Source organism: Mustela erminea, chromosome 13 (assembly GCF_009829155.1).
Source record: "Mustela erminea isolate mMusErm1 chromosome 13, mMusErm1.Pri, whole genome shotgun sequence".
Lineage (NCBI taxonomy): Eukaryota > Metazoa > Chordata > Mammalia > Carnivora > Mustelidae > Mustela > Mustela erminea.
The window spans coordinates 14861807-14933895 of record NC_045626.1 but is presented as its reverse complement, the minus strand read 5'-3'; positions in this window follow the sequence as shown (position 1 = coordinate 14933895).

Here is a 72089-nt window from a genome sequence, read left to right as displayed (position 1 = left end):
GGAGGAAACATGGTCAGCTGAAAATGAAAGTGGTGTGGAGGAGAGTTTGAGATATGAGAAAGAAGATATTTGAGAAATAAGATATAAAATGGACAGCGATGAGTAAAAGAGATGGTGAGTGGGCTGTTCTTTTAATTTATAGTGAGGGATTTCTTTGCATCAAGCCAGGTGTCTCCCAGATGGAGAGATTCCATGTTTTCACTGATGAGTAAAATTCTCTCCAACATCATTGCTAACATTACACACTAGTAGAATAGTGCAACGGTAAATGTAATAAGGCATCTTAGAATTTAAACTGGGCAATACATGAAATGTTGTTTAGACATTAAGACTACTTTTTAAAGTAAGTAACTCTAGGAACATCATCAGAAAATCTCTGATAGTCATTTGTTTCAAAAGTCCTCTGCCTGTTTCTCTGATATGCCCAACTGAATATACTCTGTAGATGAAGACAGCAGTCCTGGGTTAGAATATTTCACATGCAGGTCCAGGCAGGCCACCTAAAAAGGTGGAGTTTGCCTCCAGTACCCTTCACTGCTGACCCTCAGCCTTTCTTCCTTCTTTAAGAGGAGTGTTCCCATCCTTATAGTGAGTTCCATGTCTGTATGTCTACACATGATTATAGAAATGTCTGATGATTATAGAAATGTCTACACATCATTATAGAAATTCATTTTGCTCCTTTATCCACACTGCAGTATGAATGACTAATAAAACTTATGCCACCATTTACAGGTTTATCAGCTTTATAATCAAATGATGGTAGAATAACTGAGGCTTTTCTGGATCTCTTAATATTACACTATGCAAAGAATCATTCAGTTGGATCACCAGCCTAAGGGAAATGCCTAAGGGAAATGAAATTCATTCATCCTTAAACAGAATCAGTCATCCATTATATTTATATTCAATGTCTATGATCTGTAGATTTTTCCTCCTGAGATATACATCTCCTCATTGCTAAAGTCCCTTTAAGAAATATGTATATTGGTGTCAGAATCCAAATGTGGTCTATGACAGCAACCCAGTTCTTGAGGTATATATGATGAGGAACTCTTGCTTTTGGAAACACAACCATTTTCACAATGTGGTTAACTATGACATTAGTTCAAGTGACTGCAGGTGAGCCATTAAGACTCTGATGGGAAACAGGTGGCTTCGGTTCTTTGCCTTTCATAGACACAATCAGGTTGGCATGGGAAAGAGAAAAGGAGATCATTTTTTCCTATAAATGTTTATGGAATTAAAATCCTTTATGCAGTTTTAAAATAATGTTAGTTATAAGCTTCTGGTTTAATATGGAAAACTGGGCATAAAAGTTTGATTCTCAAATTTTTGAAGACCTTCTGAAATAAAAGAAAAAAAAATAAGTTCATGCATCAATATATAAATACTTAGGGAAATTCACCTGTAACTGCTAAGAAAACAGAAGGGGTATGATCACTAATTAAGGAGAGATTTCTATAAATTTCCACATATTTGGGGGAAATGTGGGCAGATGAAAATGATAAAAAATACTGTAGCCTTTAATATAGCCAAGACCACCACCAAGAATATGGGCATAAACCTTGTTAGCCAGAATCCTGCTGGTGGGAAATTAAGCTCAGGGTCAACAGGTAAGGTTAAGTTCTGAAGCAACAAATGGAGCCTAAAAGAGTGGGAGGGCAGGGGTTCACTGAAAGTCTGTATATGGTACATACGGCACAGCTATATCAATTAGCACCCTCAGTCTCCTTTCCCTTACCAGCCCACAGAACAAAGATGGCCTTTATTTATTCTCTCATATCAGAGGTTCACTCTAATGCAATGAAATTGAAAGTAATATCTGAAGAAACTTAAGGCATACAATTTGAGTGCTGGAGCTTCAGAAAGCCATGACCATCTGACACTTGGAGGTTCAATGGTCTGACAGCCAACACCTATTTGTTCCCCTCAAATGGCGGTTGGCTAGTTGATACCACATCTCTCTTGTCACATGTAGCTCCAAGGCAGAATTTCTGCTCAAAAGAGCAATTTCATTGGAAAGAATATCTGCTGATGTAATAACAGAAAGAACTCTACTCATTTAAAAATATATATGGATATCCAAAGATCAGCAGGCCTTTGAGCAAAGCAAGTAGTGTAAGAAAGACCAAATGAATGGGGGCAGGGGAGAAAGAAGGGGATAAGAGACATAATCTGAGGCTAAACAGATAGATTTCAAAGAACAAAACTCAAAAAAAATGCAATTTCGTTTTCTAAAGAATATTTGAAAAGTTGTAACTGTAAAATAAGAATGTGATGCTATGAAAAAGGAAGAACTAGAGAAGGAGAAAGAAATCTTTGAGATTTTAGAAATTTTACAGAAATTTTAGAGAATTTTTGAGATTTTAGAGATTTCCCAATAGGAGAGAGAAATGAAAAGTATGAGAGAAAAGCCAAGACATATTCTGACTCAATTTTTTAAAAAGATTTATTTCTTTATTTTAGAGAGAGAGAAAGAGAGGGAGGGAGCAAGTGGGGGGGTAGGGGCAGCGGAAGAGAATCTTCAATCAACTCCCTACTAAGTGCAAAGCTTCATGCAGGGCTCGATCTCAGGACCCTGCGATCATGACCTAAGCCAAAACCAAGAGATGGAGGCTTAACTAACTGAGCCACCCAGGCACCCCTAAAGATTCATTTATTTGAGAGACAGAGAATACAAGCAAAGTGAGGAACAGAGGGGAGGGAAAGGGAAAAAATTCTAAACTGACTCTGCTCTGAGCCCAGGGCCTATGTGGGGCTCAGTCTCATGACCCTAAGATCATGGCCTGAGAGAAAGCAAGAGCTAGTCACTTAACTGACAAGCCACCCCTGGTTCAAGTTCTAATTATGGGGTATCCTGTATGTAGAAGAGAGGAATGAGTAAGAGAAAATTCACCAAAAATGCTACAGAAGACTTTCTAGAACTAAGAGATACCAGCCTTCATACTGAAAAGCCCCTTTACATGACACAAACAATAAAACAAATATACATCTAGATACTTTTTTTAAAAAAAGGATTTTATTTATTTATTTGACAGAGAGAGAGAGAGAGACCACAAGTAGGCAGAGCGGCAGGCAGAGGGTGAGAGGGAAGCAGGGTCTTCACTGAGTACAGAGCTGGAAGCGGGGCAGAATCCCAGGACTCTGGGATCAAGACCTGAGCCAAAGGAGTTGCTTAACTGACTGAAGCACGAAGGTGCCCCTACATCTAGATACTTCTTTATGGAAGTGAATAAACCAAGAATAGAAATAAATTCTAAAAAATAAATATATATGTTCCAATTGGGGGGAATATTCAAGAAAATTGAGACAAAGAATGTTAATCAGATGAACATCAGCATTCTCTTCACCAGCACTAGATTCTAGAAAACAATATAAAAATTCCTTTAAAATTATGAGAAGAAACTCATTTTTGACCTGTTATCTATCCAAGCAAACTATTAAGTGTTACGAGGAAAGTGGACATTTTCATTCAGATAAGGACTCAGAAAATTCACCACATTGGTAACTTTTTTAAAAGATGAAATTCAAAAGAAGCAGAAGCGGAAGCAGAAGCAGAAGCAGAAGCAGAAGAAGAAGAAGAAGAAGAAGAAGAAGAAGAAGAAGAAGAAGAAGAAACCAAGAATATGGAAGTGTAGATGGCTCCAATGCAGGAAAACAGAAAATAAGAATGTCAATGTGACATTCTAGAGATAACTTGTCCAAACTGGCACGCACACAACACAAAAAATTAAATTTAAAAAAAAAAAGAGAGAAACAAAAGAAAAGAAAAGAACAACAATAAAAAAGAATTCTAGGAGAAAGGCATCCAGTAAAAAAAGAAATAGATCAGTGATTAGAAGGTATTACTGAGATACCGGTAGAAAAAAATTAAAGAGAAATTCAAGATAAATTGTGACAATTTGCAATTGCAAAAAATATGCAATTAGAAACTAAGAGAGCTATGCAAGAAACTCATGCTGCAAACATAAAATGCAGAGCAAAATAAGATGTAACATTATTTTAAGCATCTGATGAAGTAAAAGAAAGGACAATCCAATGGACTCTTTTACTATGGTCCAGTGGTTCAGATACTAGACATGCAGAGAATGAAAGGAAATAAGGCCATGTGACAGTTTTTAAAAATATTTGTGGAGAAAGGAGTCAAGATGGTGGAGAAATAGCAGGCTGAGACTACATCAGGTTTCAGGAGATCATTTAGATAGCTTAACTAAAGACTGCAAACACCTACAAATCCAATAGGACATCGAAGAGAAGAACAGCAATTCTAGAAACAGAAAATCAACCACTTTCTGAAAGGTAGGACTGGCGGAGAAGTGAATCCAAAGCGATGGGAAGATAGACCCCAGGGGGAGGGGCCGGCCCTGGCAAGTGGTGGAGCACAAAATCAGAACTTTTAAAAGTCTGTTCCGCTGAGAGACATCGCGGCAGAGGCTAAACCAGGGTGAAACCCACGCGGGGTCAGCATGGCCTCAGGTCCCGCAGGGTTACAGAAGGATCGAGGGTGTCTGAGTGTCACAGAGCTTGCAGGTATTAGAACGGGGGAGCCAGCTATAGAGAAAAAGCCAAGGAGTGAGCTCCCAGCTCAGGGTTACCTTGAACCGGTCGCAGGGTCGGTGAGCTTGGAGCGTGGATGGAGGCCAGGGAGACCGGAGTACCTGGGCGCTGTTCTCTGAGGGTACACTGAGGAGTGGGGCCCTGAGCTCTCAGCTCCTCCAGGCCGGAGACTGGGAGGCCGCCATTTTCATTCCCATCCTCCGGAACTCTATGGAAGGCACTCAGGGAACAAAAGCTCCGGAAAGCAAACCGGAGTGGATTACTCAGCCCAGCCCCTGGTAAAGGCAGTGCAATTCCGCCTGGGGCAAAGACACCTGAGAATCACTACAACAGGCCCCTCCTCCAGAAGATCAACAAGAAATCCAGCCAGGACCAAGTTCACCTACCAAAGAGTGCAGTTTCAATACCAAGGAGAGCAGCGGAATTCCAGAGGAGGAGAAAGCAAATCACGGAACTCATGGCTTTCTCCCCATGATTCTTTGGCCTTGCAGTTAATTTTTTTTTCAATTTTTTTTTCTTCTTCTGCTGAATTTTTTTTAACTTTTACCCTTTTCTAACATTTTTAATTAGTTTAGCTAATATATATATATTTTTTTCTTTATTCATTTTCTTTTTTTAATTTTTTTTTTCTGAACCTCTTTTTATCCCCTTTCTCACTCCCCCCCCCCCAATTTGGGATCTCTTCTGATTTGGTTAAAGCATATTTTCCTGGGGTCTTTGCCACCCTTTTAGTATTTTACTTGCTCCTTCATATACTCTTATCTGGACAAAATGACAAGGCGGAAAAACTCATCACCAAAAAAACAACAAGAGGCAGTACCGGAGGCTAGGGACCCAATCAGTACAGACATCAGTAATATGTCAGATCTAGAGTTCAGAATGACGATTCTCGGGCGCCTGGGTGGCTCAGTGGGTTAAGCCGCTGCCTCCGGCTCAGGTCATGATCTCAGGGTCCTGGGATCGAGGCCCGCATTGGGCTCTCTGCTCAGCAGGGAGCCTGCTTCCTCCTCTCTCTCTGCCTGCCTCTCTGCCTGCTTGTGATCTCTCTCTGTCAAATAAATAAATAAAATCTTTAAAAAAAAAAAAAAAAAAAAAAGAATGACGATTCTCAAGGTTCTAGCTGGGCTTGGAAAAGGCATGGAGGATATTAGAGAAACCCTCTCGGGAGATATAAAAGCCCTTTCTGGAGAAATAAAAGAACTAAAATCTAACCAAGTTGAAATCAAAAAAGCTATTAATGAGATGCAATAAAAAATGGAGGCTCTCACTGCTAGGATAAATGAGGCAGAAGAAAGAATTAGCGATATAGAAGACCAAATGACAGAGAATAAAGAAGCTGACCAAAAGAGGGACAAACAGCTACGGGACCACAAGGGGAGAATTCGAGAGATAAGTGACACCATAAGACGAAACAACATTAGAATAATTGGGATTCCAGAAGAAGAAGAAAGAGAGAGGGGAGCAGAAGGTATACTGGAGAGAATTATTGGAAAGAATTTCCCTAATATGGCAAAGGGAACAAGCATCAAAATCCAGGAGGTACAGAGAACCCCCTTCAAAATCAACAATAATAGGTCCATACCCCGTCACCTAATAGTAAAATTTACAAGTCTTAGCAACAAAGAAAAAATCCTGAAAGCAGCCCAAGAAAAGAAGTCTGTAACATACAATGGTAAAAATATTAGATTGGCAGCAGACTTATCCACAGAGACCTGACAGGCCAGAAAGAGCAGGCATGATATATTCAGAGCACTAAACGAGAAAAACATGCAGCCAAGAATACTATATCCAGCTAGGCTATCACTGAAAATAGAAAGAGAGATAAAAAGCTTCCAGGACAAACAAAACTGAAAGAATTTGCAAACACCAAACCAGCTCTACAGGAAATATTGAAAGGGGTCCTCTAAGCAAAGAGAGAGCCTAAAAGTAGTAGATCAGAAAGGAACAGAGACAATATACAGTAACAGTCACCTTACAGGCAATACAATGGCACTAAATTCATATCTCTCAATAGTTACCCTGAATGTTAATGGGCTAAAAGCCCCAATCAAAAGACACAGGGTATCAGAATGGATAAAAAAACAAAACCCATCTATATGTTGCCTACAAGAAACTCATTTTAGACCCAAAGACACATCCAGATTTAAAGTGAGGGGGTGGAAAACAATTTACCATGCTAATGGACATCAGAAGAAAGCAGGAGTGGCAATCCTTCTATAAGGTCAATTAGATTTTAAGCCAAAGACTATAATAAGAGATGAGGAAGGACACTATATCATACTCAAAGGGTCTGTCCAACAAGAAGATCTAACAATTTTAAATATCTATGCCCCTAATGTGGGAGCAGCCAACTATATAAACCAATTAATAACAAAATCAAAGAAACACATCAACAATAATACAATAATAGTAGGGGACTTTAGCACTCCACTCACTGAAATAGACTGATCTTCCAAGCAAAGGATCAACAAGGAAATAAAGGCCTTAAATGACACACTGGACCAGATGGACATCACAGATATATTCAGAACATTTCATCCCAAAGCAATAGAATACACATTCTTCTCTAGTGCACATGGAGCATTCTCCAGAATAGATCACATCCTGGGTCCTAAATCAGGTCTCAACTGGTATCAAAAGATTGGGATCATTCCCTGTATATTTTCAGACCATGACACTCTGAAGCTAGAACTCAATCATAAGAGGAAATCTGGAAAGAACCCAAATAGATGGAGACTAAACAGCAACCTTTTAAAGAATGAATGGGTTAACCAGGAAATTAAAGAAGAATTGAAAAAATTCATGGAAACAAATGATAATGAAAACACAATGGTTTAAAATCTGTGGGACACAGCAAAGGCAGTCCTGAGAGGAAAATATATACTGATACAAGCCTTTCTCAAGAAACAAGAAAGGTCTCAAGTACCCAACCTAACCCTACACCTAAAGGAGCTGGAGAAAGAACAAGAAAGAAACCCTAAACCCAGCAGGAGAAGAGAAATCATAAAGATTAGAGCAGAAATCAATGAAATAGAAACCAAAAAAAAAAACAACAGAGCAAATCAACTAAACTAGGAGCTGATTCTTTGAAAGAATTAATAAGATTGATAAACCCCTGGATAGACTTATCAAAAAGAAAAGAGGAAGGACCCAAATAAATAAAATCATGAATGAAAGAGGAGATATCACAACTAACACCAAAGAAATACAAACAATTATAAGAACATACTATGAACAACTCTATGCCAACAAATTTGACAATCTGGAAAAAATGGATGCATTCCTAGAGACATATAAACTACCACAACTGAACCAGGAATAAATAGAAAACCTGAACAGACCCATAACCAGTAAGGAGATTGAAACAGTCGTCAAAAATCTCCAAACAAACAAAAGCCCAGGGCCAGATGGCTTCCTAGGGGAATTCTACCAAACATTTAAAGAAGAACTAATTCCTATTCTCCTGAAACTGTTCCAAAAAATAGAAATGGAAGGAAAATTTCCAAACTCATTTTATGAGGCCAGCATCACCTTGATCCCCAAACCAGACAAGGATCCCATCAAAAAAGAGAACTACAGACCAATGTCCTTGATGAACACAGATGCGAAAATTCTCACCAAAATACTAGCCAATAGGATTCAACAGTACATTAAAAGGATTATTCACCACGACCAAGTGGGATTTATTCCAGGGCTGCAAGGTTGGTTCAACATCTGCAAATCAATCAATGCGATACAACACTTTAATAAAAGAAAGAACAAGAACCATCTGATACTCTCAATAGATGTTGAAAAGCATTTAACAAAGTACAGAATCCCTTCCTGATCAAAACTCTTTAAAGTGTAGGGAGAGAGGGCACATACCTCAATATTATCAAAGCCATCTATGAAAAACCCACCGCAAATATCCTTCTCAATGGAGAAAAACTGAAAGCTTTTCTGCTAAGGTCAGGAACATGGCAGGGATGTCCATTATCACCACTGCTATTCAACATAGTACTAGAAGTCCTAGCCTCAGCAATCAGACAACAAAAGGAAATTAAAGGCATCCAAATCAGCAAATAAGAAGTCAAACTATCACTCTTTGCAGATGATATGATACTATATGTGGAAAACCCAAAAGACTCCACTCCAAAACTGCTAGAACTTGTACAGGAGTTCAGTAACGTGTCAGGATATAAAATCAATGCACAGAAATCAGTTGCATTTTTCTACACCAATAATAAGACAGAAGAAAGAGAAATTAAGTAGTCAATCCCATTTACAATTGCACGCAAAACTATAGGAAACCTAGGAATAAACCTATTCAAAGAAGCTAAGAATCTATACTCAGAAAACTATAAAGTACTCATGAAAGAAATTGAGGAAGACACAAAGAAATGGAAAAATGTTCCAAGCTCCTGGATTGGAAGAACAAATATTGTGCAAACATCTATGCTACCTAAAGCAATCTACACCTTTAATGCAATTCCTATCAAAATACCATCCATTTTTTTCAAAGAAATGGAACAAATAATCCTAAAATTTATATGGAACAAGAAAAGACCTCAAATAGCCAGAGGAATATTGAAAAAGAAAGCCAAAGTTGGTGGCATCACAATTCTGGACTTCAAGTTCTATTACAAAGCTGTCATCATCAAGACAGCATGGTACTGGCACAAAAACAGACACATAGATCAATGGAACAGAATAGAGAGCCCAGAAATAGACCCTCAACTCTACGGTCAACTAATCTTCGACAAAGCAGGAAAGAATGTCCAATGGAAAAAAGACAGCCTCTTCAACAAATGGTGTTGGGAAAATTGGACAACCACATGCAGAAGAATGAAATTGGACCATTTCCTTACACCACACATAAAAATAGACTCAAAATGGATGAAGGACCTCAATGTGAGAAAGGAATCCATCAAAATCCTTGAGGAGAACACAGGCAGCAACCTCATCGACCTCAGCCACAGAAACATCTTCCTAAGAACATCGCCAAAGGCAAGGGAAGCAATGGCAAAAATGAACTATTGGGATTTCATCAAGATCAAAAGCTTTTGCACAGCAAAGGAAACAGTTAACAAAATCAAAAGACAACTGACAGAGTGGGAGAAGATATTTGCAAACGACATATCAGATAAAGGACTAGTGTCCAAACTCTATAAAGAACTTAGCAAAGTCAACACCCAAAGAACAAATAATCCAATCAAGAAATGGGCAGAAGACATGAACAGACATTTCTGCAAAGAAGACATCCAGATGGCCAACAGACACATGAAAAAGTGCTCCATATCACTCGGCATCAGGGAAATACAAATCAAAACCACAATGAGATATCACCTCACACCAGTCAGAATGGCTAAAATTAACAAGTCAGGAAATGGCAAGGATGCGGAGAAAGGGGAACCCTCCTACACTGTTGGTGGGAATGCAAGCTGGTGCAACCACTCTGGAAAACAGCATGGAGGTTCCTCAAAATGTTGAAAATAGAACTACCCTATGACCCAGCAATTGCACTACTGGGTAATTACCCTAAAGATACAAACATAGTGATCCGAAGGGGCATGTGCACCTGAATGTTTATAGCAGCAATGTCCACAATAGCCAAAATATGGAAAGAACCCAGATGTCCATCAACAGATGAATGGATACAGAAGATGTGGTATATATACACAATGGAATACTATGTAGCCATCAAAAGAAATGACATCTTGCCATTTGCGAGAACATGGATGGCACCAGAGGGTATCATCCTTAGCGAAATAAGTGAAGCAGAGAAAGACAAATATCATATGATCACCCTGATATAAGGAAGTGGAGATGCAACATGGGGCTTAAGGGTGTAGGAGAAGAAGAAATGAAACAAGATGGGATTGGGAGGGAGACAGACCGTAAGTGACTATCTCACAAAACAAACTGAGGGTTGCTGGGGGGAGGGGGGTGGGGAGAGGGTGGTTGGGTTATGGACATTGGGGAGGGTATGTGCTATGGTGAGTGCTGTGAAGTGTGTAAACCTGGTGATTCACAGACCTGTACCCCTGGGGATAAAAATATATGTTTTTAAAAAATAAAAAATAAAAAAAAAAATTTGTAAACTATTTGACATTTCTTATATCAAGAGGCAAGAACTATGTCCTTTCTCCTATCCTTGATTCTGGGTCATGCACAGTGACATCCATAGTGACTCTGTAGTAACTCTGTAGTGACTTAACCAAGAGATCAAGGCAGAAGAGGCACTGAGCAATTGCCAAGACAATGGAGAAGAGGGCACACAGCTTTCTCCTTGTTCTCTTTGGACACTAACATTTGGACCCCTGAGCCATCATGTAACAAGTCCAAGTGTTCTGAAGTTGTCATTGCCCAAGCCACATGGAAAGACTATGTCCAGATGCTCTGGCTCATAGTCCAAGTGGAGGTCCCGGCACCAACTAGCATCAACCCCCAGAGACGTGCATCGTGAAGCCTTTGAAGTGACTCCAGCTTTATCTACTTTATTCCTGCAATCACCAGAGAGGGCTCAAGTAAAATCACCCACCCCACTGAGACTGTCCAGTGGTTGAGTCTTTTCACCCAGACATTGTTGGAGAAGGAACAAGTTGCCCTGTCTGAATTTCTAACAGTAGAGTCTGTGAGATTAACAAAATTATTATTTTGTGCTATTGTATTTTTGGATGGCTTTTATGTAGTAATAGATAAGTGGAACACTGTCTGTGGCCCTTTGGAGAAGAAAGGCCTTATGCTGATTAAGTGCACTTACAAAACCAAACCAAAGAATAATAGCAAAACGTAAAATATCACATATTGGAAAAAGGAGAGAGGAGGATGAACCAGTGCAAGTGAACTGAATCCTTACTTTATATCTGGGAATTACTAGATAAAGTTGATAAATCAATGAGTGAAGATTGAGGAGATGGGAGTTGAGGGAAGTTGGAGGGGGAGGTGAACCATGAGAGACTATGGACTCTGAAAAACAATCTGAGGGTTTTGAAGGGGCGGGGGGTGGGAGGTTGGGGGAGCCAGGTGGTGGGTATTAAGGAGGGCATGGATTGCATGGAGCACTGGGTGTGGTGCAAAAACAATGAATTCTGTTATGTTGAAAAGAAATTTTTTTAAAAATGTGAGCTATGGAAATGACCTAAAGAAAATCTAAAACAGAAGCAATTTTAAAGAGAAGCTTGTTCTGAAGAGTTATAACTAAGTTGGAATGTAAGGTAAGGTTCAAAAAATAGCTCATGTTCATCATAAAATCAATTGTATTATTTGGTCACCAGGCATATGTATTACTTGAATAAAAAGTTACTTGAAAAGTTGGAAATTCTTATTATGGTCTCTAATTTTTATTCATGATCTCCAAATGCAAAGAAAAATTAAAAGTTTAATGTAGCAAGATGATGTATGTTCCTTTATCAAATTATCAAACTAGAAAAAAGTTAGTATTGTGAAAGGAGCAATTAGGCCAATGTTCTCATGTGTTGTTGATGCAAATGTGACTTGGTAAAAAAAAAAAACACTGTGTCTCAGAAATATGGGCTGAGAGAATAGCCACCATCTGTGCCAGAAGGAGAGACAGCTCTGTGGGATCCAGGATCACACAATCAGCAAATGTCCCAGCCCAGAAGTAACACACTTAACTTCCACTCCGAATTCATTCCCCAAACCAGTCACATAACCCCACCTAACCTACGGAAGCCAGGATGTACAACCCCTACCTTGTCTCCAGAAAGCTGAGAACTAATGGCTACCTCAGATTTTTACATTGATATGCAATAGCTTCCAAAATTACTTTGATAAACAGAAAATAAAAAGGGAAATTTTCCATCTAAGTAAACTTTCAAGAACCTTACCATTGGATTCACTTGATACATTCATTTCCCCTCTTCTCCTCCCTTCCTGACTTTTCTTCCCCCCTTTCCTCCCCTCTCCCATTCCTTCCCTTTCTTTTTTCTTTCCCTCCCTCTCTCTCTCTCTCCCTTTCCTCCACTTTCTCTACTCTTATTATTACTGGTAACATAAAACCAGAAGATATTATGATAACGCAAATTCAGAAGCCTTTGCCTTCTTAATTAATTCAATTTCATGTTGACCCTGTTTTGTGATTCTTCTCACTATTAGCTAAAGCTGACTTCTGTCATTTATCAGCAGAGAAAATGGGAAGTGAATGTCACTACTGATGGTGGAATCACATCCTCAAAGTGCAAAGTTCTCATGGTTGCTATGTGACATTTTCTCTAAAAAATGAATCTAAAAGATATATTATCAGAAATGACAAAAGTATCTCTCTCTCATGTCTTTTGTCTTTTTCATTCTACAAAGCACCATAAAATTCATCTTCTTAAGGTACAGTTCTGATCATGTCATCATTGTACTGAAAATGTTTCACACAATCCACATCCCCTGCAGAATAAATCAGATTTCTCAGTCTGACATTCACTGTCCACAATAACCTGCCCTTAACTCAGCTGTCCAGCCCACCTTTCTACCATCTGCCTGTTAACATTCCAAATTCATAATAACTGCCTGCCCCAAATATGGCTGACATTTTCGCCCTCTTTCAGTGGCTCTATTTATGCAATTCTCTCTGCCCAAATTCCCTTATCTCCAAGATCATATTTATTCCTGAAGACTCAACTTGAAGTCTGCCACCCCATCAAACCTCCTGATAACTCCAGGAAAAAAAAAAATCACTTTCACCTCCCAAGACTGCACAAAAGTGTATCTATATTTAAAACTATATAATTCAAGGGGGAAAAAATTAAATCTCAGAATGTCTGTAAAAACTTATTATTTCTATTACTCTCAGGTAGCCCCAGAATTTCTTTATAAGAGAGAATTAGGGAAATGAAGAATGACCATAAATGTTCTAGGAAAACTCCTAAAAATTTTACATGGTAAGAACATGTATATTTGGGTGGGAAAGCATTACAGGGAAAATAACACTTAAGTCACACGAGGTTCACCTCTGTGGCATCGTGGCCTCTATTACAGTGAGAGAAACGGCTTTGCTTTATTTACGTCTTACATCCTCAAAGTAAGTGAATACACACATGCAACCCCATCAATACAAGCAGAAAACATATTTAACAAAAGCCAACACTCATTCATGGTGAACACTGTCATTATGCAATAAATAAATGGAAACTTTAGACATGGTAAAGACTATCTACAAAACCCTATAGCTAACATGCTTAATGGAGAGAAACTCCAAACTTTCCCACTGAGAGCAGATATGATAAAAGGGTGTTTCCTCTCGCTACTTCTTTCAACCTCATACTGGAAGTTCTTGCTAATAGAATAATGCAAGAAAAGGAAATAAAAGGTATACTGACTCAGAAGGAAGACATGAAACTGGTTTTATTCATAGATGTCATAATCTTCTATGAATAAATTTCAAAGAACTGACCCAAAAAAAAAAAAAAAGAAACCAAGCAATTCCTGAAACTAATAAATGATTATAGCAAGGTTTCAGGATACAACTCAAAATACAAACTGCCTTTTTATATACAAACAATGAACAAATGTAATTTGAAATTTAAAACAATACCATTTACATTAACATTCCCTGAACTGAAGTAGTTAGATCCAACAAAAAATGTACAAAATATGTATGCAGAAAATGACAAAACTAATGGATGAAATCAAAGAACAAATAGAAAGATATTCCATATTCATTGATAAGAAGACTCAATATTGTTAAGACATCAGTTCTTCCCAGTTTAATCTGTAGACTCAATGCAATCCTAACCAAAATTTTGGCAAGTTATTTTAGGGAATCCCAAAATTGATCTCAAGTTTACAGAGAGAGATAGAAGTCCTAGAAAATCCAAGAAAATATTGAGGGAGAAGGACCACATTGGAGGGCTGAAGCTACCTAACTTCAGGACTTATAAACCTCTAGAAATCAAGGCAGTATGCTACTGGTGAAAGAATAGACAAATAAATCAACGAAATAGAATAGATAGCCCAGAAATAGACCCCATAAATATAATCAGCTGATCTCTGACGAAGGAGTTAAGGCAATATAGTTGAAAAAGATAGTGTCTTTAACAAATGGTGCTACCAACAACTGGACATCCATCCACTGTGCAAAAAAAGAAAACAATAATCTAAATACAGAACTTGCCTGCCTCGCAAACATTAACTCAAAATTATATACCTAAATGTAAAATGCAAAGCTGTAAATTTCTATAAATTAGCATAGGAGAAAACCTACATAACCTTTGGAATGGTGATGACTTTTTGATATAACATCAAAGATAAGATCCATGAGAGAAATAGGGTGCCTGGGTGGCTCAGTGGGTTAAACCTCTGCTTCCAGCTCAGGTAATGATCTCAGGGTCCTGGGATTGAGGCCCACATCGGGTTCTCGAGAAGCCGGCTTCTCCCTCTCTCTTTGCCTGCCTCTCTGCCTACTTGTGGCCTCTCTTGCTTTGTCAAATAAATAAATAAAATCTTAAAAAAAAAAAAAGAAACAATTGATAAGCTGTACATCTTTAAAATTGAAAACTTCTGTTCTGCATAAAATAATGTCAAGAGAATGAGAAGACAAGCCACAGACTGGAAGAAAATATTTGCAAAAGACATCTGATAAAGGACTATTAAAGGTTATTTGAAATATACAAAGAACACTTAGAACTCAACAGTAAGAAAATAAACTGCCCAATTAAAAAATGAGACAAAGTCCGTAACAGAGACCTCCCCAAAGAAGATACACAGATGCAAAGTAACCATGAAAAGAATTTCCACCTCATGTATCATCATATCAATGGATATTAAAACAACAGTGAGATACCACTACACACCTATTAGAATGAACAAAATCCCGAAAATGACAAAGTCAAGTGCTAATGAGGATGTGAAGCAACAGGATCTCCCACACATTGTTGCTCTGAATACAAAATGGTGTGGCCACTGGAAGTCACTTTAGCAGTTTCTCATCAGGCTAAAGGTATTTCCACCAAACAATCCAGAAAACATGTTGCTTATTATTTAAATACCCAAAGGATTTGAAAACTTTAAAACATAAAAACCTGCACAGGTTTATAGCAGCTTTACTCATAATTGCCCAAACTAAGAAGCATGTAGGTGTTCGTCAGTAGGTGAATGAATAAATAAACTGTGGAATACCCAGACAATGGAATATCCTTCAGCACTTAAAAAAAATCAGCTATCAAGTCCTGAGAAAACATGCAGGAATCTTAAATGCAAATTAATAAGTGAAAGCAGTCTGAAAAGGATACATATTGTATAATTCCAACTATGCCACATTCTAGAAAAGGCAAAAATACAAAGACAATAAAAAGATCAGTGGTTGGCAGGGTTGGTGGTGGACAGACACAAATAGTCAGAACACAGAGAATTTTTAGGGTAGTGAAAATACTCTTAGATGTTATTATGTATTTTCCCAAACCTACATAATATACAATACATAATGTACAATAATGTACAGCCCCATGTAAACTATGAACTTTGGGTGATTTTGATGTGTCAATGCAGGCTTATCCTCCATAACAAATGTACCATTCTGGTTGAGGAATGTTGACAGTGGGGGAAATTATGCATGTACAGGCAGGAGGTATAGAAGGAATTTCTGTATCTTCTTCTCAATTTTGTTGTAAACCTAAATCTTTATTATGCACACACACACACATTTATATATATAATGCTGACAGTATCTAGCATGAGTTTGTAACAAACTAAACAAAACGAAAAACCTTCAACGTAGGGGTACCTGTGTGGCTCAGCTGGTTAAGTGACCAACTCTTGATTTTGGCTCAGGTCATGATCTCAGCTCAGGGTCGTGAGATCGAGGCCCATGTGGAACTCCACGGTTAGCAGGGACTCTGCTTGAGAATCTCTGCCTTTCCCTTTGTCCCTCCCCCCAACCCTCTTACTCTTTCTCTTTCTAATAAATAAAATCTTAAAAAAAAACACAAAACACCCTTCAATCTACTCTGGCAAAAAGCAGAAGGATGATACCGGCTCAGATAGTTAGGAAACACAATGAATGTAGTGCTCAAGAAATCAAATCAAATTGTACCACTGGATTTCTATTTCTTGACATTTTTTCCTGTATGGAGTTCTTCATTCTTATTCTTTTTTTTTTAAAGATTTTATTTATTTATTAGACAGGGGTGACACAGCAAGAGAGGGAACACAAGCAGGGAGAGTGGGAGAGGGAGAAGCAGGACCCCCACAGAACTGGGAGCCCGATGTAGGGCTCCATCCCAGGACCCTGGGATCATGACCTGAGCCGAAGGCAGATGCCTAATGACTGAGCCACCCAGGCACCGCTGGGGTTCTTCATTCTTAAAAGTCGCACCCCTTTACATGTAGCAGAGATCCTTAAATGGCTATCAGCAATCCCAAGTAAGTCTCTTGTTCTTGTGGTAACTCTAGATAAAAAGAGAGATTTTTCCTTAATAGCTCTAGCAGGAAAATCTCAGGGAGGACTTTGGTCTAGATTGGTCAGGTAAACCAGTCATTCTATTCTGGAAGACAGGGCCTCAGGGAAGATTCTGATTAACCAAGGCTGGGTCATGTCACTACCCTGGGCGTGGGAGGTAGATGGGTACAGAATGTGTAACCATGAGGAAGGAGGGATTCTGTTATCAGAAAAAATGGAGAAGTGATTTGGGGCAAGCAAAAATGATAATCACAAAAAAATCTATATTCTAGCATATATGTAAACTTATATGCAATATTTGTTTTATCTTGTGTGTATGCACACACGCAAGTGTGTGTGTGTGTGTGTGTGTGTGTGTGTGTATTTCATTTACCTTATTTTTATAGGTGCTTTAGTTTTATTTACAACCTTAGGTAGTTACCCAGAATTAGCCAAATTACAACATCTAAGGAAATAGTCTCCACAAATCTACTTTCATCTCTTATACCAATTACAAGTTTGAGGGTTTCTGAAAACCATCCTCAAACTTAGTGATTCACTAAAAGAACTCCCAAAAGTGACTGAAGTCTGTTTTGGTCATGATTACAGTTTATTTCAGGGAAAAAATACTAGTTGAAATCAACAAGGGAAAAGACATGTCAGACAGAGTCCTGGATGGATCCAAATGAGGCATTCTGAGCTACCCTCTTCCCAGGGAGTCAAGGACAGCATTCCTTCCTCCCAGCTGTGATGAGTGACAATACACACATGGAATACTACTGGCCAGAAAAGCCAACTCAGCCTTTGGTGTCCAGACACAATACTGATCACACACTGCCTACATGGCAGACCTTGAGTCTCCAGTTCCTCTGGACATCAGAACTGATGTGACACGGCCCAAAGCCCCCATCATAAATCACACTGTTAGCCTGTGCAGTGACCACAGTCCCCACCCAAAAAACAATTCTTCTATCAGGCAGGGCAATTCAAGAACCTGGAGATCACCTTCCAGGAGTTGAGGGAAAAGGCTCTGGGGGTCAGGTTCCTTCTTTACAGTATTTTCAGTATTTCCGTAACAGTATTTTCAGTTCTAAATCCAGGCAATGCCAATTCACTGAAATAACAGTTTCATTTATTCTCGTAAATTATTAATGAAAAATGGTATTTTAAAAACATCTCTACCACCAGTCCCTGGTTATTCTACAATGAATACTTCTTTCTCCACTCCACTTTCACTGGTGTATAAAGAATTAATGAGGCACAGCTCACAGATTGATGTTCATATTTATTAGTTTTTGTTCTTTTGCTAAACAGGCCCTGTGTAATCTTTGATAATCGCTCAAGTTATTGAAAAGGAGTTTGCACAGCCTTAATACTATTTGCTTATTAGTCTGTGACAAACCACAAAATGTGATATTTTCACCATGACTACCTCATGAAATTTGCTCACTTTGTCTCTGATTAAAGTACCAACGCATTTATAATGCCAACACCTTTAAGAAGCATTTTTTAGGAGCCAAATGAATACCCTTTGTTTTCATTTGAGATATCCAAAAGAAACTGAGAATATTCTTCAACACCACAGTCACGTACATGAGCTTTGCCTTGAGGAACTATGTCTAAAACCTCTTCAATCTCATCCTGCTAAGTGAACCACCAACAGATCTGACACCTCCCAGTGAGAAGCTTCTTAAGATAATGTCTATGCTGGAGATCCAAATTATGTGTTCAGCTGATGCTAAAACTTCCATTAAAATTTAGAATTTAGCAGTGGCTTGAGTGTGTAAAGCCCCAATTTAACAAAGTCTGGCTATACTTTGGCAACTATGAATTTGAACTAAAAGAGAGATAAGTAAGCATCCACCTAGAATATCAGACCCATAGGTGGCCTTGGAGATTATCCCCTACAGCCTTTTTTTAAATGATTTTTTTTTTAAAGATTTACCTATTTATTTGAGGGGGGAGGGAGAAAGGAGAGCGTCCTAAGTAGACTCCACGCTGAGTGCAGAGCCCAACGGCAGGTTGGGGGGGCTTGATCTCACCACCCTGATATTATGATCCGAGCCCAAACCAACAATCAGACACTCAACCAATAGAGCCCCCAGCTGTCCCTCCATGCTTCATTTTTATAGGGAATTGCACAAGTTAGCTTTTGGCCAAGCACAGAGCCAAGAAATAAGCCCAATGTTTTTGACTCAAGTTTTGTGCAGATATAAAAGCTATGGAACTCTGTTCTTTCCCTTTCCTGTATAAAAGGAAAGTAACTGATGTCTGGCAATATTTACCAACCAGGGCTTTTTTAAAGCCCTGATGCTAAGGATGAAGTCTCAGTCTGCTTTATTCAGGGACTATACATAATGTACAGTCAGGCCTTAAAACGCCACTTTCAGAGGGTCTTTTTGCAATGCTGGAAGGAGCTGCTACAGAGAAAGATCTATCTTTGCAACACTTTCCAGTCCACTGGTCCCACGTGCTTAAGAAATGAGAGATTAAATTGCTACATCTTTATTGCATAGGAAAAGGCATTTTTCCTTCTCTTGCTTCTTTCACTAAACACAGGATTTCTCTCAGCAACGGCTGTCATAGTCTGGGTGAACACATCTGTGCTTCACAGCTTACGACACCCCAGGGTGTGTTTCTCCCCACTCTGCTTTTACGGCTCACGGCACTCTGGGGGGCCGCAAGTTCTTAATGGCTCTAGAAAGCACTGACAGTAATTTTTTACCACTTAAGACAGTTACTATCCCAGACGATGATTGCAAGTTAGGTGATATTCTGTTCTTCTTCTACCTGCCTTATCCCAAATCATTTAATACACGTGGAGTATTACAGTCCTGATAGATGCACCTTCTGACCAGAGAGATGCCAATTTTCATACAAGCGAATGTACCTAAATGTTCATATATCATATTCAAATGTCATCGTTCGCTCAGTGTAGGTCAGGAGTCAAGCTAGAAGATTATGTAAGATACAGAAGTTAATGAAAAGTAGTAGTACTTCCCCTCAAGATCTCGGTGGACAAGACAATGATGCTTAAGCATAACAACAGAAACACATTCTTAGGAGGGAAAGAAAGCACCTGTTCGAATTACTGTTTGAGACTGACAGACGACAAATTATTTTTTGTATGTTTCCATTCGATTATGTAATTCTGTGGGGGCAACTTCAATGATCACCCCTTCAGAGCCGTTACATAAAATTGTATTTTTATGTGTCCAGATGCATGAATAAATGTTATTTGCGTGAATATGTATGTATACCTGTGCATTTATATGTGGTACACGTTACTTAAATGCCCTGTGCACATCTTTACTCTCACTTATAAGTATACATTGATGACCAATAAATGTAAGTTTTATGTCAATGGGCATATTTTGAAAATATTGAAACCCTCCAATTTAAAAAGCCATTGAGCCTAAATGCCACTTTCTTTTTCCTCATACCACACACTTGAGGAACATGAATAGGTCTGATAGTTGTGAATCTCTACCATGACACACCAAATTTGCAGAGAATCAACCTTGTGGCCAGGTTAGAATCGAATATGGTAACGTGCCCATCAAATCCAGAACAATGTGGGACTTTTCTGAAATTCACTGTAGTGCCTAGTATCAGACATGTATTAATAATAAATAAATAATTTTTAATCTGATTGGTTGAGGAATTAGTTGAATAATGTAAATTGACTGAGGCTAAGGAAAAGTTGGTAAATAAAGGAACATCAACAGATAAGGAGTGAATTTAATGGTTTCAAGCCATTATATTGGGATGGCTGAAAAGAAAAGTGTGTTTGGGATCCAAACTATTTCTAGAGACTTGTAAAAGAAACAAAAGTAGCAAAATAAGAGAACAGTGAATTACCAAAGAGAGACCAGAAATCATAATTAATTCATGTTTGGAAATATTTCATGGATGGATCCCAGAAAAATAATAACCAACCTCATACTCACCAAAGTATGTCCTTTATCTAATTCAGGAATTAAATAAGAATTAACAAAGTAAACACCTTTTCAACAACAACAACAACAACAACAACAACAACAAAAAACAAAATAAAAAAGCGGACCGCTTATCTCCTTGTTGGCAATCAAATAAAACAGAAGTTCTTGAGAGTTTTTAGCCATTTTGGAATTTGAAGCAAATATTGAGATGACCTATTTAAATCCCATATACAGGTGACCCGCTCTCAGTCTGAATTTATATGTAATTCTTAGTCTGTCTCCATGAGCTTTGATCCTTTTTCTCTCTCTTCTATTCCTTTTTATTCTTCTTCCCTGAACTTAGATGCCAGCACTCCCTTACTTGACATGCATTACATTTCAAGAAAAAAAAAAAAAGAAACAAACCCAACGACTGCACAGTGCTTGAACTCACAGACTAGTCCTACAAGGGAAAATATAACAGCTATTGCTAGAAAGAAAAAAAAAAATACAAATTTTGTCAGACAACTGGTAGGACTGCTCTGTTTTCCACTTCGCTGACATATAATCTTACTGGTGGTCCCACGACCTGTGGCTTGTGCCTGGTGGGAACAGAGCCCGGGTGTGAGAGGAGGGGCTTGGCACTAGGGCTTCACGTAGATCACAGTAGCACAGGCAGACTGAGACCCCAAGCAGAGCCTAGTCCCTTCCCCTGGGGACTAATATCCCTGGGCATACAGCCAAGTGGCTATCACCAAGTGATATAAGAATGGGTAAAGTGCTCATTAAGAATTTCTCCATACTGGTTTTTCCCAGAGAGCACACAAGAGAGTTTCTCAATAGTACCGAGCCATATACGTGCTCTCTATCAATACAGCCCTGGTCACTTAGCGGCACTTTTGCAAGAATACTTCCCCTTTATGATCAATAAATTTCATAGAACTGGGTATTTTTACTTAAGGGACTTTCCCCAGTGAGAGAAATTCTATTCTTATCAGCTCCTTTTATGTATGTACATAAAGAGAGATGTTTGTGAGTCTATAAAAAGTACCCTTGATCTTGCTTGATAGACTCTATCCTCCTCAGACTCAATAGGCTTTCAAGTGGGTGACTTTGCATTTGCAAATGAATGACAATATGTGTGCCAAATTGTCTCCCCAGCCACAAAAGTAATAGGATGAGAGTTTTATTTCTGGAAGAGGATTTCAAAACAGGTCAGTTCTCATTTACTCCTCAGCAGGTGCTGCTAAAAAAACCAGAAAAAGTAAGACATGGCCATTAAACACAGAGACAAAACAATATGTACATCAATCAAAGCCTAGAAATAGGCTTTGAAATGTTATTTATTACCCATTGTCATCAAATATGCATTACTCTAATGATCGGCATATTATGAAGACAGGCATTTTAGAGATAAATTATAAGACGGACTAAAAGATTGCTATCATCTTGGCAAAGACGGGTAGTTTAATTTTTTAAAATCATATAATTGTTATGGAAAGAATCTGTATAAATCAAACATTTCAGAGAGATAAGGATTTTTATCAGTTATGGAAACCCTCTCCACCTTTCCACACAAAATCAGATAAAGATGCATGAGAAAGTTAAATTTTAAACTGTTAGTAGTCAAAAGCATGCTTTGTTCCCGAAGTTCTGCTCTATTTACTTGGTTGATATTGGTGTGAATAGATTAAAAGAACCAATATGAAAGAGACTCCCAAACCTGTTTTCAAAAGTATTTATAGGTTGGCACCTGGAGGTTTGTACTAGCTCTTGAAAAGTCAATACAGAAATCTAGTGTATGTTCTTCTCTTCCTTCATTAGAGAAATTGACAGCTGAGAGGAGCCCTCTGGTTGTCTGACACCAGTACAAGCCATGTTAACAAATAGTTCTCATCAGAGGCAGCCACCGGCACCACAGCCTGAAATTCTCAACACTGCTGACAAGTAATGCTACACTGTTGCTACTCCTCTGTCCATTTAAAATGTTAAATTAAACATCACAACTTACCCAGTGCTTTTTCTTCTACACCCACCTCGTGCTCAACATTCTGTGTGGCAAATTACATCCTTCTGCACGAGCCAAGTATATGATCTTATCCAGAGTCCGAAAATTGATGTGCTAGAACTGATAATTAATTAATTAATTGTTGAGAATTAACAGATTCTTTTGCCTTGGACTTCAATCTTTACATCTTGCTCGGTTATGGGGTTTCTGACTTCTGAGTGAAAGGACAGTATCCAGACGTAGGATAGGAAGATGTTTAAGAGGGGATACAATGGAGCAGTTATCAAGAGTCCCAATGGGGGACGCCTGGGTGGCTCAGTTGGTTAAGCGGCTGCCTTCGGCTCAGGTCATGATCCCAGCGTTCTGGGATCGAGTCCCACATCGGGCTCCTTGCTCGGCAGGGAGCCTGCTTCTCCCTCTGCCTCTAGCCTGCCACTCTGTCTGCCTGTGCTTGCGCTCTGTATCACTCTCTCTAACAAATAAATAAAATCTTTAAAAAAAAAAAAAAAAAGAGTCCCAATGGGACACTTTTGGTAAAGGAGGGAAGATGGGGGAAACTTCAAGACTGGGCTAAAATCAAGAAAGCAATTAAGGGCATCAGCACTGAAACGTCCAGTAACCAAAAAAGAACCAGAAAGAGAGAGAGAATAGGAGAAAAAAATAAATAAACAAGGGGCTCACTGAGAAGGCACTAGGCTTTAAAAATGACCATGTTATGCATATGTGCAATAAGGAAAAGCAAGACTTTTGCAAAAATAAAGTCAGTAGTTTTTCTTTTTGTTATCATTATTTCTTATTTCGCATTTCTAGATACTTTGAGTCTAAGTGTCTGGATGATCCAAGTAAGAATCAGATATTGATGAATAATCTGTAGCCGAGTCTAAAACCCATTTGCTCATTCCCCAATGTCCTCTGTGTTATATTTTCATCATAGTTTCCTTGTTACTTAATAAAGTCTTCCATGAAGCCAAATGTAAATTGGAAGGGGCGCTGAAACTGGGTCATTAAGGTAACTTCTACATAGAAGCAGTTTGCCAGAGTTGTAAAGGAAAAGCCAAAATCCAAGATAAAAATAAAAAGGAGAAGGAAATTGATGCTTCCTTTTTGGGACAAGAGAGTCCCTTTCCCCTAATAGGAAAGAGAAAAATTGAGAAAGTAAGGTTAAGTAAGACATCTAGCTACTTAGAAGACTGAGGGAGAATTAATATAAAATCAACAGAACTATTCATAAATTAGCCACAGAGCTCAGAGGGTTCAAGGCAATTATATGAACATACATTGCCAGATTCCAGGCACCCTTATGACACATAGGATAATTGAGTATGCATCTAAGGAATGGCATGGGTAAGTATATATTATAATATAGTTATATTTACAGTGCAATAATTAATGAGTTATATATGAGGCAACTTGAGTAGTCAGGACTCCCATCTTACTCCCCATCCCATAAAGTCAAATGCAGACCGGAAGCAGCCAGTATTATCGCCCCAGGCAAAACTCCAAAGGCTACTCTAAAGGAAGCAAAATCAATGTTGGACAAAGGTCATGTTCATGGCAAACATCATTTCCCCTATTTCTTTTCTTGCTCAACAAAATGCTACTGCTGTTGACTTTAGGTTGTGGAATGGGGTCTGTAGTCTATTTCCTAGATCATGTAGCTCTACCTACTAAAGGAACCCCACAGAGAGCTCCTTAGAGAAAATACCTACAGAATCATCTTACTCTCCTGGTAGCTTAGAAAACCTTATCTTTTTTAAGTGTGAATGGAGAAATAGGAACGAAATGCCAGGTATGTGATGAAAACCAGAAGCATACAAGAGAAAGGACAAAATAAAAATTTTCAGTGGCATTTTGAAAGGTTAAGAAAATAGCAAAAGCCTTTGAGAACACTGAATGTAACCACAGTGATCAGAGGAAGTATTATATTTATAAAACAAAAACATAAAGCTATGAACAAAGAACAATCTGAAATGATGATCTCAAAGATTAAACATATTATGATACAACTGAAGAGTGACTGGAAAGTAAGGATGAGGACATCTCCCAGAATATAGAGCATAAAAGGACAGTCAGGAAACATGAGAGAGATGAGGAATAAAACCATCTAGGTTTTCCATTGTGTAGAAGGAAAGAGCAAGAGAGTCAAGAGGGATATACATCAAAATAATAACAGAAAATAATTTCCTAGAGCTAAAGGAGAACACATCATCAGATTGAAGATAAATAAGAAAAAGAGAGGAGAAGGGAGTTGGGGGAAATTGGAAGGGGAGGTGAACCATGAGAGACTATGGACTCTGAAAAACAATCTGAGGGGTTTGAAGTGACGGGGGGGTGGGAAGTTGGGATACCAGGTGGTGGGTATTAGAGAGGGCACGGATTGCATGGAGCACTGGGTGTGGTGCAAAAATAATGAATACTGTTATGCTGAAAATAAATAAAAAATAAATTAAAAAAAAAAGAGTCACCAAACAAATCCAAAAGGAACCACAAGTGGTACATGAAACTGCAAAACTCTAAGAATAAAAAGGAGATCCTAAAAGCTTCTTTATAGAATAAAATAACTGCCTTCAGAGGACAATGAGGCAATCTGACATCGGATGTTTGATCAGTTCACTGGCTACAAAATACCACTGGTGCAGCAATGCCTGGAAAACAATATGGAGGTTCCTCAAAAAAGTAAAAATAGATCTACCACACAATCCAGCAATTCCACTTTTGGGTATAAACCAAAGGAAATAAAAACAGGATATCAAAGAGAGATCTGCCCTGAGATGTTTGTGGCAGCATTATTCACAATGGCTAATATAAGGAACCAACCTAAGTGTCCATCAATAGAGGAACGGGTAAAGAAGGTGTGATATATGGGGCGCCTGGGTGGCTCAGTGGGTTGGGCCGCTGCCTTCGGCTCGGGTCATGATCTCAGGGTCCTGGGATCGAGTCCCGCATCGGGCTCTCTGCTCAGCAGGGAGCCTGCTTCCCCCCTCTCTCTCTGCTTGCCTCTCCATCTACTTGTGATTTCTATCAAATAAATAAATAAAATCTTTAAAAAAAAAAAGGTGTGATATAGATACACAATAGAATGGTATTCAGCCATGAAAAAGAAGGAAATCCGGCCATTTGCCAAACCATGGATGGACCTTGCAGACATTAGACTAACTGAAATAAGTCAGATGGATATGTATGATATCACTTACATATGGAGTCTAAAAAAGCCAAACTCATAAAAACAGAGTAAAATAGTAATTACAGGGGCTCGTGAGTAGGGGAATAAGAGAGATATTTTTTAACGGTACAAACATGTAAACAGTAGTGACTAACTTCTAGAGATCCAATGCAAAGTACAGTGATTATAGACAATACTGTATAATATTCAAACTTGCTTAAAGACTATATCTTAATTATTCCCACCTCAAAAAAGAAGTGATAATTACATGATGTGACAGAGGTGCTATCTATCTTTACAAAGGCAACCACATCATAATATATTATTATATCAAATCAACATGTGCAACTTAATTAGCATCATGTTGTACGTCAAATATATCTCCGTAAAAAGAGTTCAAAAGACATTAATACACAAGATGCTTGGGTTAGTTAAGTCAGCTAAGTGTTTGCCTTCAGCTCAGATCATGATCCCAGGGTCCTGCGATCAAGTCCCATATCAGGCTCCCTGCTCAGCAGCGGGGAGCTGGCTTCTCCCTCTTCCCCTCCTGCCTGTTAGTGCTCGCTCTCTCTCTCTCTTTCTCTCTCTCTGACAAATAAATAAATAAATGAAATTTTTATAAAAGACATTAATGCAGCTCAGCAAAATAAAGAAATAAAAATGGCCTTTAAAATCTGAAATGATTCTCAATTTCATTCATAGTAATAAAAATGTATCATAACTAAAGTTAGATGTCATTTTTTATATTTCAAATTGGCAGAACTGCAAAATCAGAGCAAAAAATGTTAGCAATGGTAGGAGAAAGTAGAAGTCCACATACAAATGGTATAGGGAAAAAATTTAGCAAAATTTATCAAAATTACACTTCTAGGAATACATTCTGAAGACAGCATTTTTTTGTATTAGATTGATATTTGTGAAAATATGAATATTTCATTATCTTTATCCAAAATTGGTAATTTCATATATTTCAACCTTATAATAACAAAAGACTAGAAAAAATTTAAATGTTTATATATATGGCACTTATGAAATAGCCATTCAATAAAATACTATGCAGTTGTAATTAAGAATCTGGAAGTCCTCCAAGATACAAGTGAAAATTTAAAAATATATATATGAATAAAAATATGAAACAAATGAAATGTGGCATAGTTTTAAACATTCAAGTGTAGGAAAAATAAAACTCATGTCATGTTGACATAACACAAAAATGGTGAAGAAAAGGAGAAGAGATAATATCTTTATGGTGCAAAATAAGATCATATTTTTAAAATTTGATGCATCAAAAAATACAGACTTAAGTCATCTTATGTACACCTATTTGTGGAGCATAACAAATGACATGGAGGACATAGGGAGATGGAGAGGAGAAGGGAGTTGAGGAAAATTGGAAGGGAAGATGAACCATGAGAGACTATGGACTCCAAAAAACAATCTGAAGGTTTTGAAGAGATGGGGGGTGGGAGGTTGGGGGAGCCAGGTGGTGGGTATTAAGGAGGGCATGGAGCACTGGGTGTGGTGTGTAAACAATGGATTCTGTTATGCTGAAAAGAAATTTAAAAAAAGCACTTAAAAAGTTACAAAAAGAACTAATAGAAAACTAAAAGTACTATAGAACTATAGAACTAGAGAACGAGGAAAGAAGGCAATACAAATGACTTGAATCTTCACCTTCCACATCAATGGTTACTAAATATTGTCTAGTGCTTCTAAATGAAGGGAGGAGAAAAACACATGTGTTTCCTTGAACTACAGAACTAAGCACCAGAAGAAGCTGCCTTTTAAGAATGGATCTCGGAACGAGGAGGCAAGTAGAACTAGTATTTCTATTTTACCTGATTTTTACCAAATCCATGGACTACTTTGATTAAAAAAAAAAAAAAAAAAAAAAAACCTTTGACCAAAGTTAATGAATGTAGGCAAAATTTCATCTGACTCTTAATGTTTAAGATTCAAGCAGCAGAAACTGTACATGGTCTTGTCCACCGCAAAGTTTCAATCAGTCAGTGTGTGGCAGGTAGTTGATGTTAATAAGTAAGACATAAAGAGCTCTTACAAATCTGTAAGAAGAGGACAGCACTCAAATAGAAAAAACAAAACAAAACAGTAAACTAGATGAACAGATAGTTCAGAAAGTATTTACATGTAGTTAATAAATGTGTTTAATGTTTAATCTCATTAGTAGTGCAAGTTAAACCTACAGTGAATTATCACTTTTCCCATGTGAAACTAGAGATCGTTTACAATAATGCATGCATGTACAGAAGTTGTAGTAAGGCAGAACTCTCATACATAACCAACTGAAGCATTAATTAGTTAAAACAACTCTCTCAAAAACATCAAATACAAGCAAGAAATCCTTAAATATTTATACTTTTGATGGACTACCCTTATTTCTGGAAATCAATCTTAATAAAATAATCCAAGATACCATAAAACATTGATGCACGTGTTTCACAGACCTATTTAACAGACTGAAAATCGGCATCAATCTAAGTGAGCAACACTAATATTTAAATAAATGAGGTACATCCATATTAGAGGATATTATTTAATAATTAAAATGTCATTATAAAATGTATGTAATCGAACAGAAATGTCCATGATGTGATAAATGAAAAAATCAGGATACAAACTGGTAGATATATACCAATTTTGAGTATGTGAGTATATGGGTATGAGAAAACAGGAGAGATAAAACTATAATAATGTATTTCAAAATGTTAATAATGGTTATTTCTGGGTAAATGTATTACAAATAATTCTTTTTTTCCATATTGTCCAATTTTTCTACAAGGAAAGTTTACTTTTAGAATTAGAAGAAAACAACAAATATTACTTTATTAAAAGTTAATGGAGTTATGCTTCCAGGGATGAAGAGTAGCTTGTAATGGATGAAAACTGCAGATAAAATTATAAACACTGGACATAACTGAGAAAAAAAGTGGTCAAAAGCAGAAAGAAACTGAAATAGGAAAATGGTAGGTTTGCATTATGCAACTTTTCACGGGAGGCAAGTCCTCATGCTACACAGTGTGGGATATCTGGACCCTAGGCAAAAGCTTGAGTCTTACTGACTTAGCTTTGGGGCTGCCATATTACGTAGATTATGTTAAAAAAAACTATGGAAAGGACAGAGGATGGGAAAGTCCAAAATTCTGCATTTTTAAAAATCTGCCCAAACCCTTGGCTGGCCCCTGATATATAAAAAGCTGACTCCTAACTGTCTAAGAGAAAGTGACAGACTATCAGAGATTTTAGCTGCTGCTAACCGTAAGGGACCTAGCACATCAAGTTTGAGTCTAGCCAGGTTAATTCTTGATAGGACAACCATAAACACCCTCCGGAGGATGGCAGCAGAATTTAGGAGTGGTTTTATTCACCAAGTTCTGTTTATAAATAAAAATTCCTAAATAAGAAAAACACCAAAAAATCTGATTCTGAGGGAAGTATTGCGCTATCAGTCATCAGGAATCAACTGTAAAATACAGGTGTCATAATATAAAGAGGTTATTTTATTTTATTTTACTATAAATATGTTCAAAACAAAAAGATGGAGAATTTCAGCAGAGAGAAATCTACCAAACAATGGAGACTCAACAGTACCATATTTGAAATTTTAAAAGAAAAGAGACTGGGACCAAAACTTTTATATATCTAAATATATATAAATATATTTATTTATATATTTTTATATATATATATATATACACACATATATGTATATATTTTTATATTTATTATTATTATTATTACATAGTTTGAGAAAATCATTATTACACAGTTTGAGAAAATCGGTAAAGCACCAGCAAAATAAATACAAAGAAAACCATACTAGGGCTTATCATAGTCAACTGCAGACATCCAGAAAAGAGATGATACATTATACACAGGATAACAATAATAGAAAGAATGGCTGACTTGCCTTCAGAAAGAACAAGGGGTATTTATTTGTACGTTCATTAAAATGTTATTGAATCGTGCACTTGAGATGTGAGCATTTCACTCTAAAACACTATAAATGGATATTGATTCTAGTTTGTAGGTTTGCTTTTTTTCATAGTGGTATGAATTAGCAATTTTCATACTGTGTACCATATACTCTAGCTTGAGCAGAAGTGTAACTATATTGACAATATGGGAAGCTGGGTTTCTCCTAGCTTTGGAGAAGAAAGTTACAAATATGGAAAGAGGAAAGACTAGAATGCACTCTGCATGCTGGACTGAAATTAGAAATATGAGCATGAACATGTAAATACAGATACAGAAATAAAATCTATACATATATGTTTGTGCACATACATATATATATGCGTGTTTATGCAGATATAGTTTTCTATGTTATATGTCCATGTATGTGTGAATTTGTGTGGAGGTGTGCATGTACAAATCCCCACACATATACTTCCTAGGCTACTTGATAAAAGAACCTAGAAAAAATGACCCATCAGTAGTACTGAACATACCTAATACCGAAAGCCTAGTCTCTAAAGACCATTACCCACTAAAAGAGCAGATGTTTTTGCAGAAAAGCCTAGGATATCTTGTTCATCATAAAGAAAGGAAGAAATAAAGTAATGCTAGTGACATACCAAAAGAATACAGGTCAGTTTGAAAGAGACCCCACTGGCCAAATTTTGAACAATTTGAATGTTAAAATAAATTCTGATGGAAATGGCTTATATCCAATTGGATCAAATAAAAATCCATTAGTTTATTTGATATAAATATATCAGAGTACATAAGTAGATGGGGAATGACAGGGAAGTTCTTCCTCACAGTAGAACTCATAAATATAGAAGGATGCTTAAACTAGTGGACAAAAAATTCATGGAAAGCAGTGTATTTGTATCAGTCTCAAAATATGTCCCTCTCAAACTGCTCATTCATTTCAAAGGAAAAAATGGTAAACTTGGCAGAGACCACCTTAACCATGTGATAGACCCCAAGAGCACACAACTGATATATAAGAAGACCCAAGACGCTTTTGGTAGTCCTACTAAACACATATCACATAGGGGTGCCTTTGTGGCTCAGTCCGTTAAGTGTCTCCGATCGGCTCAGGTCATGATCCCGGGGTCCTGGCATTGAGCCACATGTCAGGCTCCCTCCTCAGTGGGGAGCCTGCTTCTCCCTCTCCCTCTGCCTGCTGCTCTGCCTACTTGTGCTTTCTTTCTCTCTCTCTCTCTGCCAAGTAAATAAGTAAGTAAATAAATAAATAAATAGTCTTTTAAAAAATGCATCACATCAATCTCATTATAAAGAAACACCAGACAAATCCAAAACTGAGAAACATTCTACAAAATAATTTGTCAGTGCTACTTAGAAATATCAAGGTCGAAGAGACAAGGGAACAATAAGGAACTGCTCCACATAAAGACTAGAGATACAAGAAGTGAAGGAAATGCATGATCCTGTACTGAATTCTAGACCAGCAGGAAACAGGAAATAACTATACAGGACTTTATTGGGGCAGTTGATGAGATCTAATATGGAATATAGATTACATTACATTGCTATTGTATTTCCCAATTTTTATCATTGTACTGTGGTTATGAAAGAGAATGTCTTTGCTCCTAGGAAAAATCATACTTATTCATGGTTAGGCAGCTACATATCCAGTTTGCTCTCCTATGGTTTGGAAAGTGCTGTGTTTACATATATACATGGGTCAAATATATATGCACCCAATAATCTGTATTTGTGAATTCCCCTACTCATTAAATGTATTTATAACCTTAAAATCAATACAGTGCTTTAGTGATCATTTGCAGACAGAGACAAGGCAGCACAAAATTTGAGTTTCTTGACTTGCATGTTCCCAGCTGAGGCAGAAACAGACACCCTGGGCCTTCTTCAGCTCTCATCTTGTAAACAAGTGTCCTTTCTATGGTCTATTTTATTGGCATGGTTTTTTTGCACTTTTATGTGTTTAGTGATTTTGATATTTAAAATGACCCTCCACTGTACAGCAGAAGTGCTGTCTAGTGTTCCTAAGCTCAAGAAAACTGTAATGTGTCTTCCAGAAAAATACATGCATTAAATAAGCTTCCTTCAGACATGAGTGATAGAACTGTTGGTCACAGGTTCAACACTAATGAATCGACATTGTCAATTACATTATCTTGTTAATAAATGAAATGTCTTGATAATATTATTTATTACTTATATATCAAATAAGGTCTCTTTAAACAAAAGCACACATAAAACAAAGTTATCTATGATCACTTGCTTAAAAAAAAAAAAAAAAAAAAGCTTGTGACCCGAGACTCACAGGAACCTAATCCCATATTTCCTCTAAAAGCAATGGTTCCAGATTCACTCACTCAGTGTTCACAGTGACTTTATAGAACATGACGACTACAAATAACAGCAATTCACTATACATAAATGATAGCTGGATAGATGTAAATATAGGTACATAATTGGCTATATATCTACATATAGATATAGAACAAAAAATAACAGTTGCTGCTGAATCTAGGGTAAAGGTATATGGCAATTCCTCTTAGTATTCTTGCAACTTTTCTGCAAGTGTAAAATGTTATCAAAATAAAAATTTCCCAAAATGCATAACAGATGATAAATTATTATAAGATGCTCTTCCCTACAAGACACGCTAATTGGTTTCTCTCTGCCTAGAAATTTGAAATCATATGGGAATGCAGTCTTCTGTGTGGTATTTTTGGACAACTAGAGAGAGAGAGAGAGAGAGGCTGGTTTAATAAAATACAGGCATTAGTGGATATATGTTGTTCATGCAGTAAAGATCAAGTAACTGAAAGACACACAAGAGAAGCAAGGACTTTTTTAGAAGCTCATGGAATGCTCAGTCTGCACAAGACCTAGTAGGTAGCAGCACAGAAAATGACACTGGCCTTCAAGAGACTATGGTTCTTTGAGGATCTACCAAAAAAAAAAAAAAAAAAAAAAAAAATGGTGTGGGTGGGGGGGTAGAAAGTCACAGGAAAAAGACCCAGGTGTTCAGGATGACAGGCAGTTGGGGTTCTCTTTAACGTACACGTAAAATTAGCTTTTCCCTATTGAAGTAAACTGGCTAAGAATGGAAAAGTTCTGTTTTGCCAAAAGGGCCTCTCTTCACTCATTCCTCCTTTCATTCCTGGTCGGCAACCATTAAAGTACCCATCACAAAGAGTCTGCGGATTTTACTTTTAATTAAAATATGTCCCTTATATTATGGAGCCATTAGCTCCTGACATTAGATTTTAGCACTCGTTTCTAATATTAATGGATCTGGGCTCTTAGCACTTTGAGTAATAATTTTAACATTAAGACTCATCTTTTTCAAAATGAAATACCTATCCTTAAAAAACTCAGTTTTACAGTTGCACACATATATATGTATGTAGTTTCTATAATGCCAAACATGGGACTTTAAAAAACCAAACCCAATACTTTTGTTGTTTTCCATGTTTTTATTCATTGTTTTCAGTTTAACTGATTATTTTAATAGATAAAGCTCAGATAATTTCACACATACTGATTTTCCCAACCAAGCCTTGGAGGAAACAAAATAATAAAGAAAAATAATAAAAAATTAATAAAGTCACTCAACTTATACATTTAAATGAAAAGAGAATGATTTTCTTGAGACCATGGTGTTAATAATGCAATTAAATGAAAGACACAGGACTTAGGACTATTCTGTTCAACAGGTGTTTATTAACACTCACTATGTACTAGAAGGCCCCTGTCTTCAAGGAGCTCCACAACATACACACACATATACACACAATCATATATGCAATCATGATCAATTATATCCTAGCTGGCAGAGGTTGTAGTGCATATTGGGGGGAAAAACTATTTGTTGATCACCTACAATACACTAACCTATGATAGCTCACTTCATCTTTATAAAAACCTCATGATGTCTTATCTACAGATAAGTTTTGAGATTCAGAGACATGAAATCACCTGCTCATGGTAAGCAGCAGAGCTGAGATTCAAACCTCTTCCTACTTCCAATACCTGTTTATATCTTTGTTGTTGTTGTTTTTTTTTTTTAATATTTCATTAAAGTACAGATAAAGGAGTAATCCATTCTACCTTGATGACTTAAGGAAGGTTTTCAAAAAGAAGAGGCATGGAGTCTGTCTTTAAATATTATTGTAACAAGCAGGCTCCCGGCAAGGTAAATGATTATGGGATGTTGGATCTGCATTCCTGAGGAAGACTCGACCTGCCGGTGTAATGTGGTGGACTGTGGATAATTCAAAGTTGATTTGGAGGCTCTAGCTTTAGTAATATCATTCACTAAAGTATAAACCACAAAATGAAAACAAGTCTGTAGCACGATAACTCACTGAAGTGAGTAACTCACAACCAATTACTATATCAAGACATTATCTTTACCTGACATTAAGGGTAAGTGAGATAATAATTGGGCACAAGAGAAAAATAAGAAAATTATGTTTTTATAGGCCAAAATATGTGTAAACCCTTGGGATTATTTGAAAACTCTATAATGAAATGCTTTATCTGTAAAGGTGAAAAAAAGTATTTTTCAACACGATTTTTTTAGGCAAAATTGTTTGTTCATTTATTCCTACTGCATGCTGGGAAAACTGTCAGCAATTAATTAATGTCTTTTGAAGTTGCAGTCTTTCTGAACTACAAGAAAATATAATGGGAAACATTTTGAGCCAAATAGCACATTAATGTGCCCCTAGATTTCAAACCCATGATTGTTTAAGATGCCTGAAGATGTCCCACTGGGGTATTTAAATTCTTCTAGATGCTCCCCAAATAATCCCTTCTGACCCCAAGTTAATTGTCAATCTTAGAGGCTGGCTCTTGCCAAGAAGAGCTGGGGGTGACATGGGAACAGAGACTCCCAACTGAGGACTAATACACCAGTGTCTGTTAAGCTGGGATCCAATATCCCAGGTGTCTTTCTACCTCCTGTTGCTCGGACAACTTCCCATTTGATAGAGTGGAACCAAGGGGGAGAAATTAAAAAAAAAAAGAAAACATGAAACGTACTAAGGCAAAAATAGTATAAAATGACTATTCTAAATCAGTCTCATATTTTATTTAAAGTGTCATTCTTTAACCTAGAGAAGTAACAAGCAGTGTTTGGGAGTACAGGAGATATATTACTGCCTTCCCCGCAAAAAGTAATCTTACATGATTAGGTGAAGAATCCCAGATATCTCTATTCTTTCTTCCTGAAGCCTCTACAGCCTCTTGAAATAATAAATTCTGTGGCTTTTCTGTCTACAGGATAAAGCAGCACTTTCTTGTCATTCTCTAAAATTTACTCTCCTAGGTTTCAAGAGATGCCTCGTAGATTCAATATTCCAAGAACCATGAAAGCCCACATTCACCTGACACTTGGACTTCAGTTACATGATCATGTGAACTTTCAACCTACATCTATTCAGGTTTGAATCTTAATTATTTTGCTTTCAGTAATGACTCTATCATTTACCAGGTATGTGACCTTGGGCTACTACAATGATTTGTCCATTTCTCAGTTCCTTCATCTTTAAATACATCTTAATAGGATCTATCTTGGGATTATTACAAAAATTAAATCATTCAATGCAGAGAAAGACTTTAGATTAATGCCTGATTTCTATGATAAGTTTTCAATAATTCTTAAGTATTATTTTCATTGTGGACATAGGCAATGTTTAGATTTTATTGTCTGAAGTTAATGATGCCTAACTCTAGGATGAAGAAATAGAAGAAGTGGGAGGGAATATGAGAAGAGTGAACTTGAAATTATATCTAGCTAATAATAACAATAATACCACCTTATATTTACATAGTGCTTACCATTTATTTGGGCACTGTTTAAAGAGTTTTACATATATTAAGTCATTTGATTTTATAACTTTATAAGGATATACTGCCAGCATCATCACCATTTTACAAATGAGGAAACAGAGGCAGCAGCAATTTGTCTAATATCACACAGCCAGTAAGTGGCAGAGCTGAGATGATCCCAGGAGGTCTGGGGACAGATTCTACATCCTTACCTATCATGTGATATTGTATCTCATAATGGTTGCTGAATAAATGTTAGTTATTATTTTATTAGTCTTATTACAAATGTTGCTACTTCCATTGTTGTTGACCCTCATCCTTTTTTGGAAAAATCCAGCTCAGGATGACAACAGCTGAGAAGATGAGGCAGAGTATACCCTTTCACAGCATCATGAGCATTGTAAAAGCAGGAAGCCGGGTCTCACCGAACAGAGTCCCTGACGTTGGGAGGGTTAGTTACAGACAGGAATCCAACCTAGTGTAGCTCTGATCTTGATCGGGTGTATGTGTTCACACACTCACTGGCAAAACGGTCAGAGGAATCCTAACTTTTCAGTAAATGGCTCTGAACTCTCAGGTAAAACTATAGATAAATAAATATAACTATAGATAAATAAGATGTGGCTGGGGGAGAACACGCAAAGAATATATAGATCAGGGCAGCAGAGTGGTTGAGTAGGAAACATCAATGGGGAAAAAATGACACTTCTATGAACCCCTAAGAAGGTCTAAACTATTTTAAGGTAGTGCATGAAACATACCATTTAAGTTGGATAAAGAGGTGGTGTAGTACAGAGGTTGGCAAACACAGCCTGATGCCTATTTCTGACAGTTCTAGGAGCTAAGAATGATCTTTACCTTTTTGAACAGTTAAAAAAAAAAAAAAGAAGGAATATAAGAATGTTTTATAACGCATGAAAATTACATGAAATTCAAATTTCAATTTCCATAAATAACATTTTATTGGAACACAGCCAACCCATTTGTTTATGTATTGTCTACATCTGCTTTCTCACTACCCAAGCAGAAATGAGTGGTTCCCACAGAGACCATATGGCCCACGGTCTAAATGTTTCCTATCTGGCCCTTTACAGAAAAAAAGTTTGTCAACCGCTGGCATAGTACAATGGAAAATAACTTAGTTTCTTCCAAAAAATATTAATTACTGTCATATGAATAAAATATTGCTACTTTACTCTTACCTCAGATTTCCTCACCTATAAAATGAGAGAGTTGCCATTGGTCATAGTGGCAGTCAGGCTAATCCCTCAGGAACACTGGAATCGGCTAAGGAGCCATTATCAAAGGGCAGGAGAAAGAAGTGGGTCGACAAGGAAGACTTTTACCCTTCCTATATTTGCCCTTCTTCAATCAGAACCATGACTCTGGGATCTGATTTTCTAAAGAGCAGTTCTGAAAAACAAACTGCAGTGCCAAAAATAAAAACCAGATTTGATCACTTCTGAAAGGGCCTCCAGGTTGTAGATAGGCCCCATTCTGCCCTCCAACTTTCCTGTCTTGTCCCATGCCCACAACAGGGGCAACTCCCTGGGTTTTCACTTGTCAAGGCCTGTCCTGGATTAGAGAAGGCAGGTTCACTTTCTCCACTGTAAAATCTATAGGTTCATCAGTTAACATTTTTAACCTTTTAATTCACAGCTTTGGGTCTATACTACTTTGGGTAGAACCTTGTGCCTTGAAAATACTGAGAATAAGCTGTTGTTTAGGTTACCCTAGGCTTTCAAATTTCTAAATGCAACAGTAAGAAATAGTGGATAGTCCCTTGAATAGAATGAAAGAGAAGAAAAAAGGACTAGACCACTGAAGAAGTCCCTGAAATTCAACCCTCTTATGCAAAAAGAAGTGAAAGATTCCCTCAACAAAGTTGGGGCAGAGAAATGTTGCATGACATTGAATAACCATTTACCAACCCCTCCACCCCATTTTTTTTTTTTTTAACCTTGCATTGATCTTTTGATAGAACCATCAGGTGACTGGTTGTTTGCTTCAATGACATAATAGCCTTTCATAAATTCCATTTGTTTCTGGAGGTTATTCAAGAATAGGGCATCTTCTGGCTCTCTGTAGATGAGTATTATCTTATTGGGTGATAAAAGATACAGAGATACACTTTCTTCCTCCTCTTAGTGATTTTCCATTTAGAAACCCTACTTATGTTATTTTTACAGACTTATTTCCACTTAGAGATGGCAAAAATGCAACTTTATGGTTCAAAGAGAAACACTTAACATGGCTTATAAAAAATGTATAGGACTTCGCCAACATCAAAAAACTCTTCAAATACTACAGCTTGGTAGGCTAAGTGTAAATGAAATGGAAACATGCTCCAAACATACCTGAATTTAAAAATTAAAAGAGAAGAAGACTCCAAGCAAAATGTACCATGATCTTGAAAAGCCCTACTCATTTAGGAAGTTATTAGAAACATTTTGCTAAATATACCACAACTAGGACTTCTTGTCTCTTTGGAATTGTTCAGTGGGGGGAAAAAGTCTGAATGTGAAGATAACACACAGTATTCTTGATGCCATGGTTTTAAATTGAAATAGTCTGCTATGCTTCCTTTCTGATGCTCCCATGTGCTCTTGCTCTGAGCTGTTAAACTCTGGCCATGGCAGAAGCAGCTGCATTGCACTGGGGTGTGAAATTATCCTTAAGCATATTTGGTGGAAGAGTTAAGTTTATTCATTGTCATCACAAAAGTAATTGCAAGGACAGTGAAGCAATTGTGCAGGCCTGGTGGTGTTTGGATAAAAGAAGATTTCTTTGTTTTTCTCTCTGTAAACACATATTCTGCAACAATATTTACAAATTTTTTTTTATTAAAACGTTTTTAGCAAAAATGCAGAGCATTAAGAGAATATAAAATATTCTTTCTTTTCTTAAGATTTTATTTATTTATTTGAGAGACAGAGAGGAGAGCAGGGGGAGGGGCAGAGAGACCAAGAGAGTCTTACGTAGACTCCCTGCTGAGCGCAGAAACAGGGCTCCATCCCACAATCCTGAGATCATAACCTGAGCCAAAATCAAGAGTCAGATGTTTGACCAAATGAGCCACCCAGTAGGCCCTAGAATAGTCTTTCAATTTCACTTCCTCTCTTCCTCCATCTCCCATTCTTTATTTCTAAAAATTGACCAGGGTGCTCCCATCCCACAATCCTGAGATCATGACCTGAGCCAAAATCAAGAGTCAGATGTTTGACCAAATGAGCCACCCAGGAGGCCCTAGAATAGTCTTCCAATTTCACTTCCTCTCTTCCTCCATCTCCCATTCTTTATTTCTAAAAATTGACCAGGGTGCTCCCATCTCACAAGGCTTTTCGGAAACACCTCTTTTAAGCATTCTTCAGAGAGTGGCATTATGGTCATTTGAATTGTGGCATAATTTAAAAGGAAATGGAAGGAAGGCAGCATGTGGACTGTAACAAATGGTTTCGGAACTACCACCATCATTATTCCACCAAGAGGTAGAATTCAGGGGTCCACTGACAGTAGTACAAGTGTGGGGTTGACCAGGAGTTTGATACAGAAATTAAAACAATGGATTAGCCTCTTGAATGAAGATTTTCCTTTTCTACAAAGCAAGAATAATTACACAGAAGTGAACTGATTTCTCTAAGAGAATTGGGAAGCCTTTTCTCTCCCCTTATCTTTCCCCTTAGTGAGAGTTTTCTATTTAATAGCATGCTTTAACAGCACAAGTAGGAGGAAGCCAAGACAGAGGGAAAGGCACCTTCATCCTGACCCAGTCTCAGGTTCCTGGTTTTCTTTTCTCACCTATGGTAACTATAACTGTCCTGGTCCTCTTGATTTTAACCTGCTTTTATTTTGTGTTACAGTTTTCTCTTGACATCTTTATTTAAATGTATGTAAATTGACTATTTCAAATCTCTGGGCAAAGCCTCTATGCACCCAACTAACCCCCACATTCACACACACATCCCACAACAGCCCTGAGTTAGAAATGTTACTGGCTCCATTTTGGAGGAAGGAGACCCCACAAGGTTAACCAACTTGCTTAAGTGGCCCGACCAGTGTTGACCAATCTGACTTGAAAGCCTATAGAGGCTCTTCTAAAACAGTGTGTTTCACAGAACTTGAGGCTATACTGAGGGGCTTCAGAATTCTCTACGATCTTTTCATATTTTTTAATAATAAAAACGTGGACAACGTATGTTCTCGATACACATCCAATAAATTTATGTCCAGCATATCACAGATTACCTGGATGAAAAAGTTAAAATGAAGCATTGCCACAGTTTTAGGATCCACATTACACTCCTTTACAGCTCATGCTCTGTGTGGTAGCCAAATTTTTTAAAAAAGTAATCCTACGCAAAACCCTCCAGGGATTTACCACTGCCATTCAAAGAAAGTCAAAACTCCTTGCCTCACTTCATGAGACTCCACGTGATTTACTTTTCCAGCGTGGCCTTTGGCCTCTTCTCCCCCCCTTACTCTGGCCCCTCTCCGTAACTTCTAGAGGGCAAGTTTCTCTTCTGATTTTTTTTTTCTCCTATACCTATAACAGCACTTCAAAACATAGGACAGGTACTCACAAAACAAATACCTTTGGACAACAGAATGCTTACACTGGTAAATAGAAAATACTATTCTAATTGTTGAGAGCATCGAAAAAGAAAAAAACAAAAAACAGGTAGACCTAATAAGTAAATGATGTCATAAATCATGAAAAGGCCAAATCAGACATATTATACTAACTGAATGAACATTTTTCAGGAGCTTAAATTTAAAAGGATGAAAAATGTGGGTCTTCCCAACATAGTCACTGCAGTATGACATGTTGAAGAAGGATCCTGCCATAGTCACGATGCAAATATCACTTTAATTTCTTTAAAATAGCACCATTAATCACATTAAGTTAAAGTTGTTAATTTCAATTTGTTCTTATATTTGGAGTTCAACTTGAATTCGAATTACAATTTTATGGTATTATGTACATTTATGCTTGTTTTAGAAGTTATATAATTGATGTACGCATTTATACATTAATATCTACATGCTGTTCAAAAGAAACAATAGGCCCAAGGAGTCAACTGTGCTAAGCCCCAGGTCAGCAAACCAAGACTTAATACCTTACCTAAATGCAGTTTCAGCCCCTCTCAGGGGCTAATCCTAACAGGTCACTCTGGAACTTCCTGGTAAGCATTAGTGAGGTAATCTGCCTGCCAGACCTCTTTCATCCCCTAAAGTACAATGGCCTTGCCTGAAACAACCTGCTCTTTCCTATAGAAGTCGTCCCTTTTTGTACAACTCCTCAGAGCTCCTTTCTATCTGCTAGGTGAGATGCTGCCTGATTTGGGAATCATTGACCGAAGCCAACTAGATCCTCACATTTATTCAGTTGACTTTTATTTTCTAACAATATAGATACAAATGTTAATTCATTTGTAAATTATAAATTTATAAGCTACATAAACATAATGAGCTTCCACCCAGTTTCTTAAAATACAAACTAGCATTATTAAACAAAAAAATGTCAATGGGTCCCTATGTTACTCAAGCCTGGGAAAGTGTCTTATTCCATGCTGTCTCCCACTTCACATCTCTAAAATATCCTTTGAAATCTATTGTTTTTTATTAAATATTAAATATGAAGTGTGATTTAAAAACACAGCACATAAGTTCTTGAAAAGAATGACTTCAATGTGTCTTAAAGAGTTTATCAAAGAGTTTATATTATCCTTCAAAAGCAATTTATGATAAACATCCCGGGAGGGAGAAACTTTGCACAATGGATTCAATCAGTGGTTCTCAAAGCATGGGACTGGCAGCAATAGCACCTCCTGGGAACTTGCCAGAAATGCACATCCTCAGCCTCCATCCCAGACCTAATACACCTGAAAACTTATAGGTGGGACCCACCTAAATGCACCCTAGTATGTCTCCACCTCCTTGTGATTCTAATGCCCCCTAACCTTGACGCCACTACAGGAGATACTGACTCTGATAATATTAAGACTTTAGCTAAGCCATAGAGAAATAGCTTCGCCCGAAAAGGGCTTACTTTCAGTGGTTTTCTATTTTCATTTATAAAATGTGTTTCCCTTTAATGTACATCGGATCTTTCTAGTTTTCTTCCTTCCTTCCATTTTCTTCTAATTCTACTTATAGGCTACAAAGGTCAATGCCAGTCAAACAGTCAAAATATTGTTTGGCTAAAAAGGTTTTGTTTACAAGATTCCAAATCAAGCAGTAAACTGATCATCAAATTCAATTAAACACAAAAATGAAAAATGAAGCTACTCATGTCACCTGTTTGCCTCTGCTCCCAGAATAAGGAGAGAGGAAGCCTCGCTTAGGATTCCATATCCAATAATCCTACTCTACACAATGTCTCAGACATGAGGTCTGGAAAGTGCCCTACAAGCCGCTGTGTGGTTTAGGAATCTGTATTTTGAGCCTCAAACTCTGGCCACCACGCTGCCATCATTTTTATTGGTTATGCCCTCTAGAACTCTGAAGTCTGTAATTCTCAGAGAACAGGCATCTTTAAAGCCAGGAAGCTTCCAGAGGGAATGAGTTGCATTAAACTTGCAAATTCATTTATCTTGAATTAGTCTGGAGGAGAAACGGCAATGCAGTTTCCTTGAGAAACATCAGAAAAAGGCCAATTATCCCTCTTCAAGTTACCATTTAAAATAATAAATTGTTTCCCCACCAATTTCCTCATTGGCCCCGGAGCATGTTTTGGTATTGTTGCAAACAACAACAGAGAGTCTCTTCTCTAAAGAAAGACACTGTACGGAGCCACAAGCTCTCCAGGAGAACAAAACAACCGGTCGTTTATCTCAGAGGCTGGGTCCTTCAGCAGCGGGGGGCTTGGCACGGAGCAACGCTTTTCACACCAGGTCTCCAGACAAAATTACCAGCTGGGAGAGGAAAGTGGCCCCTGTTGTGCGCTGGATCACAACACAGCTAGAAAGCTGAAGCAGCCTCTCCAAGGAAACTGCTTTTGTTGGGAAGTCATTGCAGAAGGGGAAGTTGAAAAGAAGGAAGGAAAATTAGATCCAAAAGAAAATGCATCATGTCTTCCCCAGACACACTCATATTGTGTGATGTGTGTCCCTCTTCTGGGCTCTAACCTCTTTAACTATAAAAAAGGCCATGTGTCCTTGAATTCCAAGAATTTGTGAATCTGAGAGCTAGAAAGCAGCCTTCTGACTCATCCTTCCTGAGCTGGCAGCAGTTGGAAGAATCAGGGCTTCCTTGTTCATTGAAACTGTGGTTAACATGTTTGTCTATGTTAGGATCACTCGTCCCTTTCTCCATCCCTAGGACAAGTTATCCAGAAGCCATAAGTTCATTTCAGGATTCATGAATTCAAAACCTATTATGAGCTCAAAAGGTTTTCTTTGAACCAAAATCTATAAGAAGTTCAATAATGGTGGAAAAACCTATATTCTTTTTCTAAGGATAAAAGTTGTAACAAACAAGATAATTGGCGGCGGTATTTGTAAGGGGGTAAGATAGAGTTCAAGGCTACCCTATGAGAAATATAAACAAATTAGCCACCTATGTCTTAAAAGGTTGACATGGTCAACACACATTTTCATAGAGAAGAAAAGTAACTGAAATTTCTGCCCTTTGGTGGTTTATATGTAACCCCAAGAAAGAATGTTTCATAAAGAATCCTTAAAAGCTGAAAACTTTTTTTTTTTTTATTTTTTTGGCAGACAGAGATCACAAGTAGGCAGAGAGGCAGGCAGAGAGAGAGAGAGAGAGAAGCAGGCTTCCTGCGGAGCAGGGTGCCCGATGCGGGGCTCGATCCCAGGACCCCGAGATCATGACCCGAGCTGAAGGCAGCAGCCCAAACCACTGAGCCACCCAGGCGCCCCTGAAAACTTATTTTTGGTAGTTGTTTTAGCGTGACCACATCACAGCCATCCTCCAAAAGTACAAGTGGCATCACTTACAGCATAGAAAAAGCACAGGCCTGGGGCCAGCAAAACTCTAACATCTTTGTGGTGGGTATTTGGGTAAGCAACAATGTCTCTCATATCTCTCTCTAGGATTGATTCAGTTGATATTTACTTAGTTAAGTGCTTACTCTGAGCCACTGCTAGGTTCTTGGCCCACAGAGAGGAACAGCAAGGAGGCCGGGAGGGCTAGAGGCGAATGAATGGGAAAGGGGAGAGAAGGACAGAGATCTAAGGCTGGGCCAGGCCATGTGGTAGGACCCTAATGTCACCATTCGGCTTATTTCCTGCCTTGGAGGGATTCCATGAGGGGAGGGACAGAACTGCTCTGCCCGCTCTGAGGGGCGGGGAAATCAGTTAGGAGGCAGTTGTGATCTCTGGGCGAGTGATAATGTTGTCAAGAATGTGGGCAAGTGCTCACTAGATGTACTTAGAAGACAGAGCCAGTGTAATGTGCTGACGGACTCCATGAGTGAGAGAAAAAGAAGGCAGAGGTAACTCCGAGACTTCTGGCCTGAGCACATGGCAAAAATAAAGCAGTTGTGAACTGAGCCTGTGAAAGGAGGAGGTTAGGTGAGGGAAAAGACGAAATATCAGAAGCCCAGCTTCAAGAGATTCAATTTAAAATTCCTGTGAGACATCTTAAATTGATCTGGTACCTAGAAATACAGGAAAAAGGTGTCCACGGATTAAGTCTAGTGGGATTCCATCATTAGAGATCAGGACAGGAGAAGACAGGAAAAAAAGAGAGAGAGAGAAAGAGAAGGAACAGCTGAAGAATATGAAAAACAAAAAATTCGGAGGGTTTTTTTTGGAAGTCGGGGGAAGGAAGCTTTTCTAGAAGAGAATAATGCAGGGCGCCCGGGTGGCTTAGTCAGTTAAGTGTCTGACCTCAGCTCAGGTCATGATCTCAGAGTCCTTGGATTGAGCCTCCCTATATCAGGCTCTGTATGCAGCAGGGAGTCTGCTTGTCCCTCTCCCTCTGCCCCTGCCCCTCCCCTACCTCATACACACACACACACTCTCTTTCAAATAAATAAATAAAATCTTAAAAAAAGAGAGAGAGAGATGGGATGCCTGGGTGGCTCAGTGGGTTAAGCTTCTGCTTTCAGCTCAGGTCATGAACCCAGGGTCCTGGGACAGAGTCCCACATCAGGCTCCTTGCTCAGCAGGGAGCCTGCTTCTCTCTCTGCCTCTGCCTGCTTGTGTTCTCTCTCTCTCTCTCTCTCTCTCTCTGTGACAAATAAATAAATAAATAAAATATTTTAAAAAGAGAGAGAGAGAGAATAATGCACCATGTCAAATGCTTCTGAGGTCAAGTCAGTGGAGACGGAGAACCAAGTAGCGGATTTAGCAATGTGAACACCATCCCACACTGATCTTCCAGAGTCAATCCTTGATAAGAGTGCTCTCAGCAAGGTGGGAAGATGACAACCTGATTGGAATAGTTTCAAGAGAAATAAAGAAATTAGAGTCAGCCAAGTGTAGAAATCTCATCCAAAGAGTTTTGCCATAAAAGGAAAGAGTGAGGGGTGATTGGCTGGCTCAGTTGGTAGAGTATGTGACTCTTGATTTTGGGGTCATGAGTTCAAGTCCCACACTGGGCTTCAAGCTTACTTAAAAAAAAAAAAAAAAAGGAAACCGTGAAATGGGGTAAGTTGTAAGAGAGGAATGTTGAGTTAAGGGAAGATGTTAAAATTTGCCTTAAGAGTGGGGAAATAACAGCATGTTGTAGGCTGGTGGAAATTATTCAGTTAGAGGGGAGGAATTCCTGATGGAGGAGAGAGAAAGGAGAATTGCTGGACTGATACCTTTGAGTAGCCTGAGCTGGGAACAGGACCAGTTCCTCAGAGGATTGGCAGAGAAAGCAGAGTGTGTATACATTGTTACAGAGTGAAAATGGGAGAAAAGAGGGGAAAATAGGACATCGTCATCAGCAGAGTAAAAGAGTGAACGCGTTGAACAAAACACAGCACTGACACGAGGCAGCATTCAGGCTCACCAAGGCCCATGACGTTCTCCAGTGATGTCCGACCGCTCGTGCGTAGGGGCAGAACAGGGGGTGAGTGGTAGCCAAGGAAGCTGGAGAAACAGGTGCAACAAGGTGAGGGTAGGGCAGGGGAGATGAGAGATTATGCAAGAGAGTGATCAGAATGACTGAGCATTGAGTATGAGCCGGAGAAAGAAGGAAGGGGGGACACCAGGTGGTGAAGAACTGCAGAAAGGGGGTCTGAAGGCGGCCGTAGATGTATTAAGGAAGGATAATACAGACATTGAGATTAACCCAGGATGTTTGCAGGGAGAACACCTGGTCTGGGGGTGTCAATGGGAACCAAGGAGGGCTCCTCCCTCAGCCTCTGACCCAGGGACAATCTTTCTGAGGGAGAAAATAGCTACCCCTTGACAGGATTTCATGACTAAAGCACCATGGAAGGGCCAGGGTCCCACTAAAATAAGAAGGTGAGGGAAGCAGTCACAGCAGAGACTGAGGATATAGGGGATGTTCAGAGGCCAAATGCGAAAGGGGTTCAGAACGCAGAGACAGATGGGAGATGGGGTCCGGAAAGCTGGTGCTTGGAGACATGCGGCTATTCGATAAGATGTGTGACAAATGAGCTCAGGGGCCTGACCTCACTGAATGTGAAGCAGCCACGACGAGATCAGTCCATGGGACACCCCCAACCACCCACTTTCCTGCTGAGGATGTGAGCGGTGAGAAACACGGGCCGGAGAGGAGCACCACCAGCAGCAGCCCAAGTTAGGGGCCTGCCTGAGTCCAGAGAGGTGATTTTACCCTTGATAGGCATTTGATAATGCTAATAACAAACCCAGTTCTAGTTAGTGTCTGCGCTTAAAAGTAATGAAACGCCCTTTATTAAAACTTATTCTAAAAACCAAATTTGCCTGAACTATGAATTATCATTAGTTTAAAACTAACTTTGGCTCCAATTAAGTTAGATCTACCTCTTTTATAAAAAGAATATCCCACTTGCTCCATAATTCTGTAGCCCCATCACCTGCATTTTAAGGATTTATTCTTTTCATAGAGCTGTCGGCATTATCTACTTGATTGGGCATTAGCAATTTATTAACGTGAGGCTCAGGCGATGCTCAGGAAAAGCATTCATGCCACGTTGGTTAAGAAGATGCGATTTCCTTTGATTTTTTTCCCACTTTATTTTCAATGTTCCCTTCTCACTTTCTGGCTCCCTGGAATTCTGCATACACAGGCTGCCAGCCCCTGACTGTCTATTCCTGCAGTTCCCGACTCACCCCCCAAAGCTCTCTGGCACCACAACAAACTTTCCTCAGTTGGGTGTGAGAAGACGTTAAACCACATTAGAGTAATGAGCTCTAAGCAATGACTGACTTGAAGGTCAAACTGGGTACTTTCATGAAAAGAGAGAAAATGTACTCACTCAACCACACTTTAAGTAGCTAAAAATATGTCTGTTTGGGGGAAACCTGGGTGGCTCAGTCAGTTAGGCACCCGACTCTTGATTTCGGCTCAGGTTACGATCTTAGGGTCCTGGGATCGAGCCCGGTGTTGGGCTCTGCACACAGCGGGAGTCTCAGCAGGGAGTCTGCTTGAGGATTCTTTCTCCCTCTCCCCAACACCCCCCCCTTTCTCTCTCTCCCTCTCTTTCCCTAAAATAAATAAATAACTCGTTTTTTAAGATGTGTTTTGTTTGTTTTTTTTTTAATGCGTAGTTTTTAGTTGGGAGGATTGTGAAGAACGGCTACTTAACAATGGCCTTCATCGACTCTAAACTAGCACTATTTCCATTCCTTACTGCCGTCTGTCCTGTCCCGGCACACACACACCACGCACACCCAAAATCAGAAGCTGTGACGAGCCAACACAATTCTTCCTATACTAGAGCAACCATCGGCTGTTAGCTTTTCCTTTTCACAGCTACTTTTTATTAGTAAGAAGAACACTCTTTTTTTTAAAGCAAGTGCCATCAAACATTTGGCCGTATTAATCTCCCATCTGTATAACACACTTTACTTGGATTACCAGCGGGGTATGTGTCCTCTGAATTTGTTTTCTGGGGAATGGGAATTTATTCAAGTAAATTAATTTGCAAACAGATACAGCTATTGCTGGATGAATGGATTTTCTCTTGGCACTTTGAGGTGTCGCTCTGCGGGTATCTGGGCTATTGGCATTCACTGAAGTCCTGAAGACAGAAGACTGTCTGCCAGGCCCATTCCTATAACGCTGGAAGAAAATGTATGTGACAATTTCACAGCTCAGAACCCAACTTGGCCATCTAGCTTCCTGCTTTACTATTTGAGTATTTAAATGGATTCTGTAAATCTGCTTTCTTAGATTCCTAGATGGGATCATTCATTCAATTTTCTTTTTTTTTTTTAATTTTATTTGTTAACATGACACTTTCACCATTCCCAGGTCTTGCTTTCAATATGCTGAGGGTTCTACTACATGAAAACAGAACTCCTTGAGATTCAGCAATATACAACACTCCACTTAGAGTTGGGCAATTCTGAAAATTCTTCGAACTCCAGACATTGAGAAAAGACTTTTGTTATCATATCCTATTGCTCTGAATGCACTAAAACAAAGAGCACTAAATAGGCTTCCCACAGGCAAGTGATTTGTCTAAATGAATAGTTAGGTAGGACCTTAATCTATTGATTGAGAAAACAAATGGATATGAGCCTTATGTCAGTAATTTGCTTTTTTTTTTAAATTTATTTGTTTGTTTTTAATTGCACCCTTATTGTGTAGCTTAGGAACAAATTTCAGCCAACGGGACTGAGATAGCAAGAAATGAGTATTCAGCATGCACTCAGATAGGAGATAACATTTATGGTGGTTAGTCCACACAGAAGTGTGAAAGTAAAGACCCAACAAAAACAGTCCTCAGTTTACACAATAAAGGCTGAAAATAAGGAATATGGTGCCTGTTTTCTGAAACGGATTTTACAAGCATCCCTTTTTTGCACTAAGCCTTGGGTGCTCCCTGTTCGGAGTTTCAGTTTTCACCATCTGTAAAAGGAGGAGGTTAGACACAAATGAACTTGATGTTCTATTTTTATGGTTCAGAGCTCCTTGATGATATTTGAGTTTTATTTTAACACCTTGTGAGATGTTCTCTTAAAAGCCCTAAATTAAATTTTAAATGTGATAACTAATTCACCAATTATTTTATTTTCCCAAAGTAAATGTGCATGCATCTCAATCAAATATTAAAGACTTACAAAAAGAATATTTTACCATAAGAATCTTCTTCTGGTTGGTCTTTCACAGTTCAGGAAGAGGTCATCTTTATGCAAGGAGTTCCCAGAGGGGGAGAAAAGAGGCAGACACCCCTGAACGATCAGAGTAAGTGGAACAAACATGAGAGCCAAGTCGAATACAGAAAGGCCCACTCACAGCAGAAGGCAAATTTGCTTTTCCCATTAGCTGAAAAACCTGTTAGAGATTTTTCAGGCAGGAGGGAAAAGAATGGTAGGGAAAGGAAATTGTTTCTCCTGGTTTTCCATCTGCCGGACTCTTGTTCAAAGGAAGAAAATTGTTGGGAATAAAACGCCAGACTCTGCTTCTTCCCTTTTCCTATGTGAAATATTCCTCTACCCTTTAAGAATATGGATATTCTTGTCTCCTTTTCGGACTTACTAGAAAAGAAACTCCAGGAAACTTAGAACTGGGTTGCTAGTTTGCCCCTTACAAGGCTGAGTCTCAGGTGCCTATGAAGTAGCTGAACAGCAACAGTGACCATGGCGACTCTCTTCTTACCGGTTGGTTCCAACATAATATATTCCAAATGGCCCCGTGTGAGGGAAAGGAAGCTGATGGGGGGCGTCAATCAATAGGGCCAGCAACTCTTTAATAGTCAGAGCTTTCGCAGTACTTAATGTTCCCATCCTCACGGGAGGGCGGCTCTTCAGATTCCTGTTAAAGGAGAAGCTGTAATGCGCTCCACAAAACGGACTGATTAGTCAATAACCAGATGATTTGTCTGTGTTTACCTGGGTCGTGTTATATTCCTTCCCCAACTGAGGTTTTTCTTAGGATTCTAAATTATTATTCCTTCATTATCAAATTTTTAAGAGTAAAGATAAGTTTCTTGTTGTTCTATAAACTATGTATGAGGTTTGGGTGAGTTGATCTACCCATTTCTGTCTTATGGGGGAAAAAAATCTTCATTTGTGTTTTCTTGTCTTTATTCTTAACACATTTTGTCAAATGGCTGTCAAAGGTGGCCTGGAGTTGTGTATACTTACCCAGTAAGAAATAAGGCTCAAGAAGAAGTTACATGTATTTTACATGTTTTTTTCCCCCAGTTCATGCAGCAGACTCAACAGGCAGGTAAGCTGTATACCTGTGCTGTGCAGGTCAGTGGCCCCTAATCACAGGAAACTCTTTTGATGTAAATTAATAGGAATTAAATAAATTTAAAAGTTTGGTTCTGCAGTTGCCCTGGCCACATTTCCACTGTTCAATGGCCACATGTGGTCAGTGGTTAATGAAGCTGCATGGCACAGACACAGAACATTTCCATCTTTGCAGAAAGTTCTATTGGACAGTGTGAGTCTACACAACTCAAATTTCTACATATAGCAATGCCTAGGTGGGGGGGGGGGGGGGCGGTGATAAACCAAGCCTTCCTAAAAGTGATAAAGTATCTTGAAGAAAATTACTGATTTCATTCTCTGCACTACAATTAATATATGATTTATTTTAGAAGTAGCCCTTGTTGTTGAGTAAAGTTGCAATTTAATACCTTTTTAAGATTTACTTTTTTAACAAAGCAGTTTATTTATTTATTTACTTATTTTATTTATTTGACAAACAGAGATCGCAAGGAGGCAGAGAGGCAGGCAGGGAGATGAGGGGGAACAGACTCGCCGCCAAGCAGAAAGCCCAATGCAGGGCTCGATCCTTGGACCCTGGGATCATGACCTGAGCCGAAGGCAGAGGCTTTAACCCACTGAGCCACCCAGGTGCCCCTAGATTTATTTATTTTAGAGAAGGAAAGAGAAGGAGAGAGTGAGAGTGTGAGCAGGGGAGGGGCAGAGGGAGAGGGAGAGAAAGAATCTCAAGCAGACTTCTTGCTCCGAGAGGAGCCCAACTCCGGGCTCAACCCCAGGACCCTGAGATCATGACTTGAGCTGAAATCAAGAGTCAGAGGCTCTATCGGCTAAGCCACCCAGGTGTGCCACAATTTGCCATCTTATATAATGATAGCTTTTAAGTGCCTTTCATGGGGTGAAATGTCTGTTGCAGTGATTCTTCATTTTTCCTTCCTTGCCAGCCAACAACTTGGGCTGCATTCTGTCTCAGTAGTGGTTTGAACAATCACTCCAAAATTCTACTAATTTTTGCTCTACTATTTTATTAAAATAAGGAGAAAATGAAAATGAAAATGATAATATTCATCCAAAGATGTGCATGTTTTATCACTGTAATACAACTAGAACAGCAAGGAAGTTAGATGTACCCAAAGTGGTAAACGCTTAGCTCAAATTGTATATTTTCAGCAGGATAAAAAGACATTATTGGGTATGTCCAGGCAGGCAGCAGGTAACTAGCTTCAATTGGATGGTGTATGTGTTAACATAGGGCACTCTCAGTGGCTTAACACCGTAAGGTTTCCTCTGGAATTCTGGCCGTGACTGTGACTCCCTCCCTCCATCTAACAACATCACTAACCCCTGCGGCTGCACGAGAAAAGCTAGAGGGTGTCTGAAGCTCATTTCATTATGCAGAACTCAGTCTCCTGCCTCTTAACTACGTGCAAGGCAACTTGGCAATCGTTTTTCTCACTGCCCATGAAGAGGAAACGTGTGCTGACATATCAAATTGTTCCTGTCACCATCTACCCATACAGAAAATTCCCATTTCCCTCTGATTTCGCACTTAGAGAACTCACTCACCACCTCCCGAAGGGAGAAAACCCATCTAGTCATTGCATCTAGCTTAGAGTCCAGGATGTTAGGACAATTTGTATGGTCCTCCATGTGGTCTAGGTGTGGCTTGTCTAGATCTGGCGATCACTGGGTTAAAAATGGGAAGTTTAGGCTCTCTCCGTATTCTCACAGTACAAAATCCTGGAGCAAGGGCAGAATTCATCTAAAGGAGAAGAATGTGAACACAGAGCAATCACTTCGCAATTTGCTTCATAGCAATTTTTCTCTCTCTCTGGCAGAATCTGACATCTCAGCACCTCAGCCAGGGAACAGAGAGGTTCCTAATACAGGTAAGCATGGATTCTGCTTTCTAGAAGGAGCATCCTGGGCCATTGTTCTTAGTGGCTTCTGGCTCATCTTCTGGGAGGCTCCTCCTTATTCATTACCCTACTTGGCAACACTTCAAGTATGGGGGAGATGGGGACAGGAACATGCCCTACTTGAGGTCTATTTATAGACTTTGAAATCTGTCTTCTTTTCAAGGAATGCTGGCAGCCCAACAGGTGTTTTAAGTGTTAAAGACCTTGGTGTTTTGAGTGTTAAAGACAAAGGTCTTAGTAGTAAAGACTTACGGATTCTTTGTCAAAATAATTGTCATTAACAAGAGGCTTCTAATCCTTTTGCTTCTAGCCAATTCCATGTGTGAGTAACTACAACCAAAACTCTTTATACGCATGGTTCTCAACGCAACAGGGACTCCCCTGAGGTCTCACACAAAATGGTGAGAGGAAGTACCGTGTCCTTAACCTCACCTCCTCCGAGACACTTCATTCAGCTAAATTTGGACCTTTGTCACTCAAAGCCTTTTAAAACATTTCCAGAAGCAGTAGCTTTTTCCAAAACTCAAGGCCCTGAATCTCTGGCAGCTCCCTTTTTGTGTCTGCCTGCAAACTAGAGAATTCTTTCCCGAATACCTTGCCAGAGTAGCTAATACCCAACAGTACAACTTGTACACAGTTGCAAGCACGTACTGCTGTGGTTCTGTTTTCCAGACCCTTCTCCTAGAGCTATAGCTGAAGAGGTGGTGCGAAGCCCACCTGTTAATACCAGGTAGGTGATAGTATTTCAAAAACACATCCCATAGTATGTGCCACTATCTCTTGGGTGTCCCGTATGAGTCTCATTGCTGTTTGTTGTTCAACTGCTAAGTAACTGCCAAACATTTCAGGTCATTGTTATAGTACTACCTTGTTTCCAGTAACAAATACTTTATCAGTCAGAGTTTAATAAAGTTCCAGAAATCTTTCTAGGAATTTCAGGTAGGCAGCTTTACTAGAACGTTGGAAAGCTGGGGAAATTAAGCTCAGGAGGTACCTGCAGCAAATCTTCAAGACATCTGGGAAGGTGCCATCAACCATGAATACCTTCTTGACAGGCCTGAGCTGGAGCCTAATCCCAGGATCCATGTTGGCCTCGTCCTACGCGCTCTCCTTTGTGGTAGGACATCCGTCCCCTGCTTCAACGTCCATGCTGAAGATTACAGACAGATCCTGATCTTCCCTGGTAGTTCTGACAAGGCTGTTTATAGTGGCAGTTCTGTCTCTGGAGCCAGATTTCTCTGCTCTCCAGCAGCATCTACTCTGGAAGCTCAGCATTGATCCAAACTAGCTATTTCTCCTAGTACTGAGAAAGGACCCCACTCGAGCAGAGCAATGAAATGTCTTTTAAGTCACAGCAGTAGGACACATCACTAACAGTCAATATTATACAGGTGACAATTTCAGAAAAAAATAAGTTCTCTTTGTTGATCATACAAAGAAATTGTGACTTCAGAAAAATGAACTATTTTCTTATATCCTATATGCCTTCTGCTCAATTATGGCTGTCTGGAGTTCAGAGCAATACACTCTCTAGAAAGCCTAGCATTTTCTAGGGATGAGGGACTTACTAACAGAATAGTCAGTGTTTCAGTCTTTCCTACCCTCCAGCATCTCTGTGCCTTTACAGAGGACTGAATAAGAATAAAATACTTGGGGAAGGAGGGGCTATCTCATCTTATAAACATTATTTTTTAAAAACGTCTAGCAATAATATGCCACGAAAGGGCCCCATATAATCTTGGCCTCCCCATACCAGGGAAGGTAACAAAATAGCCAGGTTTTTGTTTGTTTGTTTGTTTTGTTTTAAACTGGCTTCCTCATCAAGGAGGATCCACACACTGTGGTTAAAATTCAAGTATGTTTCAGTCACAAGTCCTCCTTTGTCACCTTTCCCTGTACAGAGCTACAGACCTTTCTACCTGTTCACAAATATAGAAACAAGAGGAACATCATAGTGTCTATAGGCAGCCAGAATTTTTCTGGGGAAATAAAAGACATGGGACGAACAATGTAGCATCACCAGAGATCCCCAATGGTATTTGACAATCTGCCAGAAGACAGAAGAAACAGTGCCCAAGACAACTAAAAACTAGGAGCCTGGCATGTTGATCTGCCACAGCAACTGTTCACACCTCCCAGAAAAAAATCTGAATTAACATACATTGTTGGCTTTTTCCAGAATGGTTAGTTTTTTCTGGAAGTAAATAGGAAAAGGGCTTTTGTCATTATACCCCAACTTTTTAATTTATTTTAAAAATATTTTATCTATTTATTTGTCACAGAGAGAGGGGAAAAAAGCAAGGGAGCAGGAGGCAGAGGGAGAAGCAGGTTCCCTGCTGAGCAGGAAGCCAGATGCAGGACTCGATCCTGGGATCCCGGGATCATGACCCGAGCCAAAGGCAGACACTCAACCCACTGAGCCACCCAGGAATCCCTATTCCAACTGTTTTTTAATGCACCCTAATAAACGCCCCTTCTCCAAAGTGCAAACCAACAAATTTAAAAAAAAAAAAAAAAAAAAGGAACTGACCTAAGGGATTCCAAAGAATAAAGGACCCAATGAAAATGAATGAGTTTTTCCCTTTTACCCTCTTTTATGAGAGAAGAGACACTCAATGAAATTAGTAGGCAGATTAATTTAGATCTAATAATAGACCATACTTCATTAACTGGGTATATGGAATTCTCTGCAGCAAGAGGTCATGAGAGGAGTAGAATGGCTGGATTTTTAAAAGGACTGGATCATTTTATGTCCATTAATAATTTCCTGAGTTGGGCAAGCAAAGTTAATGAGAAAGGTTATCTGATCACTTGCATCAGAGTACAAACCAGTTCTTTAGTTGGCATTACAAGGAACTGCTTCCCTCCTTTATAGGATACCTTACAGCTGAATGAATATGTCATGTTTCTGGATGTCTTCTCTGAACCACAGAGTTAAGTCATTACTAGAAAGATGATTCTACGCCCACTGAATCAATATTCAAGTGCTTAGAGCGTATTACGGTAGTCCACAGACTTAAGACTTACCCTTAAATGATGTAAAATATACATTTATTCAGCTGTCTAAAATCAATGGGAGCCTCCTTCCATTCATCATCTTCCTTCCACAGTTGTGAACAGGCAAATGGAGCCAGAGCTGGAAATTCTGTACAAGTCTCTCGGGCAGAATCTCAAAGACACAATTAGTCTCCTTTAGAGGCATCAGCATTAACATGAGAAGTAGGGGGCAACAACCATTTCTTTGGAATGTTTTATATTAATGCAAATCAGAGGGGTAGTCAAAATATTTCTGGACACCCCTTTGTGCTGGGCACTGTTTCTGGGAGGAAGAGTCACAATGTAAAAGTAGTGGCACAAGCACTATCTTCAATGAACACGCAGCCTATGGGTGAAGGCAGATTTTTTTTTTTTTCATGTCCAAAATGCAGTGTTTCTTTTACTCTAGTCTCAGAGAAGTGAATGACTAATTCAGATGTAGTTGCGAAGCTTGTCCTCTTCGTAGCAAGTAGGAGGGATAATTGTTCTTTTCGCCTTGTCTCCATTGGAACCCGAGTTCATCACAGAAAACATCAATGAGTTATAAAACTGAAAATAATAGTATCCTCTGGCTATAAAGGAAAACCTCTCACTTAACAAGCTAGATAATTCAAGATGCTTCCGCAAGCAATCCTATATTTGTCATTTGTGTTGACAACTGCATACCATCTTGTCTGACTGCGTAAGCAAAAAAACAGTGGCTATATCCTAAACCCATCATACATTAAATAAGCAAATCTTTCCACTGAAGCAGAAGGAATTGAGGCCAGAAACGGACCCAGGCTGCAAAAATGTAACAGAAGTGGTACACTTTTGAAGGCTTTATATGCCCCAGCACAGGACTTGGAATTATCCTACAGCTAAGAGGTACCATTGAAGGCTTTGAGCTGAGTAATGGTATCATTAAGTAGGAGATCTCAGAATATCACTCTGGTGGGAGTACGGATCTACTCAAGAGGCTGGACGGAAAGATTTTTTTAAAAAGCTATTCCAGTATCTAGGGAAAATGATGAATACCTGAAATACATTTAATGTCAATAAAAGAGAAACAAAGTGAGGTCCCCAAGAGTCACTTCAGAGAGTGCCTGGGTGGCTCAGTCGTTACGCATCTGCCTTTGGCTCAGGTCATGATTCCAGGGTCCTGGGATCGAGGCCCGCATCAGGCTCGCTGCTCCATTGGAAGTCTGCTTTTCCCTCTCCCACTCACCCAGCTTGTGTTCCCTCTTTCACTGTCTCTCTCTGTCAAATAAATAAAATCTTAAAAAAAAAAAAAGTCACTTGAGAAATGATATCTGTGGAACATTGGGATTGACTGGTTACGGGGAACAGTTACAAAGAAGTTCGTAGAGGAAATCCAAGAGATCAGATAATGCCATGTTCTGAGGCGGGAAAATGGTTCTCTAACCTGTCTATACATAAAAATCCCTGGGAGAGCTTTATAAAAACATAGATGTCCCTGAGCCACCCCTAGAAGCATGAAATGGTAGGACTGGAGTAAAAGCCAGGCAAGGGCATTTTTTACGAGTTTCACAGGGGAGGGTGATATGGAGCCAGGACTGAGGAGCTACTGACACAGGAAATAGAGCAGACACATAGATCTCGCTTCCAAGGGAGAAAGACAACTTTGTTTTTGAACAAACTGCAGTTGAGTTCCTTGTGGAAATGAAATCCCCTAAGAGGAAATGGGTCTCTGCCATGTTATGTGCCTAGCCCGGTGCCTGGCACACAAGGGCATCCCGTAAGGGTTTATTTCACTGACGGAGTGAACATCAGTGAGCAATCTAAGACACAGAAGTAGATGTTCAGGTCAAGAACACAGAGACACAACATAGCACTATGGAAAGAGGATGGACTTTGCAAATATGAGATGATCCCCAATTCCATCCCCATCACTCACTGGCTATGTAGCTTTGAACCAGTTACTCAGTATCTCCAAGATTCCATTTCCTTAATTTTGAAATGGGCAAGGATATAAGTGCACTTTCAATGCTTTTGAAAAAATTAACTCTGCATATATGAACAGATGTAGAGCTGCATATTGTAATTAATATAATAACCTAGAATTGAGTACAAATTCAATAAATGGTAATTATTGATATACACATCATCTTTATATGGACTTCAAGTCAATGAGATTTCCTAGGAGGGATTTGTGTATCAAAGAACAGCAACATAACCCTGAAGTACATGAACAATAAAAGGGCAGGTAGGAAAACAAATAAAAACAGTAAGAATTCGTGACAAGAGAGGAGATGCCAGACAAGCAGAGTTTCAGGAAGAAAAGAGTAGTCAACAGTGCCAAGTGCAGTGGTGAAGTGGGAATTAGCCGAAAAATGACCCCTGGATTAGGCATCTAGTTAGTCACCAGTGACTTTAGTGATGAGAGTTACACTGGAACTAAATGGTTTGAATTGGGGAAAGACATACCAGTCAAAGAAGTATAGACAGTGGGTATGGATTCCTTTTTCAACAAACTTAGTGCTCAAGAAAAATACTGAGAATGGTGGGTTAAGTGGAAGGGTGGTCAGAGCTGAAGATACCCTGCTAACTCCCGAGGACCAAAAATATATTGTTGGGCTTTTTGAGGTTGAGTTATGTATTTTTTCCCCAACATCAAGAGCACTGCCTGCTACATATTAGTTCTACTAACTGCAGTTCTTGTGTGAGTGAATGAGGAAGATATTCAGGGGAGAGAGAAAAGGTCAGAAAGGTGTTACAGGGTTAAGAAGCAGCTTAGCAACATAGAATAACCCAAAAGGAGGAGGAAAAGGGGGAATATGAAGTTCCAGGTTCATCCGTTCCTGCCATAGTGGGTTCATCCTGGCTTCTATAGATTTTGCCGGGGACTTTGACCCCAGAAAAAAAAACCATGATCCCAACATAGCCTTTTCGTGAACCGAGAAAAAAACAAACAAACAAACAAACAAACAAACAAACCCCTCTTTATATTGCCTCATTTCAGAAACTGTTTATTGATCTTCCCACCTTCCTCCCTTTGTGGGCTCCTACATGCTCCCTGATGGGTTAATTCCCAGATTTGGGCCTACAATCCTGAAGGTAAGGTTGTGAGCTTTTAATCTTTGTGTTCATAATTCTTAACATGAAGCCTGAGTGATCAAGACAGAAAGGAGCCATGCCACACTCCAGGGCTGCCACCTCAGAAAACAGCCATCGAGATCACAAATGATGAGCAAAGGCGGAGAGTCTAGCTTGTCCCTTGCCACAGTTCCTAAGCCTGGAGGCTTACAAATCCTTCGAGACATGCAAACACTTTAAGCCTAGGTACCGATGGATGAAAGGAGCCTCCTAAAGGCACTTTTGTAATGTAAACAAAATATACACAAGTTAAAATACACACACACACACACACACACACGCACACACACACACACGCACAGAAACAGACAAACCTGCCTCACACTCTTCAAATGACCAACTCCTTTGCTGTAACTGAGGACTCCGTCAATGGAGCTTCACCCACACCAGCCCTAACAGCTGCTCACTTGGTCTAGAAGCATCTGCTCCACCACTGCCTTTTCTATTTCTCACTGGTGTGAGGTCTCAAGACAGCTTATAGGGCTGACAAAGGAAATGACTTAGATTTGGTAATGATCGCCCTCAAAGGAAGTGACTGATTCTTCCAGGGAACACAGTTAAAGTAAGTGAGGTAACTGGTCACCCCGAGACATGCGAGAACACTTCTGTGTGAATTTCAAGTATCAGAAGAGGAAGACGACGCTTGGGCAGAAGACTTGGCGCACTACAAAGGCAGAGTCTGATGGAGTCTCCTACTCTTTAGAGATGAGCGAACAAATATGAAGAACACTTTGTTAGACTATCTTGAGCATTCTGCCATGAATGTGAGAAATAAAAGAAAAAAATTAAATTTGACCAATTCCCACTAATCCACAAAATCTTTTTCCTGAGAGAAAGTAAAGAAAGGATTACTACCATGGGGTTCTACCAACTCTCTCATGCTGTTCTCATCAATCTCTAGTGAGAAAGCAAAAAAAAGGCAAGTATTTCAAACCAGAAAATGCTGGAAATAATTTGCCAGCAAACATTGAGATATTTCTTTGGTAGCGTCTTTAATTTCCTCAGGCTTTGCTGGAAACTTTTTTGCTACCAGTTGAAAGACTATTAAGGGAAAATGTATACAGAATGAGGTAGGCTCCAGAGATGAAAAGATAGGATCAAAACAAAGTGTTTAAATTCTTTAAAAGAAAAGAAAAATAAAAGGCTGGGGAATGTTCACACAAGTCGGGCCAAACGTGGTCACAAATATCCTGGCCGCTGCTAAACTAATTATGAGATGTTGTTTTGTGTTGTGTTTAATGAAGTAGCCCTATAACATTAAAGTATAAAAATGAACATTTTAAGATATTCATTTTGATACAATCAATGATCCATTTTTGCAGAATCCTGCCCACCACTGGAGAGCTTTAAAGGTTTAGACGGCGTATCACAGAGCCAACTAGCTAGAAAGGTCACCCTCCTGCCTTTTCCAGCTCTCCTACGTATTCACTGCTCTGGGTTTTCATTTTATTTAGGAGCTTATATTTGGCCAAAATTTTTATACCTCAGAGCTCATACCCCAATTACTCTCACAAGTTCATTTTTCTGAATCTTTAGAATTTCTGCAAAGAGCACTTTAATATAATGGCAACCCGTTAAAAAGTGAAAAATCTTCTCCCTTTTACTGTAAACACAAAACAAGCAGTTGACCCTAAGAAATTGTGACCAATGCCTGCACTTAGATTGGATATGCCCCAAGGTCAGGAGCATATATACTCTGCTCCCTGCTGTATTCCTCATACTGGACACACAGAGAGCAAAGCTGGTCAGGGTGGTCATTTTATTTCAATTGAAGCTGAAACTTGTCCCTATAATCCGTATGTATCATCCTTATAATTAATAGTTCACTAAATCATAAAGCATTACATTAAAATAAATAAGTTTAGAGGTGACTATACTAAATATTTTGAAAAGTAAAAAAAACTTATAATAACTAATTCCAAACAGGCAGTCTTTATATTCAAGAAAAGCAGAATATTTATCAAAGAACAGGAGACTGCATTCAAACACACACACACACACACACACACACACACACACACACACTGTTTTTCCAAATCCGGAGATCAAATACCTATTCCTTTAGTTTCCCTTAGTTCTAGCCACTCCAATAATGCTTAACCTTGTCAGCACAGACCTAAGCCCCACAAGTATATTGAGGTCATTCACCACCAAAAGAGTTGAAGTGATCAGAAAAGGTTATGAGACAGCCACCCCAGGAAACACTACACAGCAAATGTTTGGGGTCACTTACTTTCCCAGTTAAGGAGAAAATGAGATACCGACTTCAACAGGCTGGAAAAAGTTTCCAATTTGAGCTCCCTCAGCTTTATAGAATCAAAGCCCATTCTCAGTCAACCTCCAGTGTGAGGTTATCAAAATAACTGGCCCTGCTTGCTAATCCCACTTCTGGTGGTTTTGCAGCAGTGAGGACTACGACTTCCTTGTTTTCTTTTTCCAGGTTGGTCCTGAACTGATTCTAGGGATGCTGCCCTGTGTATTTGTTACAACCAGAAGACTGTAGTGCACAGGCTCAGGACCTCAGAAGCTGTGAATCTGAGACCTGCCTGTGTCTCAGCTACCAAACAACTGACTTTGTGGCCTTAAACAAGTTGCTTAATTTCTGACCCTTGTTATCTCGTCCATAAAATGGGGGTAATAACAATTGCACAGTTGTTTTGGGGTTATTTTACATAATCTATACATATATATGCGTGTGTATATATATACAGTCTTGCCCAGGCTAATCCTCAATAAAGGGTAGCTATTATTATAAAAATCAGTTGCCCATTTACTAACTTGTAAAAATTTACGCATCAAAAATAGATTTAACTTTTGAAAACCAAACTAAGTCAATGCTCACACAGTAAAAAATACCTTAATGGCATAAAGATCCCTGAAAGCAATTATCCAAAATTTTCTATTCCTTTTTAAATTACCTCTAAGGGGGGAAAAAAAGAGGAGTGGGGTGGTAGCAGCTCAGCTTAGAACAAGGGTTTTCAAACCAGGACCTATGGGCCAAATTTCCCTGAATTTGTTTTTGTAAATAAAGTTTTATTGGAATAGTCATTCCAGTTCACTGAAGCACTACCTGTGGCTGCTTTGGTGCTACAAGGGCAGAGCTGAAAAGTTACAAATGAGACAATACGACCTCCAAAGCCTAAATGTTTCTTCTCCGGCCTCTTACAAAAGAAGCTTGCCAATCCTTGATTTAGAACATAGGTTAGATTACTTCTATTATTAAAGAAAAACTTCCATTACCTACCATTGACCACATTTATAGCTGTAACATTATACCAAGCAGCAATATGGATGTCACTTACTGGGGCGGATGCCCAGACAGACATCTGTGGGGGGGACCGGAAAGTGAAGACACTTCCAATCTCCAGAGGAGTCTGGGCGAGGAAAAAAAAAAAATACAAAACAAACAAACAAAAAGAAATCTGGCAGCAAATGATAATGTGGGAGGAGAGGAGAGGAAAAGATGGTTACTACAAAGAATAGAGACCAGGTTTCCTTCCCCTGGAAAACGTAATTGCTCCAAACAGGGCCAAGGTTAGGAGGAGACTAATCACACTCATCTCAGGCACAAAATGTAATGGGGTGGGAACCAAAATCTTGACTCAAGATCAATTATATTTTACAGATTTAAAAAAATCGAAAGTAATGCAAATAAGTCTATGATGAATAAAGTATCCAAAATTTAAACAAAGACAAGATCAGTACCACTGATTATTTTCTTTAGCCTCATGCTCTAATACAGTGCCTCACAGCGCTGGCCAAGCTTGATTCCCTTGTAACTCTGCCAACCCATGTCTTCTGAAGCAGGATTCCAAAAGCACGAGCAGTAAAACAACCAGAGAAATTTCAATACCGGTTTTTAGATACGTGGGCAACACAACTCCTGACACAACTTTGTATTTATCTCCCACCATCCTTTCAGACTTTATTCAATGTGGGTGATCTTCCGCTGCCCCGGGAAGCAAGTCCCAGCAGGCTCGTGATCTTTCTGCTCAGTCTTAGGTATTAGGCAGCACTAAGATCTGCTGCAAACACAATCTAAATGAGAAATTAAAATGATCAGTCTCATTAAAAATAAAAATGAAAATAAATAAAAACGAATTAAAGGCCACAATCTTCTCTTAGCAACTGACCCCTTTCTCAGGCTAGAAGCCTAGGGTACAAAGGCTTGATTTCTTGATTTCTTCTTGATTTCTCTGTCTTGTGACTCACTCCTGCTCTCAGCTCATCCTAGTTTGCTAGCTTGTTTCTTATGAGCTGATGGAGGAAAGAGTAGGAAAACCTACAAAGTCCCTAGAAATACCACGAAACACAGGCGCGCAACCCTGGCCTCACAGGTTAACTGGGCCCCTGCAGCCCCAATGCCGGTTCCTTGGATATTCCCCTGCTTGGCATCTCTGACTTCAGCTCCCTGTGCCCAGGCAGATGTGGAAAGCCAATTTATGACTCCTTCCTCAGCCCCAAAGGATCCAGCATTTATTTCCAGATTCTCGTTATTGGGGGCCCTTTGTTCTCCTACTTGTACTATGTTACCAGACCCAAGGCAAACCATCCATCTTTCTCTTCTCTTCATCTATGTCTGATCCATGAAAAATACCTCCTCCCTTTGTTGCCTCAATAGACAGCAGGAGAGCAGGGGAACCTACAGAGCCACCTCTTCCCTGCAGGCATAGAATAGCTGAAGTGACAGCCCAGCCTTGCGTGTCTCCAAACCACGGGGAACCTACTCCTCAGACTGGAGGGGGAGGACATCGTATCAGAGCACCGACTATACAAGGAAATCTCTTCCCAAATCCTTTCCTCTTTCCACTCTGACTGATTTTTATATCCTGAAATCTGGTTGAGGGATCCAAAAATCATGGAACAAATTCCCCAAAATTTCATCTGTAAATTCTCCATCTAGATGGTACACCTGACGCCCACGTTGGTATCTCATTGGCACCAGAGGAAAACTGAGGCACAGATACTTCCATTTAGATATCTGGCTCTAAGATATTCCTAGAGGTACAGGGACAGGAAAATAGGCTAGTGTGGTGAGGTTCCAGAAAACTAACGGCCCAGAGAGTGGGCGTAATAAAGGCCATGACAAAGTCCATGCTTGATATATCGCGCTTCAAGGGCAGTTAGGGAAACGGGAGCAACAGCGCTCTCTCATCTTCCCACTTAAGGAATGAAATTTTCCTCAGCGGGTAACATTAATGATTGGAGCATTGCACTGTAGAACTTTGGATTTAATCTACCCATATGGATATTTTACAGGAGCTTTTTTGAGTGCTGTAAATCTTAATTCCTAAATGCGTCTTTGAATAACAGATGCTAAAACACATACCGTACAAATAAAAGTTTTCACCGGCCTGCACAATTCTAACAGTCTTCCTTACGTTTATTAATGCCACCTCTGTGCCTTCTAGACCTCCATTCTCCTTATACTTGCTTCCCACATCATCGGGCCTGCCATCAAGCCTAATCAGAATGGGCCCTCCAACAAATTCCAAGAAAATGCTATCTGAACCGACATATGGAACTCTTCTATTTTCTCCTAACTTGTTTTCCCAATGAAACACTTTGGTGTGATCTGAGCCCCTTTCTTGATCACAGGGGAACTTTTAAGAAGTTTCTTATGTGAAGTTTTCAGGGTCCATATCATTCACTGCCTACCTTTTATTGTTATCATTATTAAAGAGAAAATATTCCGTCCTGTGGGACAAAGGCACCATCAAGGAGATAAAAGCGATAGTGGCAAGCATGAGAAATGCAGAATGATTTTTTACTTAAGTTCCCTCGAATGGATCCCTTCACACTGCTTTAGCCCTCAAATTAATCTTCTCTCTCACTCTTCACTTTGGAAGAAGCAGTGAGAACACTTCCTGTCTGATGCCACTGTTTCACAGCTCCCTCCTAGCATCCAGCCCCCTACCGCAGACTTTTCCAGGCAACTCTTCTGTGATCTCCACCTGTCTGCCTGGAGCTCTGGAAAGTTCTACCAGGAATCAGCATGGTCCAGCGTGGAGCCTGGCACAAAGTGCTTCACAAGCAACCCGGGAACATTCTGGAAATCCTTCTCATTCTGCCATGACACGCAAATGTAAAAGCTTTGCTGCTCTTACATCTTGGTCCTTATTTCCTCAATACCTCTGAAGATCCTTTTGTCAATTCTCCCTTCTCTTTATTTCTAACATAAATGAAAACATCATGGAAGGCAAGGACAGTAAAAGCCTTGAATGAGAAAAATCTACCATCTTCAATGCCTGTGTGGCTCTGTGAAATGAGGAAGTCTTTTAAAACAGCTGTGAGGCTATCTGCAGTCTTCCTATTTTGATTTTCTCCACTCAACAAACGTGACGTTCCCAGTAGTTAGTAAGAGAGCTTATGAGCCCAGAACAATCACAAAAATGGTTAAGGAAGAAGACAAAGACGCCCTCAGAGACTTTCCGCCCCAGACTCTATGGACAGTACCATTAATCTCCTCCCTTTAAGATAAAAAGGCCTGGAGGCAATATTCATATTTACCTGTTTCAGCCTATACCTTCTGTGAACTTGCCTCAGTGACTATATTCAAAAGCCATAAAATATCTGGGGGAAAAAAGGAGCCAGACGATAACCAGCACTTGCAAATACCCGGATGTCTGACGCCCCATAGATAAAACAGCCAGGGGGCTTCTGCAATCCTACCAGATGCTTTTAAGTTGTGCACACTAAAAAGGACCTCCAGCCTCTGTTTTCATGTGCTCAGGGACATCATTCTTTGAGGCAGAGAAATTCAGGGCTGTGGTCCTGACATACTCTCTTCCCTGCTTTCAGTTACCATTCAGTTACACGTTCAATGTTCTGCAAGTAATTTCTCTCCAAATTATTATATCATTTACAAAATATTTGCAATACAAAAATGGTCTTGTGACTGACAAGATAGAAAAGAGGAATAAATAAGCCTAGTGTTCTTGGGAATTTTACCTGCAGTGTCTCCAGCCCTAGTTTCTTGGGGCCATCCTCTTACTTGCCCCAAACAAGGCAGGTCTATGAAGGCAAAGGTTCTTGCGAGGATCTAAACGTGGCCTGAAGATACCCCGGGCCTACTTGTCAGTGATGGAGTTTGGTACGGGCTGTGTGATATAGGTGGAGAATTGCTGCATTATAGCAAGCTGTTAACTCTGAGGCTTAGTGTTAATCCAGGACTCACTGAAATTTTTCATTTAACCTCTAGGTGCTAATCTTCTTGATATGAGATCACTCCTTTCCCTCCTAACGTTCGCAACCTGGATACACAGAGCAAGTTTCATCCACAACTCAGGCTCCTACTGATGATTACTTTAGTGTGTTAAACCCGCTAAATTCTAATGCTATCATTCCTTAGCCATGTTCCCCAAACTATTATGTAATCAACCCAAATGTCAGCTGTCCAGAATTTACTAAAGCAATAGTCCAAAATGATGCTTTGAGCAAAACATGGTTAAGAGCACGGATGTCTCGAATGATTAAAACTAGCTTGCTAGTGTGATTTTGCATTTGTCTTATCTTCATTACTTTTGTCATGTCTTCACTGAAGATGAGAAGCATGAAAAGTGGGACAGTCTTCATCCTATGCTTTATGGATTCACATGACTAGATGGTTCAGTTGAAGGAACGTAGTCACAATGATAAAGGAAACAGTACAAATACAGGGACCTGGTTCTCTAGGTTTTTAAAAAAAAAAAAAAAAAGGAAAGAAAGAAAGAAGAAGGAAAAAGAAAAACTCACTTAATGATGCCAAACTAAGCTTTTTGAAAAGTAACAGATCTTTATGGATCAGTTGGAGGCAGGGGAATGAAAACATTCTTGTCTATTGTTTAAGTGCAACAGAAATGCTCTGTTTACCTTCTGTCTTCTATGAATTCATGGCAATGACCTTAGGGCAGAAATATCGGAATCCATTGCCAGAGGACTGCTTGAGATAGCATGATTGATTAGCACTCCATCAACCCTCTGTCTCTTCTCGATCACATCTAACAGTGTGCTTCTTCCCTCTCTCGTGTCTTTTAATTTTTGTTCAGTTGCATTCCAGGCCTTATGGCTGTTTATTCTCTCCATGATTTCTTTTTTAAAATTTTTTCGCTATTCTCTTAACCAAACACACTTTTAACATTATTTAAAATGGAGCGGCTTTTGGGTACAATGTACACAAAACACCCAATGGTAAATAATGTCCTGATTAAATGATTCTACCCAGGTTGCTAAAGATGTTTGCTAAGACATAGCATGGGTTCTCACAGATAAGTGCAGAGGTAGCACCTGACTATAAGCTTGGCGAAAGATTTTTTTTTTTTTTTTATTACAGCATGTGCCCAAGAATCCACTGTATGTGCCAGATTTTATGAATGACCTAGGTGTATCAATGAGAGATCTATAAAGTCATTTCTAAGGCCTGAGAACCCAACAATGGAAGCAGTGATACTTAGTCATGATTAGACCCCCCAGGAGAATGGTTCTCTTCTCTAGAACAGCTATAGAGAATTGAGTAAAACTGCCCAGGGACACCTACCCAATCTCTTTTTGGGAAAAGCTCTGTCCTATCCCGCTCCTTAAGGCTAATTCTCACTCCCTACTCACCACTAGCTGTGCTTTTCAACATTATTAACGGAGAGCTCATTGTCAAAGCTTGGGGTAGCAAAGACGGAGGGCAGAGGGCAGAGACCACTCACGTCTGGGGCCCGACAGCACATAGCTCTGTCCCATCAACTTGTAACTGAGATTTCGTTTCCCACAGAAGCCATACTAGGACCGACGGGGATATACAGCCGAGAGAGCACTTCTAGTATAACACCTCTGGTAAACTGTAAGTCACACAGATTTGTTGACTGATTTGCAGTTTGAACCTTCCAGAATTTTATTGTTTTAAATAGGAAACCACGTTGCTAGTACTTGTGCTATCAAAATAAAGCTTTTGTTGGGAAAAGGAAAGTGCCTTTGTTGAGTGACTACATTGTAGGCACTATTCCTCAAAAAGGCCTTTAATACAGGTATTCCTACCCTCATTTCATCAATGAGAAAACTGAGACTTGGAGAACTCCAGTACATTGCCCAATGCACCATCTCTAATAGGGGCTGGAGTAGGGACTGAAACATAGCAGTTGTTTGCCTACAAACCACATGCTTTTCCAACTCTGCTGGCTGGGAATTTCAGAGTACAACTTGTTCATGGATTGGAAATTGCCAATATTTTTTTTTTTTAAAGTGTGATCATGGCTTTATTTTGCCATAAACAAAAAAGAACAAATCCATAATCTTGCCAACAGAATAAATCAAACTATTTTCATTTTTCTGTTATTTTCTTTCAGGCTTGTTTGTGTCCAGATTTTGATTCCAGCAGCTTAAAACCCACAAGACCTTTAACAAATTATTTAACTTCTTTATCCCTTAGTTTCTGCTTCTGTGACAATGAAGGCAGTAACAGTACCTTCCCCAGAGTATTGTTCTGAGCATTCAATTGAGTAAAGCCTGGGAAGCGCGTGGGAGGTCCCAGCATGTGATGCAAAGCCGGTCAGTGCTATGTTATGACTTGTGATCACAACAGAGAGTCACAGGAGTGTAGCCACCCACTCTGACTCAGTTTCATGATACGACTGATCTACTATACTGAGAACCTCCTCCAAATAAGTAGAAGGAAGAAACATGTAAACTTGACAATTATGAGAAGTCTATGCCTAGTCGTCAGTCAGTATCTTTCAGGTAATTGCTGAGTTCGAGATTCCCCTCGCACACCCTCCACCACCCCACTGCTCCCCAATATGGCAGCCGCTGGTGAGCTCATCCATCCACAGGGCACTGTGGACTTGGAGTCCACACGGTGTCTTAGCAATCACCATTGGTCCCCGCTGAGAAAAGGCTGGCCCAGTTTCTTCTTGGGTTCTATATTAATTTCCTGCTGCTGCTGTAACAAATTACTAGAAACGCATTGGCTTCAAACAACGCAACTGTATTACTGTACAGTTCAGGAGGGCAGAAGTCCTAAAGTCAAGGTTTTTGGCAAGGCCCTATTCCTTCTGGAGGAGAACCTGTTTCCTTTCCCTTTCCAGCTCCTGTTTCCTTGACCTTTCCAGCTCCTAGAGGCTACCCACAATTCTGTGGCTCAGGACCACATCACTCTGACCTCTGCTTCTATCATCACAACTCCTCCTGGACTCCTGCCGACCTTTGGACCTTCATTAAGAAAGACCGTTGTGATTATGTTGGGCTCACCAGGATAACTTCCATCTCAAGATCCTTAACTTAGTCGCGCTGCAATGCCTTCCTCTGCCAACAAAGGTAGTGAATATACAGGTTCCAGGGTGTAGGATGCGGACATGCTTTGGTGCGCCATTATTCTGCTTACCCAATGCCCCTCACACTCATGTCCACTAAGCAAGTAGTGGTGCATTTGTGATTTGTTCTTTTGCCTCAGACTGAGGGTGGAAACTTTCTCCTATTTTTGACACCACCTTAATCTCACCCTTCTGGGTTTTAGTCACAGCTTTTAAGTAGCTCCTAGTTGAAGTGAACCTCCCATGGAATCTGTGTCAAGATCACCCCCACCTCAAGGCAAATACTTTCATGAAGGCTCTCACTTTAGCTATTCTCTTATTCTCCCACAGCACATACTGAACATTCTCTCACTTTGGAGCCCGTTCCATGGCCATGGGAGCCCATGGAGGCTCTAACTCACAACTGTGTCTCTGTGCAAGCTTACAGCGTCCCCGCTCCCATCCGGCTGGGTCGGCTTGGTGTTCCTGCAAGGTTACTAAGCATGGCAGACTTCTCCTTTTCCCCCACCCCAAGTTCCACATGGAAAGTAGGACACAAAAGGCTCTTTGCTTTTGGCTTCTTGGTCACTGTATCTGGTAACACCCAAACCCTTCAAGATTTTAGCCCAGGGGGAAGTGGGGAGGCAATGATAGGATGGCCTCATTATTTCACTTCCCTTAACCCCCTATTTCCAACTTAACCATACTCACAAGACATGTCCTCCATGTTACTTCCTTTTCCTTTCTGAGGAGTTATTTGCTCTGCTCTGTATCCCAGAGCCAAAATGGGGGAGGGGGGTGCTGGGAGGACAGGGTGGGAACCACAGACTCCTACTGACAATGAAAAATCAGAAAACTGTCTTTGTTAAAGGGACAACTTTTTATTTTATTTGCATTATTTGCTTCATCATACTAATGTTTCTTGGTTAGCTAAGTAATCTTTGTAATTATTATTTCTAATGAATACCTAGTAGTTCTTCATAGAGAATTATTTTTAAGTGCTGGAGTAGTGTTGAGGATATGGATATTGTACACAGAGTTATTTTCAAGTTTCTCTGAATCTTTTGTTTTTCCTTAGGATAAATAATCTTTAATTGGAATTACTGTGTGAAGAATATAAAGTTCACAATTCTTAAACCATATTTTCATATTGATTTCCAAAAAGCTTAATTCTTGAACCATATTTTCATATTTATTTCCAAAAAGCTTATTTCCATTTATACCGCTAGCTACAGTATGAACATATGCACTTCTCACAGCACGTTTTTTAGCTTATATGATCACTTTTCTAAATGTTGGGATAATAATGAGAACTAAGTTTACTGAGCCTTTTTCTGAGCCAGGTACTGGGTCAGCAGTTTTCATGTATGGTTAATACATGCACAAAAATACATGAAATGCCCACAGTATCCCTGTGTCATATTTTTACCCCATTTAACGGATGAAAAACCTGAAGCAGAGAGATTAAGTAATTTTTCCAGGTTTGCACAGCCAGAATATGAGGTAATGTCATAGATGCTTTAAATTTAATTTCTTTGTATCTTAGCGGGATACTTTTCAAAATACATGCTAACTAATTATATCTCTGCTTAAGCAAACTCTTAGGGGAGTTTCACTGTTTGTTTTTTTCACCAAAGAAGTGTGAGCTTTTTATATAATATATGCTAACCTTTTGGCTGTTATTTTTGTGATAGATATTTTCACAGTCTATTATTAATAACTTTTTATATGTTTAGTCTACCTGCTATGCTAAAAATATGACTATTCATATAACCTTTTCCTGGTGGTTTTAAAAGAAAGAATATAAGGGGAAATCTTGTAGACTGATTTCTAAAAAAAGTAGCCTACTGAGACTTCCTAATACTCAAAATTACACATAATATCTAAAAGGACATTTCATCACATATAACATTAACTTTAATTTATATCACCTGGCATGCAGTGAGCCATATTTCTTTCAATGGCTAAGCCGTTGCCAGGTTCTAAATCAGGCCCCTTCTAGAAGCTGCATTAACTCCTTCAGGAGAGCACTGCAGCAGGGAGCACAACAGATACCACCTTAGGAATGGCAGGGAGGTTGGGTTCACTGGAGAGAGCGATATCTCAGTCAGGGAAAGCCACAGTGCATAGTCCCTGGAGGTCTGCCATCCTAACAGGATGCTTGCCCCCTGGGCTGTCCACAGGGGTTGTTTTCAGTTCAGCCATGACATCCTGATCTGTTTGTGAAAGAATGATAAAATGTGTTAAGTTGGCTTATTCTACTACAAAGCTTCTCTGTTTCCTTTGCCCCCTTGTGCACTGTCCACTGACTCACCTCTGCCACCTGGTTTCTAGTACATCCACATTTCCACTCAATGCATCACACTCAGACTCCAGAATCAATTCTAGCATCATTCGTCCAATCAAAATATTTATTACGCATCTATGTGCTAGCAGTTGAATCTACAGCAGTGATCAAGACACCGTCCCTTCCCTGAAGGAGCTTCCCTTTGACATCTTAGTGGGAATCCGGTCCATGAGCTGCCTTCCCTAGAGCATTACGAAGCAAACCTTCTTTCTTGTAAGTTAAATTTCATGTATCAGTAATTAAGACGTTGGTAAGAGTTTCAGTGATAAAAGAGCCTTCACGCTGCCCTCTCAAATCTCTCTCCCTCCCTCCTATGTCTCTCCTGTTCTCTCTCATCTTATACCCCTACACACATTCTCAGTCCCTAAATTGAGACCTCACTACTCCCAGCATTTTCTAATTTGTTATGGAAGGAAAAGCGAATTGAGTGTCAAATTCACCATACCACTTATCCAATGAAGAAATCAACAATAAAATGCTTTTCCAATGTAAAGTCTGCATTGCATAAAAATGAGGAATATCTAAATGAAAATAGAGAGAGAACAACACTCTGGAAAATATATTTTGAAACTGTACACACACAGTGAATAACTTATGACGGCTACAGACCATTCTAACCTTTATCTTCAGAAGGGAGCAATTACTCACAGCCACGTGGTGTATAAGAATTATCATTACTCACTTGTGAAAGCAAACATGTAAATGCCACTGTAGGCAGTAATGGTCATGCACTATCACTCTACTTTTAATAGAATATTTGTGCTGATACAGTTAGTAAATTTAAAAAGATATTATTTTTATGCCATAAAAATGGTTCTATTACAAGGAAAAGACAAAAGAAAGAAAAAATAAAAATAAGCATGAAAGAAGACAGTAGGGAAAGAGATGAAAAATAGAGAAGGAACATAACAAAATTCATAATGAGTGGTTGGGAATGCTAGGTGTTTTTACATGAATTACCTCATCCAATATTTCTTTTTATATCCATGAAATAAATATTATCCACCTCTGTGTTAGTGTTCTCCAGAGAAACAGAATCAATTAAATAAATACAAAAATATTAAAAAAAAATAAAATCAATAAAATAAATGTACACATGTATGTTATGCATACAGAGATGGAGATGGAGAGATTTATTTTAACAAATTGGTTTACATGACCAGTAAATCTGAAATCTGAAGGGAAGACCAGAAAGCTGGAAATTCCAGCAAGCTGCTAGAGTCTGAAGTTTTGAGTATTAAGGCTCAGGTAGGAGTTCTATGTAGAGGTCTAGAGGCAAAATTCCTTCTGCTTCCAGTGACATCGGTCTTTCAAAGCCT